The sequence below is a fragment of the Brachyhypopomus gauderio genome, chromosome 13 (assembly GCF_052324685.1).
Source record: "Brachyhypopomus gauderio isolate BG-103 chromosome 13, BGAUD_0.2, whole genome shotgun sequence".
Lineage (NCBI taxonomy): Eukaryota > Metazoa > Chordata > Actinopteri > Gymnotiformes > Hypopomidae > Brachyhypopomus > Brachyhypopomus gauderio.
The window spans coordinates 23,892,449-23,963,791 of NC_135223.1; the positions used below are offsets into that span (position 1 = coordinate 23,892,449).

A 71,343-nucleotide genomic window follows, 5' to 3' on the forward strand; every position below is an offset into this window, starting at 1 on the left:
GCCTACTACTTCAGTGTGTTCAGTGTTTTCACGGTTGAAGCCTACTGCTTCAGTGTGTTCACGGTTGAAGCCTACTGCTTCAGTGTGTTTAGTGTGTTCATGGTTGAAGCCTTCAGCTTCAGTGTGTTCAGTGTGTTCACGGTTGAAGCTTTCAGCTTCAGTGTGTTCAGTGTGTTCATGGTTGAAGCCTACAGCTTCAGTGTGTTCAGTGTGTTCACGGTTGAAGCCTACAGCTTCAGTGTTGTTCAGTGTGTTCACGGTTGAAGCCTACAGCTTCAGTGTGTTCAATGTGTTCACGGTTGAAACCTTCAGCTTCAGTGTGTTCAGTGTGTTCACGGTTGAAGCCTACAGCTTCAGTGTGTTGAGTGTGTTCATGGTTGAAGCCTACAGCTTCAGTCTGTTCAGAACAAGACCAGCTCCATGCTCCACTGGAACCCAGTCTCAGGTTTCAACACGGGACTCAGAATTTAGTGCATGAAACCAAGAATTTGTAATAAAGGGAAAAGTTTTGTACAAATATTAAAAGATACAGACAGTGCTTGCAATAGAGGAAATTGGTATGCCCAGAGATATAGAAAATTGTGTGTGGATTCTGATAACCCAGATGAATTCTTATCTCACTATTTAGCAGTAAGACGGAAAGAAAGATAAAGAGTGTAGTGAAAATATGAGGATTTAGAAACAAATGTTCTTGTTAGATAAATGATTAACAGCTGTTATCAGGTTCATGTGCTGACATATATTAAAGTGTCTTACCTTAATAAAGCATAAACACACAGATGCATGCACACCTTTCTAATTACAGAAGGTCAGGAACTGTGGATGAATTTTCCAGATGTTGAAATAAGAAGTAACATTTAGTCATAAGGGGTTGAGAGATATGATATATAATGCCTGTCTGTAAAGCACTTTGAGTTGCATGTATGTATGGAAGGTGCTATACAAATAAAGATTATTATTATAAGATGCATGTACTTCATGAAATATGTCTGTTGGCATATATCAATATATATATTGATATATATATAGTTATATATATCAATACATATATTGATTTTATATATATATATATATATATATATATATATATATATATATATATATATATATATATATATATATATATATATATAGTTATATATAACTCAGCCTCCTCCACAAAGGTGAGACCCACTTAAGACTTTTCTTCATTCAGCTCTTCATCTCCGAGGTTTGATTTGTAGACTGCTAGGCTGAAGTCCAGGCTCGTCTCTGGTGGTCTGTGTGAATACAAAGCAAGCCACTCAGTGTGACGGGAGACGACCCTGTCTGGCCGTGATGGACTCGGAGATTCTAAAGCTCTGTTTGGAAAACAGTTTGGGCTGCTGACACAGTTGTCCCTGACAGAGCTCCAAGGAGGATAATTAAAACCCAACACGGAACTGGCCCTGACAGCCCAAAATCCTCCTGGACTTTGACTGATCCATGCTGCAAAAGCGAAAAAAAGCCCAATTACCTTCACCCACATCCCATCTCATTCAGTCATGTGAAGAGACAGAAAGAGAGCTTTATAATTGTGTATATTTATTCTTATAACATAGAACTGCATTGGGTGGATTCAACAGAATAAGTTGCTTGAAAAATGTCAGCGTACCAGCGTCTGCAAATATTTATGTATGTTAGAATGTATGTATTTATCTAATACTATGCAGTAATGTGATCCAGACAAAAACACACAGAAAATATAAAGAAATTCAAACTTTAGGTTTTGCAATTCTGTAGTTGTATACTATTTTGAGTAATTTTAAAATGCAAATACAACATGTAGGAAAGAGTCAGCCATCTGATGCACCAAAAGCCACACAACAATGCACACATGCACACCTGATCTCTCTCTCTGTCTGCTTCTGTCTCTCTCCATCTCTCACACTCTCTCTCTCTCACACACACACACACACACACACACACACACACTTGTGCACACACTCACACACCCACACAAACATGCGTGCACACACACACACACACACACACACACACACACACACACACACACACACACACACACACACACACACACACACACACACACACATACCACCTCTGCGCTCTTTCTCCTCCTTTGATTTTATCACTTGTGACAAGTGCTGTAGAACTATTTGGACAGGGATGTGATTCACTTCACTCCATGCTTATCAAATCTCCCGGAGAGGAGAATATTAACTCAAAGCAAATTGTGCCAAGTAGCTTAAAGGGCCTCTTGTCTGTTCTAATATCACTGATATCTCCATTTGTTGTCAGGGTGTAGAAGAGTGTGTTGTGTTCAGTTAGTGGGGATTTGATGGCAAAAACACACTGGTCACAGTAACTCCTGCTGCTACTTCTCAAGGCCATCAGCATTTTGACATTATACTATCGCCCATTTTATAGATGATTCTTATTTTTATTATAATTTCTGCAGTATTAGAAAAAAATCCAATATTGCAATGATTTGAGATCATACTATAAAATGCTTTTTTTAGATTATATATGATATATCTTTGATATAAGCAAGATAAGCTAAAATAGAAACCTGATGGCATCCTGATAATTTGCAAAAGAAGATATAGACCCACCTGTACCAAACTTCTTTGAAGACCAAAATCATGACGTTCCTCACTTCAAAAGAGGAGCGAGGGAAAGTGTTTGATCTCGGTAGTGGCACGCCTTGGCCCCAAGACATCATGCCATATGTACCATCTACCTAAGAACCCAGGAACCTGCAGAGGAACACATACCACACACAGACGTAGTGGTGCAGATTCACACTGGCTGGAATATGCAGAGCAGAGGCCAGATTTATGGCATTCTTTTTTGGCCTGAAGGTGTACGCAGGACAGGAAAAGATGAAGGAGGATTTTAACAGGCGTTTGGTAATACCCTTCATCCCCATTAGTCATGAAGCTCATGTTACACTGTCCCTGTGTGACTGCTGCTCTCTCAAACAAAGCGCTAATGAATATGACTTTTGCTTAACACAGTATCACCAGCATGTCCACATGGTGTTGCTCACACTGCACTGTGTCAGACATGTTTTATCTGCATGTTAGGTGCATCTGATTAGGATTAGGATTAGGGTTAGGGTTAGGGGTGTGGACAAAAAGAAATACTAGTGGTTAAAAAAGTAGGCATATCTGGTACATGGCCAAGTTATCTTAGTGTGAACTGTCAGATGAGAATGAATGTGCTTTTGTAATCAAACTTCACTGTGCAGGTGCTGGACAATGTCTTAACTTTGCAGCTCACACACACACACACACACACACACACACACACACACACACACACACACACACACACACACACACACACACACACGCCCTCATGCCCAATAGCTGAATAACTCTCAGTGGTCTGCTATACGTTTTCACTGGTTCGATTCATGTACTTCACTGATTCATGTACTTCACTGATTCATGTACTTCAGAATATCTTCATATGTATAATCTGCATAGAGTAGACGCAATTAAATCTTGTATATTCGACTACTTCAGCCATTTGACTACTTCACTGGTTCGTGTACTTCACTGTTTCGTATACTTCACTGGTACGTGTATTTCACTGTTTCGTATACTTCACTGGTACGTGTACTTCACTGTTATGTGTACTTCACTGTTATGTGTACTTCCCTGGTTCGTACACTTCACTGCTACGTACACTTCACTGCTACGTATACTTCACTGGTACGTATACTTCACTGGTACGTATACTTCACTGGTACATGTACTTCAATGCTACATGTACTTCAATGCTACTGTATTCATTGCTTCGTGTACTTCACTGGTTCGTGTACGTCACTGATTTGTCTATGTCACTGCTACATATACTTCACTGCTACGTGTACTTTAATGCTATGTGTACTTCACAGCTACATGTGCTTCACTGGTCCATGTACTTCACTGCTACGTATATTTCACTGGTACGTGTATTTCACTGTTTCGTACACTTCACTGGTACATGTACTTCACTGTTTCGTATACTTCAGTGGTTCGTGTACCTCACTGCTATGTGTACTTCACTGTTTCGTATTCTTCACTGCTACGTATACTTCACTGTTTTGTATACTTCACTAGTACGTGTACTTCACTGTTTTGTATTCTTCACTGCTACGTGTACTTCACTGCTACGTGTACTTCACTGGTAAGTGTACTTCAGTGCTACTATATTCATTGGTTCATGCACTTCACTGGTTCGTGTACGTCACTGGTTTGTCTATGTCACTGCTACATATAGTTCACTGCTACGTGTACTTTAATGCTACGTGTATTTCACAGCTACATGTGCTTCACTGGTCCATGTACTTCACTGGTACATGTACTCTACTGCTATGTGTACTTCACTGCTACGTGTACTCTACTGCTATGTGTACTCTACTGCTATGTATATTTCACTGGTATGTGTACTTCACTTTTTCGTATATTTCACTAGTACGTGTACTTCACTGCTATGTGTACTTCACTGTTTCATATATTTCACTGGTATGTGTACTTCACTCTTTCGTATACTTCACTGTTTCATATATTTCACTGGTATGTGTACTTCACTCTTTCGTATACTTCACTGTTTCATATATTTCACTGGTACGTGTACTTCACTGTTTCAAAAACTTCACTGGTTTGTGTACTTCACTGCTACATGCACTTCAATGCTACTGTATTCATTGGTTTGTGTACTTCACTGGTTCGTGTACGTTACTGGTTTGTGTATGTCACTGCTACATATATTTCACTGGTCCGTGTACTTCACTGCTACGTGTATTCACTGGTTTGTGTACGTCACTGATTTGTTTATGTCACTGGTTCGTGTACTTCACTGCTATGTGTACTAGGGGTGACCTGCAATAGTCGCTGATTCGACTATAGTCGACTATACCCCCTAGTCGACTATGAACGTCATAGTCGAATGTACCATTCTAACTGCATGGGGGTGCCCAAGGATGCTGCTAAGAATTAGTTGTTACATGAAATGTTTTTGTTTTCATTATATATAGCCTTTTGTTAAATAAAATCATCCTAATTTCTGTTAAGAAATATTTTAAAATGATATGTGCACATTAACAATAGGCATCTTCTTTATCCAAATGAGCGGAGCTGAACATGCTACAGATTAGTCAGCATCTGCCGAGATTATAATGGCTACTAAAAAACTTCAAAAGTATTTTGAAAAAGATAAAGATGAATCAAACAAAGTAAAGTTCAAATCATGTCATCAATGTCTTTCATTTCGCACGACAACAACCAACATGGCATACCATTTAAAAATGCGTAAGGCGAAAAAAAAAAAAAAACAGTTCAGCCGTTTGTCGTTTCGGTCGTCTTCTCTCATCTCGTCGCGTCTCGGCAAGTAGGCCTATAATTTTTTGTTGTTGTTTGCTTTTTAAACCCCGTTACTTGAACCTTTCCTTATAATTTTTTTGCTGTTGTGTGGTAATTTTTAAAAAATATTTTCAGGCAGGCATATTCTATTTAAAATATTTTTGACATTTTGCACAGTGCCTGTCTGACAGTTCGATATGCGCACTGACGGTGACATTTTTTTGTTAATGTTCTCAAACGTTTCATTAAAAAGTAAATAAATAAAAGCTGAATAAAGCCACCCTACCATGTTTATTCATTTATCTGAGTGTTTTAGGTTTTTACTTTGAAGTGGAAAAAAGTCCTAAATGAGAACGTGATCCTGTTTAAGGTTCTATAGATTTTTAAAAACCCGATTCGACTATTAGTTGACTAAAGAGAAAATCTGACGATTCAGATTCGACTATGAAAATCCTTAGTTGAATACACCTCTAATGTGTACTTCACTGCTACGTGTACTTCACTGCTACGTGCACTTTGACCCCTTTTATATATTTGGTGCAGTTTATGTCTTGTTTTTTCCTCCTAAATCTGCAGTAACTCCACAGACACCCCAGGAGTAATATAGCCTTAGCCCTTATGCTAGAGCTGCTATGATGGCACAGGAGCGGACCACATTGGTCCTGACAGGAGCAGCTCTACAGAAGAAGAGAGAGGCCAGCACTGGGTGGGCTAGAGACCAGTCAGACAAGACACTCATGGAATCTTTCCCCCAAGGACTCATGTTCGGATAGTCACCATGACAACAAAGCAGAGATTGAAGTACTAACAAAGGCATGATGTACCATGCACCTGATCAATCTTTCAGGAGAGAGACAGAAATAGAGAGAGAGAGAGAGAGAGAGAGAGAGAGAGAGAGAAATAGAGAGAGAGAGAGAGAGAGAGAGAGAGGTCATGTTTATGAAACTTGATGTCCGGTCTGGGGTCTTGCACTCTACCACGGATGGAGGATGGAGACTTTCCACTCCACCCTCAGAGGCCCTTCAAAGAGCTGCCACCATTCATTACAGCATAATGGTGGAGCTAGTGTTGCTCCTGAACACCCACCCAAACGCTACCGAGTCTTGTAAGGTCGATTATAGGTGTAAAAAAGATTACATTACATGAATATCACATAACAGATCTGGTAACGTGCACCAAAAGGTAGGTTTTCTACTGACAACATCCATGGCCCAAAGTTCTTCCCAAGTGTGTGTTTGTTCAGTGGTGGCTAACAACCACTTGCTGCTTCTTTTCTCCTTGTGTAAACACTGAAATAAAGTCACTTCTCACAGACAATGATAAATCAATAGTGACATTTCTGGATGAGGTGCAATGCATTTAATTAGCACAAACACGCTAGAGAAAGTTGAATTACTCAATACCTCTCCAGGAGATGCTGCCCTACATGGAGAGGTAGAATCAGCTTGTCCATTACTTTGTGCTCTGTGCACTTAGTCAGGTACACTATCCATTTATTTTGGCACTTTTGCCCAATTTCTCCCAAAAGACCACAATAGTGCCTGACAACTGACTCTTTCTAATTATGCTGCTGTCTGCTCAAGACTTTAGATCAGGAAAAAGAACTTTTATTGTAAAACACGTACCATCTTCCTGTAATGAGGCAGGATCATCCAGACGCTTACGTGTAATAGTGGCTATGTTTTTATTGACAGAGAGATAATCCAAAAATGTAGTCGAATAACAGGCCAGGATCAAAACCAAAGCAGTGTGATTACCAAGCCAAAGGAGCTTGGGGTACAGGGTCAAAGACAGTCTGAGTGAAAGCCAGACAAAAACAACAAGCAAACAAACCCAAACAGGGAGAACCCCAAAACCAAGCAAAGCAAAACAAATCCAGTCAAAAAAAAAGCCTCATTACACAAAGGAACTACTCAACCTGCTTTTAATAGCAGGAGCAATACTTCACAAAGTCAATGAGCAGAAAAGGATGAACAGGGAGATTCAATTAGTGCTCTAGGAAGATAATCTTAATAACTCTGAGATTGGATAATTGCTGGGTGTGGTTGTTCACCTGCCTCCCCTGGGGATTGTGGGAACTGAAGTGTGGAACCTGAGTACTATGCTTGTTGGCTGGGGCCATGGACACAGGGCTGTGTGACACTTCCCCTGAGATCCTGAAGACTTCTAACACTAGCACTCCTCTGGCACTTAGCACCGTCACTGCCATTTGTTAATGGACCGTGTGCAGTTAATGGAAAGATATACAGCGGAGTTGATTTGCCATTAACCCATACAGCCAAACATTTACTTTACACGTTTGCTAAATGACGGTATGATTCATACTTGCTGTGTAATTTAGTTCTGAGCAGTTTCACCAGTCTCTCTATAGAAAACATTGGAAATGTATAGTTCTTAAAATATCTGTAAAGAATAGCAATATTTGTCAAAGAAGCTTGATCATTACCTGACCCCACAGGCCACTGAACAAAGGAGCGTATTGACTCAGACTCTCCCTAGAGTCGTCTTGGCCTTCTCCTCTCCCTTTGGCTGGTCATCTGTGGTGTGTAACAGTGGTGGAATGAGATAATTGGGGGACTGGGGTTTCCTTTAAAGGCGAATATATTGATTGTGATTGTGGTCAGTCTCCTATTTGTAGTGATATTTGTCCTGTCTGATATTAAAAGCCTATATTTAAAGACAGATGAAAAATAGATGGGTTATAGCAATAATACAATATTGGGCAGAACAAAGAGCAGAGTGCCTCCTGATAGTTGTGCTGTGTAACTTCTACCCCCACAAGTACACAACCTGACACGTAGGGTGTGATTTAATAAAGCCACTGTGCAGTTTTATGATGTTTTCAAAGAAATTTTAATATGGTTGACGGCCCCTGGTGTAGAAAAGAAAAAAAAAGTCCACACACAGACATTTTTAAATATTGTGATATTTTTGGATTACAGAACAAACATCATTGCTGATAGAATGAGAGGTTATTCCAATAATATTCCTAGTTTATGAGCTTGTAGTCTTTGGTTTTCAGTTATTGTCTTTGTCTGCCCAATCTTGGTTTTGAATTTCTCTGTGACAGGCCAACCTGCCTGTGTTACTCACTGTTCTGTTTGAGGAGACATTGATTTGTGAAAACCCCGACATTCACACGTGTTGTGCCACCCATGATTCCTGTACACTGCAGAAGTGTGGGTCAACAGATCCTTGAGTTTTGTGTCAATGGAGTCAATAAAAAATAAGCTCACTCACTTAGTGTTAAGCAAATGTGTGTGGTGTGTGTGTGCGAGTGTGTGTTTACGTGAGATAGGGTAAATCCTGTGGTAAATGAAAGCATGACCCTTACCCTGACTCCACGCGCACACATTGGCATGGAGCCTCTCTCGTCTCTGACTCCTTCCTCATCTCCCAGCCCGCCTCGTTCTCTCGTTCTCTCGGGGGAGGGGGCTGAAGCAGGAGAATCGATTGCTCCACAGCCAATTTGTTAGCTGTGCATGCCTGACTGAGCTGCTCTGTGCTCATACATCACAGGCATTTAGAGTGGGACAGAGAGCAAGGATTGGCCACACCACTCTGGCTGGAGCTCACATGCTTACATTCTTAGAGTCCTCATTGACATACCACATGTAATCGCTGACTACATGTGCACACTCTTCAAGTGTGTACATTTTTAAATTTATTGGTATACCTGGTACTTGGAGGGCATTTCACTGAAAACATAGAAGTACATGTTTAAACCCTAAGTATTAACAATAAACAGAAAAACTGTACTTGTATGAATTTCTGATCATTAATGGAATAAAGCAGATAGCAAGGACAAAAGACATCTGATTCAGCAATAACAACGTCTGATCCTTGAGCTCTCCAACTATCTATGTTTAGTTCACAAAATGAATTTTCATAACATCTTCAAATCTCAAAATATCTTATTGAATGTGCAGGAAAATCAAAACACTGGTTATTAGTTTATTAGTCAAAATGTAGTAGGTGTGAACACAGCACCTGCACTTCAAAGCATCTCAGAATGAGTAAATCTTTTAAAGCTGGGTTAAAAATGTTTTTAAATCCTTTACATATTCAGTGGGCAATTGTTTGAAGACATTTTAAATGAGTAATATCCCATTTTTATTTACAATGAGACATTTGTGAGTGCATTTGCACACATACATGTGTTAGCACATTGTTAAGAATATGTTGAGGAGAGTGATATTTAGTAATAATGACTGCAGAATTAAATAAATAATATTTACATATGAAGCTCAAAAATTCCAATACTGAAGAAAAAGGAACATATAAATGTGATTTGCTTCTGCCTAAAATACCTTTTTCCCTCCCTAACCGCATGCTTGAAGAAGGGGGAGACTGATCCCAGTCAATGGTTGAGCCTAGGGGCGTGTGCTAATTAAGTGCTATTTTTTTCCTCATCAAAACTGAAGATTTAAATCTATTATCTCTCATTTGGGGAAAATGATTTTCCATGACTTTAAACTCACTGGCACGCGCATAAGTAGACCCAAAAGTGAAATGCAAATGTTTGTGTGTCAAATCAAAACAACTTTATGTTCTCGCATGTACCGTGCGTGTGTACCGTGTCCCGGGTAGGCAGAGAGACAGAGACAAGCTCTCTCTAATAACAGAGTGCAGACAGCTCGTTGCATCGTGCCAGTCACGGCAGCCCCTGCACTGACCTGCACTCCGCCAGCGTTCCCACAAAGCCACAGAGAGGAGGACGTTAACGAGAGGCAGGCAGGGGTGGCCACCGCAGCTTAAGACAAGTCCCATGTCGGAACAAATTGGCGTTCCTTCAGCATTGTTCCAGGTGCCTATTAATAGAGCGCCGACAAGCCCCGACCGGAGAGACGATCCGCACATGGAGATTAGGGCTTGTCAGCCCAGGGTGCCACGGGGCATAGCTGGCACTCACGCCCACGGTGGAGCTGGCAGGGGCACTGGGGCGGGGCGGGGCCGGTTAGCGCACCGCTCCTAAGGTTAATTGTTTGTTTGTGTGAGCAGTTCTCTCTGCCACGTGCCCCCACGTTGCTCATGGCTAAAAGTGCTGGAGAAATGACCATACGGGGGGGTAGAGAGACACGCACACACAATTCACACGCACAAACATACATGTAGATTGAAGTTGTAAATGCAGCAGCGGACACGGGGGCTCTGACCCCTGTGCTGTGGTGATGATTGGTGACCTGTGAGAGGGAAGAAGCCCCTGACCCTTGCTGGAGGCAGGAGAGAGAAGCAGGCAGCAAAACGGCGCCGTTATCCTGAGGGTTTCTTGGCTCCCTTTCTCTATCTATCCCGTACGCTACATGTCTCTCTCCCGCCCGCCTCCTCTCTCTCTCCCTCTCTCTCTCTCTCTCTCTCTCTCTCTCTTTATTAATGGCCCCCTGTGCCACGACTACCATTTTTCACTGTTGCTGCTCTTTTTCCTCAAAACTCACGGCTGTTTGATGAATAAAGATGGCTCACATAACTTTGGGTCGCCATGGAAACGGAGCAGCTCGCAGGGATTTGGGAGGAGGAGGAGACCGGTGCCAAAATCGGTGAGGAATGTTCCGGCACGCTCCGGAGCCCCTCGGATAGGGCCGGAGGAGCACAGAGCAGCGATCCTCCTGTCTCACCACAATACACAGCCATGCTTAGCCTCCCTGCGGGGGGGGGGGGGGGGGGGGGGGGGGGGGGATATCCACTACCCAGCTCAGAAACACATCCCTGAGGGAGCGAACGGCTACAGTTAGCCTGGCATGCTACGTCATTAGCAGAGGCCTCCCTGCCATTATATACAGTGGGATCTTGAACAAGTGCAAAGTGCTCTCACACACGAGCGATCATGCTGCCATCCACACCCACATACTCTCACTCGCAAGCAGTTATGCAAACACCCAGATGCACACCCACACCCACAAGCATGTGCACAGTTTCTCTTTGTAATGGGAGCGGAAGGCTCACAGAAATACGGGGGTACGACATTGATGTTCCTCAAGGTTAATTCGATTTTTCTGGCAGGAGGTATGATGATGGCCCAGGAGTATAAGGTTTGAGACAGCAGGGAATGACTTGCTTTAAATGGGACCATAACAGGAAATTCCCACAGTTGGGACTGGAGTAGTAGTGGGTGGCACACACTTGGTAAGCAATTTTCTATATTTTAATTTTGATACATGTAATCTAGACAAAGCAAGGCAAGGCACGTTGCTATATATAACACCTCCTGTACAACGCAGTCACTGAAAGTTCTTTACAAAAGAGAATAGAAAGAAAGAGAATACAAATAAAAATAGAAGACTAACAATAACAATAAAATAGGTGCATGTAGCCTTCATATTCATAATTACGTAGACACAACCCATATCCTACACTAGATCATCTGCAAACAAATAGAAACCCATATATGAAGAACGTGTTTGTGTAGCCATGACTACACCAATCGGGTGGAAAATGCCGCACATTTATGATTTACATCACAGACACCCCGAAAGGCTGGGAGCAAAACTTTATTTGATGTATTCATTTGATACAATAGCAAATAGAAACACGCTTAGAATTTAACCCCCTTTCCAGCATTTACAGCATTTGGTGGACACACTCATCTACATTGGTGTTTCGATCAGCACGACGGTGCATTTGACCCCTGGGAATCACAAACGTGATCACTCAGTCTGCTCTACCAGCTGAACTACAGGAACACATGAAGGCTTGTTAAAGGCTGTTTTAAAAAAATGAACGGAATAGTGCATTCTGATTGAGTTGTTTATATTATCGAACAAATAGAAAGACAATTCCATCTGGGCTTATATTACCCAACAGATACGTTTCACAAAGGCCACTGGATCCTGCCTACAGTTGCTTTGTACATGGTGGATTTAATTTCAATCTGCCCTAGGCCTAGTGCTGTAGCCTTCATGGTGTTCCTCCACAGCATGGGCACGTGGTGTGTTATCCACAGCTTCGGAAAACCATCTCAGCTGCTGTTCTCCTCATCCCTCGTGGAAAACAAGACGAAGAGAGACTTACTTTATTGAAGGACTGTTTCTCAAGGTCTCGCAAGACTGTGATTCCAGTTTTATCACCACATCCGGTTTTGTTCGGACTTAAGTACTATTGAATCTATGTGGCTCAAACAACAGAAGCCCTAAATCCTTGGCACCACAAGTTAGTGACAAAGTAGACATTGTAAATACACAATGCATTATACAATACCCTGCAAAAGCACGGAACTCCTTTAAAAGTCATTCAACAATTTTACAAATGATATACGGACTGTTCAAGCCTGCGTTTTTATTTGCAAGCAGTGTATTTTAAAATTTAAGGTCAAAAACCAAAATTTGTCAACTGAAAAATGTTGCCTAATTAAATGGACGGACCCTTCAGATGATACTCAGTAGAACCACTTTTTACCGCAATAATAGCTTTAAGTCTGCTGAGGTACATTTCTGCCAGCGTTGCACATTGTTTGTGAGTAAGTCTTGGACATTCTTCCTGACAGATTTGCTCCAGGTTGTTCAGTTATGATGGAGCCTGTAGACCACAGTTTTCCAAACAGTGCTGCAGATTCTTAAATGAGATCTGTACTTCAACTACTGTGATGCTTGGGGATTGTGCTTGGGGCCATCTCCTTTTCTCCCAAGCTTTAGATCTTTTAGCAGGTTGTCTTGCAGTATCTTACAATGTCTTTATCTTAAGATTTAGATGACCAGGACCTTGCTGAGGCAAAGCATCCCCACAACATGACATGACCTCCATACTCCACGGTGTCTCCACGTTTTAGCTGGCCACTCTGACACTAGCACTCCGAGGCTTTCTGGATTCTTTCTAGCCAACATACAGGCCACTTGCCTTCAGAATACGTGCATTGTTGACTGGTGCACCTTCAGAATGATTGTTGGCATGTGTGTGGATTCCTTCACAACGCCCCTTCTTGTACTGATGCTGAGTTCTGAGGTATGACTGTGTCTATTCAGTGTCTGGCTGGTATGATGTAGCTTTAACATAGTCAGAATTTATTCAACATTGTACATTGACATATCAAATCAATGTTTTTTTTTCTGTTTAATGCTTCTCATTAGGTAAACTCAATCATTTTGATACTTTTTATCTTCAGTGTTTTAAATATCACCCGGCACAAAATATCCAAGCATTATTATTTTTATCCAAGGACAAATATTGTTGTTAAGCAATAATATAATGACTTCAAAATCACAAGTCATCAGAAAAACATTTTAAAGAGGTGACACACTATAAAAGAATCACAACTATGTAGAAATAATTTTCTATCCCCATTATGATTCCTGGCCAGCTAATGTTATTATACTTTTTGCTTTTATGATTTTGACTGCTCTTACAGTTGTTTTATTGCATCTTTGAATTGAGTGAATCTGTATGTTCCCTTAGGGCAGAAGCAGAAATGTGCAGCACGAAGTGTCACATGGTTCCCTCATTGTAATGCCACACCCTCCTGGACTGTGTCACAAAACAGTTGACGTGCCCTGTCACAGACCTGAAGTCATTGCGCAGTGTTGTCCATGCGGGCTCAAGAGAAACAGGACAACCTTTCTGCATCTCTCACTCCCTCTCAGCAATTAACGACTGTAATTAGTATACTGTCATAATACGACATATGTAGCGATCTGAATTCCTGAGTTATTATGGTGGGGCAACCAGCTGACCAGGTTACCAGCAGTATGGTAAGTGCTGTCTTCTGAAATTAAATCAGCATAAATCTAAATGAGTTATTTTTTTCTCATCAAGAGGTTAATGTTAACTGTAAATGAGTTTAAGTTCACTGTAAACCATAAATATATCTTTGTTCCTGTTTTAGCTTTGAGACACATCACCCCTCTTCGTATACGTCAGAAGGTTTTAGTCAGTAAAACACACGATGGGTTCTGCACAGAGCAAAGACAAAATGCACTGCAACAGATATTTGAACGGGGATGGGCCTCCACCGCTAGCTGAACAGGGTAGCTACTCTCTACACTCTCACAACCTCTTCCCACCGATACTGCAGCACTGTAGAAACCAGGTCTCTTTTCCCAGTTCAAAGCAGCATAAATGGACCAAGGAATTCTAAGAAGCGCTCCAAAATAGTGGATGGAAACCAACCCAGTGATGGGCAGATGACAATGACGGTCCACAGGAGGAGCGTACCAGGATACCCGAAGAGTGACACCATACAGATCGACTTTGTGTTTGAGGACGGAACACAAACGGTGAGCTCTGCTTTTCCGTCCGTTCTCTTTATGTATAATTATCGGAATTGCGATCTGCAGAAACCTGCGTGCATGGCATAGTTTCAGTCACCTGTATTTGGCTGGAGGTTTCTTTACCGCCATTCCTTCCTGCTCTCGCTCAGGGTGTGGAATGTAGTTCTGCCTGTTTCTCATGCACAACCACAGGTCTGCAGTGTAGATTGACTGACGCTACAATAAATGGAGATCCCCCATCACTTAGAAGCTATCTTGTTCCACCTTCAGTGTTGTTTATGGTGCACTGAATTGGAAATTTTCAGAATGTTTATGAGTTTTCTGACCCAGTCATGGAAATCCACATAACTGGAGCAAAATTCTCTCTTGGTTCTTTATGCTCTGCTTGATGTATCTTTTGTTCCTCCTTTATCTAAAGGAAAAACACCCTAATCCGGGTCAGATGTACTGTGGGCTGCACACACAGGCCTATCTGCCCCAGAACAGCGAGGGGAGGAAGGTCTATGAACTGCTGAAGGTGGCATTCGATCACAAGCTGCTATTCACCGTGACGACCACTAACACCGGAGAGGAAGGAGTCACCTTCAGTGATATTCCCCTAAAAACCATGGAGAGTGGGGGGGCAAAGAGGTGAGGACAGGGGGAAATGAGACCTGAAGACATCTGAATCCTACAGCTAGAGATCCGGATTGTACAGAGATCTGTATAATGCGGTTGGTTACTGTTGGTTCCAGTGATATAGTACCCACTGGACTGACTGGTCACATGTCTTAGACTTAGTAATATATGACTAGAGACTTGGACTGAGTTTAAAAAACACAGATTTTCACTTGGTCTTGAAGATTTCGACAGAATTTTCTATGTTCCCACATTCAGAATTTGACTTGGACTTGAATAGCAGTTTAGCCTCTTTGGTGTGGACCTGAGTTTGAGGCAAGATTAAGACAAAAGAGGTTTATTGATAGAGCACATTTCAGTGATACAAGGTGATTTGAGGGTGGATGAGTTGACTACTCTGGTTAGTGCAGGGATCAGAGGGATTCATGTACAGGCCACTCTGGGATCAACAGGCCCAGGAACATTTTCTCTGGAAACTGTACAATTTTTAATACTTCTCTCTCTCTCTCTCTCAAATGTTTGAACACACCTGACTGAACTTTCTTACTAGTAACAAAGGCATTTTAATGTAATGGATGATGCAGTTTTATTTCTAAGTGAAATATAATTTGAGTAACCTATATAACCTATGTATTCATTTTCACACACAAACACACACACACACACAAATCTAGATGCACCATCAGCAAATACTTCAAATAGTTTTCTTTACTTTAGTTTCTCGCTCTACAACTTCTCTGCATATGGAAAAGTATCCAAGGCACCTGCGTCCTGAAGCTGCATAAGAGAACCAAGAGTGTGTGAGGGGTGAGAGTCCAGGACTCTTATTCTGAAGAACCTAAAGAGTGTGTGAGGGGTGAGAGTCCAGGACTCTTATTCTGAAGAACCTAAAGAGTGTGTGAGGGGTGAGAGTCCAGGACTCTTACTCTGAAGAACCTAAAGAGTGTGTGAGGGGTGAGAGTCCAGGACTCTTATTCTGAAGAACCTAAAGAGTGTGTGAGGGGTGAGAGTCCAGGACTCTTACTCTGAAGAACCTATAGAGTGTGTGAGGGGTGAGAGTCCAGGACTCTTACTCTGAAGAACCTAAAGAGTGTGTGAGGGGTGAGAGTCCAGGACTCTTACTCTGAAGAACCTAAAGAGTGTATGAGGTGTGAGAGTCCAGGACTCTTATTCTGAAGAACCTATAGAGTGTGTGAGGGGTGAGAGTCCAGGACTCTTATTCTGAAGAACCTAAAGAGTGTGTGAGGTGTGAGAGTCCAGGACTCTTATTCTGAAGAACCTAAAGAGTGTGTGAGGGGTGAGAGTCCAGGACTCTTATTCTGAAGAACCTAAAGAGTGTGTGAGGTGTGAGAGTCCAGGACTCTTATTCTGAAGAACCTAAAGAGTGTGTGAGGGGTGAGAGTCCAGGACTCTTACTCTGAAGAACCTAAAGAGTGTGTGAGGGGTGAGAGTCCAGGACTCTTATTCTGAAGAACCTAAAGTCTAAGAAGTTGTAGTGAACTACATAAAGTGACATGTCAGACAGAGGTCCTTCATCAGCTGTGCAAGCCAAGGGCTTCATATATACATACATGTGCCTGATATTTCCCCTAAATAAGAGTTGTGCATATTTGTCCTTAACCTCTTCTTAACCTGTTCTCTTTCTTAGCGACTGCTATCCAGATCCAAACTACCTGAAAACAGTGAAGAAGATACTAAAATCTAAAGGGATCGATTAAGACCAGAAGCTCTGGATGGCGAACTGCATTTGGGAACTTGGGATTCAAGGATTCACAGTGGTTCACTTGTGAGTTCCTATTAGTGTAGGCTGCTTCTGTATACAATGTGAAGGAATATACAATCATTGCTAACAGTAGTAAGGAGGGTCTGTTGTGCTTGATATGGACAGTACACTGCTGCTACACGAGATCCTCTGAGTTATGTTGCATGGAATGCTACTACTGTTTGACAATCTATGTGATAATTGCGCTCAAATGTTTGTTGAAAATAGAAAGGGACTTTTGCCACTACTAGTGAACTTCCTTGTTAACACTAGAGTTAACTAGTGTTAACACTTTCTGATTATAGTCTACAGGAAGGTTTATTGTGTCCTCAAATTATCTTTATTTAATTTCTTAAACATAATTAATTGTATATATTATTTTCTTTTAAATTAATCATAAAGCTTTTCGTGTAGTCAGAAAAGCTTGTTGAAGTGTTCTCTGCTTCCAACGTATCTTCGCTTCAGTGCCCTCGAGCTGAACCAGGTGCACTGGACAAACTATGAAGGCAGTGGTTCCTCAGAACCTCTAATCTCACTACCTCTAATGTTCCTGCCTGCTGGAACTGTGGGTTAAACCTCTGTTATTTGTTACCATGTGGTCAGTTTCAGTTGATCAGTTATCGGTTTGTAACCAGTCGCATGGTGAGAAGACCTAGCAGAAGCAGATCTCTCCTGGGGTTGTCTGCTTTATTTTTCGGCTGCTCTCTCTTCTTGATCTCCACATTATGAAACTTAGATTTTCTAAGATTGTATGACTTACCCATTTTAATACTTACCTATGTACCTAGTTTAGTGCTAATTAAATCTAAATAGGTATTAATTATAAAATAATGTGATTTTCTCCTTTGGCTTGTGGGACAATGACATTTGACTCTCCATGCAAAAAGATAAAGATTGTATATTAAAACACCTAATTAAATGTCTACAATCCATTAATTTTGATCAGTATTGATTCATTATAGATCTATACTTTCTCAAGCTAGGCTGAAAGAAGCCTCGGTGGCCTCCCCGGTGGAATAAATACCATGGGTATATGTTTTTGTATGTCTGCTACCCGTCCGGCAGATTGCAGACTATGAACTTTCCCAGGATGACGGAGGCCCCTCTGTTCTCCTCAAACTGAATTATGGGCTGGGCTTCATACAGACAATAAAGTCTAATCGGATTGGCGGGCCCCATTAAAGAGGTCTCTGTCATCTCCACGGGCATTCTTAAACCACTTTCTCCTGGACGATCCACCAGGAGTCATCTGTCCCAACTGTCAGCCAGCAGTGCCGTTGTGACAGCTATCAAATCTAGCTGTTCTACATCACCTTTTCCTCCCCAGCCCCCATAACCCCTTTCTCCCTCAGCTGTGCCTCTTCTCCCTTCTGGTATTGAATGCCCAGAGGAGCAACACCATCGAACCTCCATCTGGTCGTGTCACCATCATGTGCACACGAAGCGAATAGGCCTCCGTGCTTCGCTAAGATCAGAACACGAGGCAGCTGCTCTGGCTGCCGTCCTGTAACTGTTTGGGGGAAGCCGCTGTCATTTAGTTCTGTGGTTATTTGTTTCTTTGGCCCTGTGTGTTAAATGTTTGATAATACAGACAATTCATAAGGTTTTCTTATCAGTACAAATGCTGGTTATGAACGGAAACCATCCTTTGCTAATGATTACTTCAAAGAAGGAAGCCCGCAGGTGTGTTACTGATACAAACAAGGCGCACACTCATAGCAGAACTCATTCACATTGCTCACCGCTGGGCTCCATGTCTCCACTCTTGTGCGGGAGCTAAATGGTCTTCAGCTCCCTAGTTAGTTGTGATGAATGGGCTTTGGGCTTGTTTTCATTAGGTTCTTTAATTTGGGGCACAATTAGACTTTATCCTTTTTAGAAGACAAAGCAGAGTGTGAAGCTGTTAATTAAAAGTGCAGAATCACATGCACTGAAGATGGATGCAGTAACCGGGCCTGCACAGACAAACGCAAAAAGTCACCTTCTCTCTTCTCCATAAGCCCTGTAAACCAGAATCAAATCACACTCCTCTCACCCTTGGGTGGGCCGTGACGGAGGAGACCTTCTGAGGCAAACGCTCTGCTTTGCTGGAACGCACAATGCGGCTGAGGAAGTTGGCATAGAGCCAATCAAAATGCCACTGGCTTAACTGGCTTTTGTCACCACATGCAAACATCAGGAATGCACAAAGGTTTAGTTGAGGTAAACTAATGAATAATTCTTTAGCTTGACGTGTGCTACTATAGTGCTAGGGCTAGGACAAGATGCGCCAAATTCCAAGAATTCTCGATACATATTTGAAGTTAATCTACACCCTTTCAACTGGATGTTTCCTATCCGAGATAACGCAACACCATTGGGGTGCTGCCCAGTTTGACCAACAACGTTGTACAATCATGATGGCCCCTTTTGTTCACAGCAACAGATAGCGAAGCGAATGACATCCACGGTGACATTGTGCTGCTGTTGTTGTTGTTGTTGTTGTTGTTTATCATGGTATAGGCGTCATGAGAGTCTGTGAGCCATCAAAGTGAGCCGGTTTTGTTGTGACAGAGGTAGTGCATCCCATTTGTGTCACGGGTGTCCTTTTTACAGGCCCTATAAACCTTGCTGGCAGAGAAGACGAGTGACGATACACATTGCTTTAGCTTGAATCGTAATCCGTAACAAAAAAAGGAACGTGCTTGCTGCAAAGGTGAGGGGAGTCAATCTTGCAAAGGAAAAGGGTTTATGAAGAGATAAATCTTCACGGAGAGATGGATTGAGTGTTTTAGCCACTGGTTCTTTTGTACTTATGCCATGAAACTTTAGCTTTAGGCTGTCGTCTGGCCCAAATCATAGACACAAATTACACAGAAAACTGAAAATGTTAAGTGGAGGCTTGCCTTAGGCCAGAATGAGGAGACTTTTTTCAATAACTGTAAATGTTTGGGTTTGGATAATGAGTATGTATACAGTTACAAGTACATGTGCACTCTACATATGGGGTAATAGTTAAAATTATGTTAAATAATATTGCTGATGTTGTTAAATTATATATACACATAACATAAATCACATATAAATGCATGCTAATGCTTGAAAAAAATAAATATATACAGTTGTGATCAAATTTATTCAACCCCCAATGCTGCGAAGGGTTTTATGGAATTCAGTGCACATTTGTAATTGTGTTCATAATGAAATCTTACAAGGACTTGTTAAAGAACTAAATGCAACTAAGATAGCATCAATTTTTTTTGTCATAAAGTATTAAATGGCCTTTTTGTGATTTCTTCATTGACACAATTATTCAACCCCTTTACGACTACCACTCCTAAGAACAGAGGTTCATTCCAGTGTTTTCCATCAGGTATTGAAAACATCTGTGGATGTCAACGAGCAGCAATCAAGCATGATAAGCACCAATTAGGCAGATTTAAAAGGACTGTGATACTCAGCTCCTTCTAGACATCTACTGGTGTGTTTCCAAGCATGGTGAAGGCAAGAGAATGGTCCCAGAAGACAAGAGAAGAGGTTATTGCTCTTCACAAGAATGGCAATGGATATAAAAAGATTGCGAAGTTGTTAAATATTCCAAGAGACACTATCGGAAGTATCATTCGCAAGTTCAAGTTAAAGGGCACAGTGGAAACGTTACCTGGTCGTGGCAGAAAGAAGATCCTGACCGCGACTGCTGTGCGCTACCTGAAGCGTAATGTGGAGAAAAATCCCCGCGTGACTGCTAAGGAACTGAAAAAAGACCTGTCAGATGTGGGCACTGAAGTTTCAGCTCAGACAATAAGGCGCGCACTGCATAACGAAGACCTCCATGCCAGAACGCCCAGACGCACCCCCTTGCTGACTCCAAAGAACAAGAAAAGTCGACTGCAGTATGCCAAAAGTCATGTGGACAAGCCACAAAGGTTTTGGGACAGTGTACTGTGGTCAGATGAAACTAAATTAGAACTGTTTGGGACAATGGACCAGCGCTATGTTTGGAGAAGGAAGAACCAGGCTTATGAACAAAAGAACACCTTGCCTACTGTGAAGCATGGCGGGGGGTCAATTATGCTTTGGGGCTGTTTTGCTTCTAATGGTACAGGAAAGCTTCAACGTGTGCAGGGTACCATGAATTCCCTTCAGTACCAGGAGATCTTGGAGGAAAATGTGATGGAGTCAGTCACAAACCTGCGGCTTGGGAGACGTTGGACTTTCCAACAGGACAATGATCCGAAGCACACATCCAAGTCCACTAGAGCATGGTTGAACATGAAAGGCTGGAACATTCTAGAGTGGCCATCGCAATCACCAGACTTAAATCCAATTGAGAACCTCTGGTGGGACCTAAAGAAGGCAGTTGCAGTGCGCAAGCCTAAGAATGTGACTGAACTGGAGGCTTTTGCCCATGAAGAATGGGCTAAGATACCCATAGGTCGCTGCAAGACACTTGTGTCAAGCTATGCTTCACGCTTGAAAGCTGTCATAACTGGAAAAGGATGTTGTACTAAGTACTAAAAAATAATGTCACTAGGGGGTTGAATAAAACTGATAATGCTGTGAGCACAGTAAAGACATTTGTGGTTATTCCATCGTAAATATTATGTTATGTTTGTCTAATTTATAAGTGCCTCTTTGATATAATTGTAAATAAGATGACTGAAATGATCAAAATCAATGTCAAACTGGCCAAAACACTTTATTTCAGTGGGGGTTGAATAAATTTGATCACAACTGTATATATATATATATATATATATATATATATATATATATATATATATATATATATATATATATATATATATATATATATATATATATATATATATGGAAAGAAGAGAGCTTGAGACTGAGAGAGCGAAAGATTGTGTGTGAAAGAGAGGGAGGGACATATATTTCTGTGTCTCTTTGTGATTTATAGTTCCGTCTCCCCATCGGCGCTCTCAGAGGTATCCAGCGCCATGCTTTCATAAAGTAACCAACCAGCACAAACCCTTGTGCTTCCTGCTCCTACCCCAGCAGCCGTCCGAGCCGGTCCCCTCTGTAACTCTTTGTGGCTCCACTCTTTTCATCAGACACAGAGACCCGTCAGACACCTGGGGCATCCGGGCCCACACAGCCTCTTTCCAGCTCTGTGCCAAATGAAAGCAGCCGGAGATCAGACTCTGATAGCCCACCGGCTCTATGTGGCCTCAAAGCAGCCAGAGATCAGACTCTGATAACCCACTGGCTCTTTGTGGCCTAAGGTTATTCCCTTTCCATGCCTGCCTGCCATACACACACTCTCACAACACACTGATATGTCTCTTATGGCTGAATGAGACTGGGGCTTCTAAAAGAACTCAGATGTGACCCTCTGATATTGTTGTACCTTCTCTTCACGTGGCCTTTAGCTGGAGCAGAGCCTTGGGTGAGAGGCCAGATGCAGAGATATGTGGGTTATTTCTGCTGTTCTCTTTTTCAGACCTTTTCAGGATGAACTATACGGCATAGACTGAAGTGCTTTTTTCAAAGACACATTATCTCACATGGCGCTGTCCCTAATGACAGAGAAATGGTTAAGCGAGTCTCTTCCAGTATTCTGTGCTTTATGGTCTGTATATATGCCCTTTGTAATCGGAGTATATGTAAAAAGACAAAGCTTGGAAAGAAACCTACGAATAGATATTCTGCCGCAAACGAGCAGCTCTGATGTATGAGGTCCCAGTGTTCCATATTGTCAGACTCCAATTTGGACAATTTGATCTTTATGTTCCACTGTGACACATTAGTGGTCAGTTACGGTATCACAGATGAGTTGCGTGATTCTTTAGCAGAAGAAACATCTATATTCTTCCTGAGACATTGCGTATTGGACCCAATAAAGCCCAGCTGAAATGCTCCATCTTTCAGAGCAGACCAGTGGGACCAGTGAACCGTGCTGCCACTTTTCCCCCCAACTTTTATAAAAGGGCAGCAAAGGTGTGGAACAACTGCTGGAGCAACAGACACAAAGACCAGAATAGCACACCACCAAGAATTTAGATCCAGATGGGAAAATTAAATGTAACGCCATCACTGTCCCTGTACCGTAGAAATGGCAGGTTCCTATGCAGGTTTCCTATGCTAATATGTGGGATGGGTTGTAGTACGGCTGTTCAAACCTTTCAGACCGGTGTGATTTAGGCGAAATGACTTGAAACACACCACAAAACTTCTCAACATCCTGCCACTAAAACAACAGGCTGCTCATTTTGAAAGCTCGCTGGATCAGAGCCTCCCGTTTTAGAGCGAAACTTCGGGTTGTTCTAGAGGACCACCGAACGTCCTCCCACATCTCGCTCACCGCCGTCCCCTGTGTCGTGAGCTGCTCCTCTGCGTAGCCGAAGAACCAAGCTTAGCTGGCCAAACTCCCCGCGCCACTTTGTGATTAATGACCTTTAAGGTGACAAATCGCCACGGTAACACAGCATAGGAAAAGAGGAGCGGTGGCCTCCCCTGAATCGATCCTGCATTGTTCTGTCTCTCTCACACTCCCTCTCCCTCCGTCTCCCCCAGCGTCCCTCCAGAGTGTGCTAACAGGGACAGTGCTACCCAGATCTGTAAGTGGGATACAGGCTTTGAAAAGATGGATTCTTGACAGTTTTAAATCCGCTACCGAGCTCAGATAGGTTTTAATAGTGACATTCCTACAGCTTATTTAATATGAAAGAGGTTTTTTACATAAAATATTTTCATGATATGAGCTGATTTTTATGGAGTGATTTTAGAAGGAGTTATTAAGCAGGAGTTCATTTCTTATAGCCCGTGTTAAACATAAAGTGAACTCTGTTCTCTTGAAGACTGTGAACACACAACTCTGCTGTGTACTTCTACAACACTATACTCATTTGAGAGTGCTGTATGTAGTATGTAAAGTACGTGTCCTCTGATGGAATTGGACTTGTGTAATGATTAGGATGCAAAAGTAAACTCCGCATTTGTGTATGCTCTGGGTATATTCTGGGTTCAGTTATCAGGAGTCTTAGCTCTACTAAGAACATGTCACTGCCAATACTTTCAATAACATGTTTCCTTCAAACTTTACTTCAGATAGAAGAGCAAACATATCCACAGGTGTTCAGATTGAGCCTCGTGCTTCTAACAGTTAACATGTATTAACTTTCCACGCATTAAGTTTATCCTGAAGTTTTTTTTCTTTATGAATTTAATATAAACATGGTAAATTCTCATCTCTCACCATTTTTGCAGACTCTCTGAAGGTCACATTTCCAAATTACTCTTCAACTGAATGCACTGAGAGCTATTCTGTGTTATTTTTCCCCTATGTTCTTTTTATTTGACATGACCTCTCTCTTTCTCTCTTTTCCTCACTCACTCACTCTCTTCTTTCTTTAAAATCAATTTCAAAAACTATACTGTCAGGGCAAATTCTTAAAAAAAAAACTGATTTTTATATCTACCAGTGTATTACATCATGCAGGTTCAACCCCAATATTCTATATAACAAGATATGACACATAGACACCGACCTGTGTATTTATATTTTTGCAAGAAAACTGTGATATTTAATCTGATGGGCATTTCTAGGTGGTATTTGAGCATTTAGTCTTTTTATAAACACAGTGAGTGAGTGTGTGGGAGGAAGATGATGATGAAAGTTATGAAAAGAGTACACACACGCAAGCCATGGCAGTCCACCATCAAAAGGTCACGTCTGGTGGGATATTGGCTTATTGAGACTGAATAATTAATGTGCTAATGTCCCCGATGTGCTGTAAATTCACATGGCAGTGAAAGGAAAAGGTGGTGTGATTACTCTGTGAACGCAGCAGTATTATCCTTTCTGTAAGATTTAACCCACGTGTCCTTCTCTGGCTCTAATAAACCAGGCCGCAGTGTGATTGTTGCTGACCACATTTTATCTTTCACTTATGTCCGTTGCCGATAATTTCCTGGCACTGCTATCGTCATTAGCGGCTATGCCACTGTCACTGCATGGCCTGTGAGTGTTTGCTGCTGCCAACTGCCTCACACCAAGATTTAGCTGGCTGGTCCACACCATCGAATGGCTGAGGGCAAGACGGAGAACTTCTCCCTTTTATTTCTTAATAAACGGCTTCCTCTCCACAGGAGCCTGATAGATATCTCCCTCTTGCTCTCACAGCGGAGGGGAAACCCAAGGAGGATATCTCTGCTGACAGTGGGTCTGTCTTCCTAATGACTGGGACTTCACATAACCTTCAAACTAGGCTGTGGCACCAACCAATCGCTGACAGCTCGACCATCTCCCCAAGCTCCAATAAATGTCAAGCACTCATCTCTCTTTCTCTCTGCTGTCCCCATCACCGCTCCTGACTTAACAGGGGTCCCATAAATCTAAGTGGCCCAACTGCTCCCAGGTCTGAGTGGGGCCCCAACAATCGGTACTGTCATTGTATTCATTTTTATTTTTTATTTCATATGGCTTGTCTTCTCTAGCCCTCCCTTCATCCTGTCTGACTTTATGAGCCACATTTAAAGCCGTGATGCCCCGGCTAAGCTTCCTTTGTCTATAGGGCTTAAAGACAGTGAAGAGGATATAATATTTGCAGTGTGGAGGACTTCATAACTCATCTCAGATGTAGAGAGGGAGATAGAGAGAGAGGGAGGAAGACAGAGAGAGAGAGAGAGAGCTTTTCAGGTGGGTTATAGGGTGATTTGAGGGGCATTGCAAGGTGGTCTCTCACACAATATGATCATCATTTTCATCTGCTCATTGTGTTACCGCAGCCTAGGGTCATTATATTTATATGATTATATGTGCTTTTATAAACGCCTTTTGGAGATGTTCATCCTGTGGGAAGCAGAATGGCATCGAAGGTTAGGCTTGCTAGCCGTGTTTTAAGTCACAACAGATGGACAAGTCATGCGCCATTGTAACCTCTGACCCCAGGTCTGTGGTTTATTTATGTGCCCGGTCAATTCCTTGGTCAAACTGGAGGCTGTGAGTTGTATGTTGAATGACTGCTGTCTCGAATGCTGCCCGCTGCTCTGCTGAGATTTATGGACCAGACAACACATCTGTGTCTGAGATAAGCCCAATATATCAAACTGTCCCAAATTAAAGCAATTAGCCACTGACTGATTGGAGCCTCAAAGTCACAAATAAGCAACAAGGTCAGGTTGCAGTGTCAACGAGCCACTTTCAGGTGTCGCCAAACTAAAGCCTCACATTTAATAATGAGCTTTTCAGGTTATGGAATCGTGTAGATGTGCACCAACACACACACACACACACACACACACACACACACACACACCAGGGACACACCAGTGAGTTCATCCCAACTTGCCGTGTCCTCTCCAGTGAACGTGGCCTTGGGAACCTTCTCCCCAAACAATGGCCCATGGAAGTCAAACCGATGCACAAACGACAGTCTCCCTTTATCAGGAGGCACCGTGATGAACGGCGAGCAGACATCCGGATGACACGGGTCATACATCCACTCCTCTGTCCGGACCCATGACGTCTTCCCTCTCAGGAGTGCTGCAGCCTTCACCTGTGCCCACCTTAGCCCCAGTACCCCACCCACCCGCCCCCCCCAATCCCCCACCGCAGAGACGACATGGAAATGCAATCACCCTCCAGCTCTCTGCCGGTAATCCCATCGCCCGAGAGCGTGGGGCTGTTGTGGCGGGCCAGCTCCGGTGACTGATAGGGGCCGAGCGGAGAGCGGAGGCTGAGGGATGGCCCGCAGATACGGGGCAAGCAGCAGAGGGTGAGGGCGTATCTTCACATACGCCAGGGCTATCGGTCTTCACCCACGCTCGCGTGGCTGCAGGAGACCAGCGTTTTAAGACACTCAGATCGTGACGGTCGAAACGATTACATGTGTGCAGACAGCAAAAAGATAAGATAAAATGCTGATGCTATCAGAATATTACTCAACCAGGCAATGTGGGTTAAAGCAATATTAAATGAGTACTTAATTAGGAGTACTCCTTAATATTAAGGAGTACTTAATATTTGACAAAGCACTCGTATGAAACAGGAACAAAAACACAAATATTCTTGAAAGCAAAATCAAAGTTTCAGTCATTACAGATGAGACAGAAGAAAAAGCTTCATTTGAGGAAGTTATGTATAGTGTGATGGTATCTACACACCACCCCATCATCACGCGTATAGCGTTCCTTCATCCACAACACCGGTGAGAGTATTACCCTTGATCTCACGCTCTTGCTGTCATTAAGCCTTTGTAACAAATGGACCTCATCGCTCTCCACCTTTCCTCAGCCACTCCCTCCCAAAAGCACTTTTAAAAAAATACGATACAGGTTCGGCCCTCGGAAAGGTGAATTGCAATTATTTGTCATTTCAATTTGTCTAGTTGGGCAGAAGAAAAAAAACGGACAAGCGCTTATGTTCGACATGGTCACGCTGGTGATTCATGGCTCTGTCTCAAGGGCTGAATTAATATTTCAGTGTAATTATTACTTGGCTTGCCATTAGCACCTAGGCCAAATGAAATCATGAGTGGAGAATTTCATTAAAACGCTAAAGTCTAAAAAAAAAAAAAAAATCACCAGCAACCACCTCAATAAATGAGCACCTTAAATGGGGAATCTGCTCTGCATTCTAATTGAGGGTGATATGTTCATCATGAAAGCCATGAAACAGCAGTAGAAAAGGTGGGGATGCCTTCTTATTTCTCAGTTCTCATTTGGTGGTACATGAATCAGTGACAAAAAGCAAATCTTCGCAGATGTCTTCAAGACCCTTAGCGCAAATTTCTCCAAGGATTGTCAATAATGGACTGATCTGATATTAACGAGACTGAACAGCCAAAAACATTTTTACATGACCATGAATGTGGAGAGAAACCACATTCAGTGGTAGGAAGACTTCCTTTTGTCTATCACTTTACCAGAGGCATCCTTCCAAGCGTAGTCATCCTAAGTTACGGTTGTAACAGAACACAGTGACGGTTGTCACATTTCGAGGAGATATTTACCCCAGTCAGGATGAGACATGAGCGCTACTGACAGGCCCAGTGAAGAGGAAGGAAAGGCGGGCATATGGCGAGGACGAGCATGACGCTGTCAGAAGATCCACGCCCGCCTGAGCCCTGGGGGAGCACAGGCCATGCTGAGACACCAGTCACATCTCATCTGCACCGGACGCATAATTACATGTGGAAATTTCACCTCGCTGAAACGCCATTGGATGGGGGTATGCAAGAGTATGTCATTGCCCGGGTCTTGATCGTGGAGAAATCTGTCTTCTCAATGTCACAGGTGGTCTAATGTGCGGGGGTCTCAGTGGTGGTGGTTGTTTTTGGGGGGTGGTTCAGTGTTATTGACTGGGGCGCAAGCAGAAATCCCTTCAGATCCATTACTCCCTTCACATACCACAGCGTGTCAAATGTGACTTGTGCCAACTGACTGATAAGGTCTGACTAAAGGACACTCATACATCTCTGATGTGAAACGTCTCGGAATTCATCCTGCTGAAGTGTGTAAATTAAGCGTGCTAAAATTTCGCCTTGTTTTGACACACCGCATCCACACTTCCTAGATCTTGTATGTATGGTTTGCATGCTCAGAATTGTTCAGAATAGCATTCATTCAAAAAAAAAAAAAAGTTCCAAAAGCAATATGTGTTGTTTAATTGCACTCGTTTAATTACCCCGAAAGGTAATAAGCAAACTACTATAGACCTAGATATCCAATTTGACCACACAGACTGATTTCATATTTCTAGCAACTGTAGTGAACAAACACTAGAGCTCAAGACGCTTTGGGAAAGCGGAAGAACATAAAGGTGAAAGAGGGTGAAAAGCATGTTGCAAGGTGAGTTCTGTTTGTCCTTGGGAGCACATTTGCACCATCGCTCTCACAGTGATTTACTGTATGTTATTGTTGTGCTTTTCAATATTGTTCAATAGCCCGGCTCTGATTACCTCAATCCACTGGCTGTGTGGGGCCCGTGTCACACTGCTGGTCACTGCCCTCAAGGTCCAGGGACCCTTTAATTGGTTTTGAGAAGATTTTGCACTCTTTCATCAATGACAAATTTCATCACTCTGAGAGTAGAGTTAGCCGGCAGGAAAACGGGTTGTCGCATGTCACAAATTCTACAATGGAGCTGCTATTCAAGAGCAGTCATAAGTGTTAAGAAAAGGAGGGATGGAGAGAGAGAGAGAGAGAGAGAGAGAGAGAGAGAGAGAGAGAGAGAGAGAGAGTGTGTGTGTTTGTGTGTATTCTTTGGTGTAGGTGTACTTGAATGGATTTTTATGACCTTAATGAATGAAAATATGTTTGGTTCATTACCTGCTTTAAAATTAATTTGTGTTTATGATCCTGGCTCTATCTTGACCCATTACATGTGTCGACAGTCACAGTTCAGTCAGAGGCCTAGACTACACCAACAACGAAGACAAAGTAAAAGAGAAACGTTCCTCAGTATCCTGACAGAAAATGTAAGCCTGTTTAGAGCCTTCAGCATCCAACATCATACATTTTGCCTCTCATTACTAAGACTATATCAGATCGCAAGCAAACAATATAATATTGCTAGGCATGACTATAGCTACTTTGCAGAGTGTTTGTCTGAAAATTAATAAACATGACCAACATGACCGTCTTATCAAAAAAATAATATTATAATATTTCTTACCGCTGATGGTAGTGATACTGGAAAATAGAGAAAATTTGCAGTTCTTAAGTTGTTTAAAAGTGTATAAATTTCCTCATAAAAAAATACTCTTTGTTCTTCTTTTACCGTCAGATGAGGGGCTATGGCAGAGTTTACCGACATTGCCCTCTACAGGTCAACATAAGCCATTACAGGCAGAATTGTTGAAAAACGGAGTGGTGTGAGTGGCTCCGTGATGATCGTGGGATTCTCTGTGATGGATGGCCAAGCTGGCGTGAGCATATTGCTGTCCTAATAAAAGCTGCCCTCCGATCTGCACGGTGGGGAGCAGATCTGCACAGCACCACAGTCTTTAAGAGAAAAAATGCTCTACGTGTCAGAAAGAACAATGTCTCTTGGAAGACGGTGCCTCAGTTCACCAGCAATAAGGACCATATTTGCCCCTAAAAGTTTCCTTTGTGCTATGGAAAGCAGATCAGATAAAATACCTATACTGATTCAAACTTTGGCAAAAGGCAAGAGGCAAACTCCTAAAATGCTCTAAACATCCTTTAATTTTAATTCCATTAAAAAAAGCATTTTTACACAGTTAAAACACATTAAAACATTTTTATGATGGTTAAATAATAATTCATGCAATAGAGGGATATAAATATGTTCTTCAAATACAGCTTGCTATAGCTACAGCCTTATTCACAGTGAAATGCACAGTGAACTTTGCTGTATATGTATAAAGATTATGAGAGTAATTCCTATAATACTGCTGCGCTCCACTCATGGGATTACATGAAGCTGGCATTTGTTTTGCAAGCAGGAGACTCTTAGTACACAGTGCAGTTTGCAGAAGATCGCTGGGTGCACATGAAGTCACTGGTGATTTCCTTATAACCTAGAGTCCCAGCCAGACCACTTCCTACATATTGGAGGAAACGAGTCAGAAACCACAAGTTTGTTTTGGCTTGCGTCAGGTAAAACATACAGAGATGTATTTCCATAGGTACTGAAGGCTCTATATATTTGGTTGTGTCACTGCAAGGGACTAAATATTTTTAATTACCCTCAATTAAGTTGTAGAGATTGCAGTAATTGGTGCCATGGTCTAAAACAGCATACCAGGTTTCTGAGACTGACATTGCCTGTGGAAAGAGTATATGTTGCTGACAAACATCGATGCACAACACAATGAAGAAAAATGCAAATCTAATAAAATACGCACTGATATGTGGCAGTGTGTAAATCCATAAGAGACCAGTCTGAAGTTGATGTCCTCCACATGCTTGGTTGCTGGTGTCGTGTGTTTTGCTGCAATGAAGTGGACAGACGCTGACCGCAGCTATAAATGCAAAAAGAAAGAGAACTTGCAGTTTGGTACAAATTCAGTTTACAGTTCTTAACTCTATTTATCTCTGGAGTAACACACACACACACACACACACACACCGTGTACAGGCACTTTTCGCCGCCCATGCAACTTGACATAGTACTCCACTTCTTAATCTGAGTGACCAAGGCCTCGGACACTCTCCTGCAGGTCAGTCTGAAGTACCTGAAACAGACACGTGCACATTAGTATGTGATGTAGTGTACAGGATTGGATTTAGAGTCATGCTGAATTCAAATGCTGCCATCTAGTGGAACAAAAAAGAAGTCACCACTGAACGCATTTAACTTGAAATGAAATTTGATGAGACTATCATTGTTATCATATTATAACATTATTTATCATATTTTGGAGTTAATCATTATCAGGTAGAAAGTTCTGTTAGTTTCTAGTTCGTCGTTAAGAGCATTGCATAAACCAACTAAACAATAACAAAATGACAATGTCAAGTACACTTTGAAGTGAAGGAGCGCAGATAAAATATGTGAACTACTGAAGACCGTATCATGAAGTTTCAAACTCAGTCTTCTTGTCTATAACAGACACGCTTTTGTGTGGTCTAAATCACATCAAGGGACCTATTCCACCCAAGGGAGAGAGGAGAGTGTTGCACAGAGAATGTGCACAGGAGTATGGATAAAGTTTTTTTTCCATTTGAACTACCTTGAAATATATATTACCAGTTTGCAATTATCTATAATACCATTGTTCTCAGTACAGTGGTTAGGGTTCAACTGGTTAAGGTTCAACAAGTGGTTAGGGTTTTTTATTTCATTTTACACCGAGTTCTTATTACAGTTGTCAAAGAAGTGTACTTAAACCAGGCAGAGATTATTGTACACATTTCAAACAAAGAATCAAACAAAGCCAGTCTTACCATTCCACTTTGCACTGTGCATGCAGAGGGCCCGAGAAACTCTTCTCCCTTGACCCTAAAAGTATGTTAAGCAGGAGCCAAGTGAGAAGCATGATGATTCAAATTCGCTACTGTCTTAGGACTCCTGTATTGCGAGGACTCCTTAGATGGCTTACACACACACACACACACACACACACACACACACACACACACACACACACACACACACACACACACACACACACACATAGAGAGAGAGAGAGAGAGAGAGAGAGAGAGAGAGAGAGAGAGAGAGAGAGACTAAATCACAATCACAGGACGCTCATGTGAGCAACTCTAAAGGAAACTGCCTCAAATGTAATTAGACCAAGTCCTACGTTCACGTCTGTGACGGTCAATTGGGTTTGAATAAAGTTCTTATAAGATCTGACCTATAGGCCTACTGACATTTTCAAGAGAGTCCATGCACACCACAGAAGTGATAGAAACAAAATCAGTTTAATTTTCTTACGATAGGTACTTTTTTCAGTTTTTGCAATGGCGCAGATGAATTTAAAGTTCACTGCTTTGTTCTGAGCATCAATGAGGTAGGTGAGTAACTGACTCATCGTGTAATATATACACCTTTGATGGAGCCTCTGAAACCAATTGAAAGTTATTTTAGTCTATATAATATTAAAGGGTATTCTCGGGTACGATATATAAGTGATATGACAAAATACAGCGATCATTTCAAGAAAGACTTCTTCAGTAATTAGACTTCTTCAGTAAATTCTATACATAATTTAGAAGAAAGAAAAAACGTCGTAGAACATGAAAACAAAAATAAAGTGTAGCTATATCAGCACATACTGACTTGGATAGTCAGATAATAACCGGGGAGTGGTTAATGTGTGTGTATGTTGGTGTATCTGAGGCGGTACGAGCGCTCATTCGCTCCAGTATGGTGTAGCTCAGGGGTGCCCACACCTTTTCAGCTTGTGAGCTACTTATAAGATGACCTAGTCAAAATGATCTACCTACAATAAAAATGCAAAACAAATGTATTTCTTCTATATTATAATTATTATATTATTTCAGTTATTATTGTTACTATTTAATAGTATTACTATTAATAATAGTATTGCTATTTAATAGTGTATTAAACCAAGGACCCAATCAAGGTCCAGGACCCCTTATATTTTACACGACGTCTTCACTTTTTTGTTAGAAACACCTTCTCTCTCGTTACATTCATCCATCTCTGATTAGTTTTTCGGGTTTGTTGTTCCCGCTGTCAGCGCTAATCTCACGAGAACTGACACTCGGGCTACTGCAGGTTGCCATTCTCGCGAGACTAGCGACATAATTCAGTTTGGAGAGACACTTGAATGCTTAAAAACACATCACAAAGCAGCTTTACAATTGTATGGGTCCAGATCCCTAATGAGCGACAGAGATGACAGTGGTGAGGAAAAACTCCCTATGATGGTGGGGATTAGGAAGAAACCTCAGGAGGACCAAGACTCAAAAGCGAACCCATCCTCCATTGGGTGACCCGTTAGCAGAAGTCTGTATTTATAATCCAAATATAGTTCTATAGTTATAGTTCTAATTCCAGGCCAAGCAGTCACAGTCCCATCAGTGCAGGTGGTGAACCTCAGATAGGAGTTGGCATCAGCGTGTCCTCTGTGGCAATGGCACATCCAACCAAAATGAATAAGTTCATAAAATGTGTTTATTATTATTATTATTATGAAATGCCATATTATTATTTCTAATCTCTCTAGGGCACAGGTTCGTTTACTACCCTTTCTGTAACGTACTAATCAGGCAGACAAGGATCCAAGTGCGGATAATAGCCGTCTTTATTTAAACAATGATCACAGAGCTATCAAACAGGTGAGGGTGCCATCTAGTTGCAGCTCCATTGAATCCCCTGTGGTTCTTTGGCCTAAAGAGAGAGAGGAGAAAAATACAGGAGAAAATGATTATTATGAGTATTGATGTGATATGAATTTGAATTTGTTACACATCCTTGGTTGTTTTTTTATACGTGTAATGAGTGTATACGTATCCAGTAAGTGTTCTCTAATACTGTGTATTCACCCACTATGGGATATGTATATGGGTAGACAAAACTGAGTTGTCATGTGTGAGGAGTAAACTCACATCACTCTGCAGGCAAATTTTGAGGCAGACCAGTTCATCAGAACCAAACGGCAAGACTAGGCTGAGAGCAGATGCTGTTTGCACCATTTTTGTGCATCGCCCCGCACTCAGAAAGAGGAAGCCCCCTGCACAATACGAAATGACAGAAAGAAGAAACGGTTAAAAGATGGTCAGCTTGGAAGCAAGAGCCAATCCACAAAGGTGAAAAACAACTCCAGTAGCCGAGCTTCAAAATCCAACAACCCCCAAACAGCTCCAAATGTGCCATCAAGCCCATTAGACAGAAACATTTGGACTAATCATTACTCCTACAAGTAAATCTGCTTATTAAGAGGTGGATAATTCACTAAAATGCTTTAATTCACATTTTAACGCACATGTTAATTTGATTCTGATGTCCTTATAAATTATAAGTTATAATACACAATCAGATTTTAAAGCGTACTAACCTGTAAAAGTGTATCACAGATGGTCCACTGGTCCAGCTTGACTGCGCTGCTCGTATTTGTTGTAATCAAACGGGTCCGTTGGAGTGAACGGAGATGGCGCGACTCTCTATATATGGTTCTGGTTCAGAGGGACTAGGCAGGGGACGAGGTCTAGGAGGAGATCAGAGGTCGGTACACGGGGAAGGCAGTAACACGGAGAGACCGCTCGGTACGTGGCATGGCACCGATACTTCACAAGAAGAGTGAGGGGGAAGATTAAATAGTTGCGATGGGGAGGCGCGATGAGCGGCAGGTGAACCGCATCTACACGGAGATCATGTGCGGTTCCTCACACTTTCACTTCAGTGCTTGAACCATTTTCGCCATATGCTCCTCCACCATCGTCCCAGAGTTCTCTTCTCAGAGCCCTCAGGTTTTCCGTCTTTCTTCACAAACGCTCTAGCCACCATTTGCTTCAGGCGGCATGAAGCCTTATTCCTTCTCAACTCTTCTTCTAGCTCCCCCTTTATCTTTTCATTCTCCTTCATCTTTTGTCTAAGTTCTTCTACTTCCCTCAGTCGTGCCTTTTCGTTTTCCTGGTAGAAGAAGATCTCGTGCCTAAGCTTGATCTTCTCCAGCTCCTCCCTCGCTGTGTACTCGGCCAACCTTCTCATCTCCTTTATACACTCCTCCTCCATTAGCTTCCTCTCCTCTTCAACCACCCTCTTTTCATCCTCCAGTTCCTTAAGTCTGTTCTTCATTTCTTCTCTCTCTCTTGCCCATTCCTTTTCCATCTTCTTGTACTCACTGACCATCTCTCTGTTTTTTGTCATCTCTGTGTCTATTTGATCTGTGGCTTTATTAATCCTGGATATCATATTTTCAATTGTCATCTTGAACATCTCCTCCTGTTCACTCAGCGTCTGTGTGTAATCCTTTGTTTGTTCCTCACTTCTTTTCAGAATTTCACTTTCCATCTCAGTCTGTATACTGCAGTCCATCTTCTTTCTTATAACTATCCACTGTCCACTACTGTGTTAATTAGTTGTATGTTCAGCTGTGATGCTGTACAGTCTTTCCTTTTTCTCAACAAATATCACACTGGTGTCGACTGCCTTGACGTGCGGCCTTATATACGTTCGGTTATGTTGTGTTATGTCGTTACTATAGAAACGGAATTCTACTACTTACCAACGTCATGTATTGTGACGTCATTTCGATTAATCAATTCATAACATCTAAGTAAACAAAAAACATACTGTGGTTATAGAATTTTAGTACGCAACTTACTAAAAATATATGAATATATATATATATTACTTTATTCAATAATAGTTATTCCTTTTTAATAATAAGTTCATTATTATACATTTATTTTTTTTTAAGAAAAAAAATTAAAAACATGCAGAAGTACCACAATAAACCGCAGCATGAATGAATTTACATTTGAGACTGTTCGTATCTACTGCCATTTTAATTTGGGCAAATTAATTCTACTTTAAATAATACATTTAAATAAAGGAGTAATGAGATGGAATTGAATGAATTACATTAGAAAAGGAGCACCCTGGCAGCAAAGTAGATACCTGTCACGTTTTTTATTTAAAAATAAGGAAAATTTTCCGCTGGTCGCTGCGATCATTCCCTCCAGCCCAATCAAGGTCCAGGACCCCTTATATTTTACGCGACGTCTTCACTTTTTTGATAGAAACACCAGAGTTGCGTCCGAAATCGCGTACTTAAGCAGTACGTTCTAGATTTCGGTGCAGTACGTTCTTCCCAACCGTCAAAGCAGTACGTTATTTAAGTACGCGATTGGTCAGTATCAGGGGCGAGGCTAGGGTATTTTTAGTGGTGCTAGAGCACCACCGTGAAGTTGCTCAGCACCCCCTGGCTCAACACATTTTTTAAATATTATATTATGCAAAAACCTTGCTCTGCACCTGCGCAATACTTTGGTATTGTGCCTCTGTGAGCACTGGGGGCTGGGCACCCCTAAAGACCAGATCCTAAAATCGCCCCTGGTCAGTATGCATCCAACTTCGGACATACTACTTCTCTGTTACATTCATCCATCTCTGATTAGTTTTTCGGGTTTGTTGTTCCCGCTGTCAGCGTTAATCTCGCGAGAACTGACACTCGGGCTACTGCAGGTTGCCATTCTCGCGAGACTAGCGACATAGTTCAGTTTGGAGAGGCGCTTGAATGCTTTTAAGATTTATACTAGGTATGCTGACGAACCAACGTTCGATGCGAAAAATTCTGGCTCAGTAATGTGTTCCAAACTACGTTGTACTTTTGTAAAGGTGTCATATAACATCACTCCTCACCGCCTAGCAGGTGTATGTTTTTTCCTGAATACTACAGTGACTTCGTCAAGCACAACCCAGCCAATCATCAGGCACTATTTATAGTCAACTCTGAGGCGATTTCAGGTCGGGAGACCAGCGAGAAGATACTTTGTTGTTTTCAAGTCTGTTTTCTTCATCAACGCTCCGGACACCATCGAAATATATGTGGACCTAAAAATACAGCTTTTATCTCAATACTGACCAAATTTAATCGAAATCCGTGCAGGCGAAAGTATTTTACTAGACCGCGGAAAATAAGTAGTCATGATTGACATTGGTGTATCGAACGTCACGGTAGCTAGCAACTTTAGGCTAAAAGCGGCGTCTCGGTTTAACTCGTTCCCACAGTGTTTTCTTGAAATCGGTACTGATACCAGGGTTGTGTAGTTTAATCTCATTGTTTTCTGATATAACTTGTTGTTAAATGGTAATATAGTTAACATCACTTCGAATTAGATTATGATTATGATTAATTATTAATTATGATTAATTAGAATTAGATTATGTGAATTTCAGTCACACGACTTCTATTGTAATTAATGTATTATATTTTAATGTGATACATGATATTATAAATATCATAACTTTATCAATTCTCAACCAATTTTCAAAATCCAGGTATCATTTTAAAGGTATATTCCAGCTCTGTCTAGATATGTGATTCTTTTAAAGCTTGAGGCTGTTTGAAAATTTTGTCATCATACCTATATATACTATATTACAATACGGGAATTTACAGGAAAATATTAATACGGGAGGACATCGGGAAAGAGGGGTAAAATATGGTAGTAGTTTCCCAGCCAAAACGGGAGAGTTGACAGGTATGCTCTATGCCAGGGGTGCCCACAGTTTTCAGCTTGCGAGCTACTTATAAGATGACCAAGTCAGAAAGATCTACTGGGGTGGCGGCGAACGTAATTTGCTGAGCGGGGGGGTGGCGAACGTGTATTGCAGATTGGCTACCGTGAATGTCAATCAAAATACAACCGTCAGTGCAGATGTGCGATTCATCTACTACTATTTTTTTTGTGACGCGATCTACGCACATTCCTTCGCGATGGACCGACACTTCGTCGATCGCGATCGACGTAATGAGCACCCCTGGTGTAGCTGCTCCATGAATAACGGTGTAGTGATCTTGTAAGGTCATACAGCATTAGTAGTTTAGGTTTCGACTCTTCTTCAGATCCATATGTTGGATTCGTTGCAAAACGTGCTATATATTGTGACTGTTTGACCCAGAGACCAGTCACTGGTTTGACCCACACTGGGTAAGTCTGAATGATGTTACCTGCGTCTGCTTGATCCTGTCGTCTTTGGCATGATTTATCCACTGGTACATCTGTCTGGAGCACACCAAACAGGAGTCAATGGGTCTTTGTGTAGTTCACTACCATGAAGCATAACAGCGTTTATAACAGTATAGGTTCATTTATTTGATAGAAACCGGCATACTGAAAAAGCTATGCTTCTTTCCGATGAGCGTGAGACTTGGCAGTTGTATCTGTGAGTTGAGTTGCTCTCACATTCATGGGGTGAATGTCTTTGATTGAGCGACTCCCACCAGTCACGTGACTTTCATGCTTTGTTCTCGTCACCATATACCTTCAGCCTTGATATAAGAACACACCTCCGTGCAATGCTTCAGTTTCCCCTTCTCAGGTCAGTCAAATGAAAGAACATTTTGTGTAGGACTAATTTTTCACATTTGCAGGACTGTTCAGGGCTTTACTCCTCACAATGGATCAACGTCTTCAGGATCTGGGAGAGACTGCTGGGACCTCTGAAGAAAGCCTTCAGATTTGTGATATGGAAGCCCTACCTGAGCAGGAACCTACCCCACAGGCATGGACACTGGGCAGAGTCTGGGCTACAAACCAAAGGAAATAATCAGTTAAATGTTGTGTATAATGGGCAAACAGGCACATAAATGAGGCAAAACCTTCTTCTGGTGTTTAATCAGTATGGAATAGTGAATTAGGAGACATACATACTACATATAAATAGTAATGGTGTTATTTAATGCATTAAGTAATTTTACATGATCACATTATGGTTAAACAGTCTTAACCTGATCTAATATTTACTCCAAAGCCCTCGAGGAACATAATGTTACGTTATTTGTCTCTAAGTTGCAGAAAGAGGATTGCACATTCCTGCTTTCATCGAATTCCTTTAGCTTTACAAAACAAAACGGGGCAGAAAGCAGCCAGAGTCCGAGAGCACAGACCACAGTTCCAATCATCTAACATCTACGAAGCAGGAAACTGTTGCTTATCTTATGCTGATGTTAGAGTAGCATTGCTCATCTTCCAGGTAACATGTAGATGATCCCTAAATACTGTTTATGCTGTTACGTACCATATAATTTTACTGTCACACTCCATTATTGCGATTAGATTTAAGCTATTGATAATAGTGCTCTCTCTGTCTCTGTCTCTCTCTAAACCTCTGGTATTCCTTGAATTTAAAGACTAGTCCTCTTAAAGTGCATGTCCCTGTGAGAGCCCAAAGGGTCGTCTAATTCTGCCGTTCAATAGGCCGTCAAGGATAGATAGATAGATAGATAGATAGATAGATAGATAGATAGATAGATAGATAGATAGATAGATAGACAGATAGACAGACAGACAGACAGATAGATAGATAGAGCGAGCTTTATTGATCCCTTGGGACGGATCCCTTCGGGAAATTGCATAATGGGTGTGTGCGTGTGTGTGGAGATACAGGCCTCAGAAAACATTGTGGAATTTCATGATCACAGATATGACCACATAAGTAAAAGCAGAATGATTTATTGAAATGTAGTGATATTTCAGAGATATGAGTCAATTATAACTGTTTAAAAATGTATTATAACTTCTGATCCTCAGTATCAGAAGTCCATTGGCTATGATGGTGTAATTCTGTATTCTGTAATCTGTATTAAGATAAATCAAGGTGAAGACCCCTGGAATTCTTATTCACCTGTTTCTGCGACCCCTTAGATTCAGTGTAATAGCATTGGCCACTTCAGCAAATATAACAGAATAAAGATCCATGAGATTTAGACTACCCCTCCCCCATCTCTCTGTCTTTCTCAGGAGCCTGAAGAAGAGATGTCCTTCTGGCAGAACCAGAGCGTGTTTGCTTTGGAGGAGTTTGAGTTCCCCGATGGTGTAGGTGTCCAGAAGATGCCCCTTTTCCCCGAGTGGCGTCTCCCTCTGAAGCTCACAGCTCTTCTCATGGCCCTGGCCTTCATCTACACATTCCTCCGGGACGTGCTGCAGCCCTTTGTGTCTCGGGGAAAAAACGACTTCTACAAGGTCCCCGTCCTGGCACTCAATAAGGCGCTGCCATGGGCCGCCATCACGCTGCTCAGCCTGGTCTACCTGCCAGGTGTGCTGGCCGCCCTGCTGCACCTGCACACAGGTGAGTGAGGCACGCAGCAGGAGGTGAGGTCAATTATCATATTAGTGATGCACTTCGATTTACACACGCAATCACAATTACAATTACAAAACAGATGAACGTGAGTGTTGTGAATCGCAACTGGCAATTGCCTATTGGGGAGAGAGCAAGAGAGAGAGGGAGGATGTTTATTATTTTCTAGGAGCAACACGGCACAGTCTGTCCTTTCTGAGGACAGTCCTTTCTGAGGACAGGCGCCTAGCCTACAGAGAAACAAACAAAGATGGAAAAACCGACTGCAGTGTGTTTATAGAGCTACCACCCACCGCAAGGCCACAGGCCCCTCACCTCTGACGTCTGGAGGCAGTGCTTCTCACTGCTTAGAGACACCTGTAAATGGTTTGGAAGTCCACTTTTGTTTACTATTACTCTTCAAATTCTAGTCTTTTTTATTTTATGGTTGTTTGTTTTTATCAGTATTTATCCGTAGTACAGTTGTGAAATGTGTTTGGTTGTATGTTATTATTTAATTTTGTAATATTGAACCCTGTGGTGTGTGACAGAAATGATTGATTATTGATTAATTATCATTGATTAGATTATGTTTAGTTATTATAAGAGATCATTATGAACTTTATGATTTTGGACTTGTCCACTCTGACTAAGCAGAAGGACTACAATAATGAAGTAGTGTGATTCAGTGTAACCATGTTTAGTTCATATTATGCATGTGTGCTATACGGGACCCAGGTCGGGGGGTCAGGTGCTAAGACCATTTGTCTCGTACAGGTCAGCTATGTGCGCTTTTAGCTTTTCTGCCTTACATTTTCATTCATAAGGCAGTTCATAAATCAGAACCACTGCAGTAGAAGAGCTTCTGCCATGCACATAGGAAACACTGATTAGAATTCAGCTCTTCGTGGATTATGCATTTTCATGCTCTGAACCACATACTGTCTGGAGTGTTTGATCCTGTGTTGGTTCAGTAAAATTCAAAAAGGCCGGTGGTGTCATTGCTCTATCAGGCACCAAACATGGACCGTTCCCTGTGTGGCTGGACACCTGGATGAACATAGACCGTTCCCTGTGTGGCTGGACACCTGGATGAACATAGACCGTTCCCTGTGTGGCTGGACACCTGGATGAACGTGCGGAAACAGCTAGGTCTCCTGGCCTTCCTGCTGGCCTGCCTGCATGCCATTTACAGTCTGAGCTACCCAGCGAGACGCTCGTACAGGTACAAGCTCCTCAACTGGGCCTTCGAGCAGGTGAGTAAGGAGGCAATGGGAGAGAACCTGAGAGGAGCGTAGAGAAACATCTCAGGGAAATATGCTTCATACTTGTTGGATAGCCTGTTCATACAGAGCCATGACATTTAGATGAATACTTCTTTGATGGAAAGTCTTATGTTCTCAGCATTCATATTCATAGGTCCATTTCGTAGCCTTATGATCTACAAGGGTTCTTTGTGCTTTTTTTTTACTGAAATCTGATTGGCTAATCTGGATTGGCTAATCTGATTGCTTGTCCTTAATGAATGTTTGTGTAAACATCTTCACATCGAAGTTCTAGTCAGGTCAGCAGTTGTTTTCTGAAATATGAACAAACTTGCTGGAATTTAACCCTCTAAAATTAAGTGGGAGGTCAGAGAGGTTTTTCCATTAAATGATAACCCACCGCCCTTCTCGTATGCCATGTAATCCCTATACTGATACATTTTGTTCAGCATAATAACAGCCCTCACACTGTGCGTGTGGCAGGTGAAACAGAAGAAAGAGAACTCGTGGGTGGAGGATGACGTCTGGAGGATGGAGATGTACATATCTCTGGGGATCGTAGCACTGGGTATCCTGGCCTTGATGGCCATCTCCTCGCTTCCGTCTGCTAGTGACTTGCTTAACTGGAGAGAGTTCCAGTGTGTCCAAGTACGTCTGAGAACCAACGTGTCCAGATGAAATGAGTGGGCATGGAGTTTTAAAATGTAGGATAAACTTTGTCCTGAACAGCCAGCCTGTCTGCTGGAATACGCCAACCGTGTGACAGTCAATGTCCACTCCAGTCAGTGCTTATTATGCATTCCACAATAGTGCAGGATAGTGCACAAGTGTTTCTCTGCATGGCGTTTCTTCTTGTGTGTTCAGTAATTGACGTAGGATACCTGCATGTTTCTGGCTTTGCAGAGAACTCTGGGATACACGGCTCTGCTCCTGTGCACAGCTCACGCTCTGGTATACGGTTGGAAGAAGTGGGCGGAGGTGAAGCAGTATGTGTGGTTCACGCCCCCGTCATTCATACTGGCGTCCTTCCCACCCGCCCTGGTCCTGCTGCTCAAGACACTGCTGGTCATGCCCTGCTTCAGCAAGACACTGGGACGCATTCAGGACGGCTGGGAAAGAACAGGACAAAGGGCACCATCACAAAAGCACTGTGTCTGACTCACTCATGTTGGTCTAAATATGTGAATATGGTAAATGTTATAGTCTTGGTTGTGCTTTGCAGTATGCATTTTTATACTATTGTATAACATACAATATTATAATACATTAAATATTATGCTGAAACTTATATGTATTCATCTTTAATAGTCTTTTAATATTTTACAGTATTAGATAATAAGCAGATTGTTTATAAATTATGTATGATTTTGCTTTGTTAGTATTTACTTTTAATGACTTTTTAACATCAGCATTAAAAAGACTGACAGCTATAGTTTAAATAATAATGGCTACCTGATTCAGATACCAAGGATTTCAGCAGGAAAAAGTAGTCTGCCTTCCTTTATATATGGCCATGAAGGCATAAACTGTTTATTGCGGCGTGTTTTTGTTTTAAATCCCCTGAATCCACTCGATATTGTCAGGGGTAAATCTACCCTTTCTTTTCAAATGAAAACTATTGTTGTTAAATCACCGTGAGGAGTATCGGGCAACAGAAGCTTCCCCAGATGCTGTTAGACGATACCTGCGTCCCCGTAGCGCACCGACACCCGGTACCGACCTGCTCCGCCTGTGTTCCGCGTGTGACCGGACCGATCACGGCACATCCAGCGGTCAGACGGACGGGACCAGGAGCCCAGCTTGGGAGGACATCTCCGGTCATTTCCATGTTATCACACCGGATCCTATGACAGGTACCGTTCGCGTTAACCTTGAGATTTGTTCGTCACCGACCGAATCCCGGGTACCGCTGCAGACCCATCACGCCAGGACGTGTGTTCATGGCGCACGTTTTCCTACACAAAGTAGATTATTTCCCCTCTTGTTTATTATGCTTTTCATTAATCGAGTGCTTTCTCCTAGATCGCCGATGTGTAATATTTCAGAATATAATCGAAGTGGCGGTATTTACAGTGAAACGTGAATGTTCTGAGCCCTCCGATTATAAATGATAACGTTCAGCTATATGGAGGTTACGATCCGTTAACGCACAACGCGTGTCAGTGCGGCATAATGATAATATTAATAATAATAATAACAATGAATGAATTAAATGTACAGTAGTCGACTGTAGATGATGCCGTGTACAGTGCCGCAATCGAAGAGTCTCAAAACGTCTCAGATTGGTTGTGTAACAGGTCGTCAGACAGTTCAGGTTAAAATTATGTATTGCCCATTACTGAAGTTGCTATATAAAACAGCTTGATTGATTATAGGCTACTAGATACAGTTGTTGTCTTGTACTATGATCATAATAACCAATATCTGTTAAATATGTTATGATATTTTACTTCTAATGAGTAGAATAGAATTTATTTAAGCCTTAAAATATCATTTCAGTTCCTAGGAATCCAGATCCGGAGCTCCTTGCCTCAAAATGGACTCCATTTCCTTGATGGGCAGTAGCCCTGTCCGGCCCAAGGCCTCGTATCTGCCCAACGGACTGAAGAACGGACCCAGGGAGGGCGTTGGCAAGCCCACCGTGGCCATCGTTGGCTCGGGAGACTTCTCCAAGTGCCTGGCAATCCGCCTGCTTCGCACCGGCTTCCACGTGGTGGTGGGCAGCCGCCAACCCAAGCGGGCGGCCGACGTCTTTCCACACGTGGTGGACGTGACTCATCACGAGGACGCTGTGAGCAAGGCCTCCGTGATCTTCCTCGCCATCCGCAGGGAGCACTATCCTTCTCTCTGGGACATTAAGCACCTGTTGGCAGGCAAGATCCTGGTGGACGTCAGCAACAACCGGCGGCTGAACCAGTATCCGGAGTCAAACGCAGAGTACCTGGCTTCCCTCTTCCCAGAGTCCACTGTAGTCAAAGGGTTTAACGTCATCTCGGCCTGGGCCATGCAGTCTGGCCCCAAAGATGCCAGTCGACAGGTAAGTCGTGGGATCCAGTCAGTGACGTATCAATTAAACCCACACTGAACATGATACAAATCTATATGTGGCAAATATTAAGTGTTGACTATCAGGTGGTGTTCGGTGATGGGTAGAGCAGTTTTGGCACGGCGTTGTAGCAGACACACCAGACGTGCTGACAGTGATATGATCAGCCTCCTGACAGCACAGTTCAGAATGTTAGCACTAGGCTTTACACCAACTCCTGCTTCTTTGTTATGGTACTCAGCACCTACCCAATACGTGGTTTTGTTTAATTGTTCGTTTCAATATTCTATTACGTAGGATGAACGACATGGATTACAAAGTAGATGTTTGCTTGCTAGCCCATCCTACGGCAGGCTGATGTCAGCAGTGTGGGCTGAAGGTTGTGGAGCTAACACTGTCTGCTCGTATTACTGCAGTTCCACTCAGATCTTTTTTAGGTGAAGAGACAGCTTTGCAGACTGCAGTCAAATTCCAGCCTCTGCTTTGGCTCTAATCTACCGTTGCATTAAGGCTTAATGCTCTATGTGCATTCGGAGACAGTAAATTTGCAGGATATAAAAAAGATTTTTTAAGAGGACACATTACATATATTTGGCTATTACCAGCTACTGCCTCAGTGTGTTCTTCCCTAGATCTCTTTCGTAAAATGCCTAAACCGTAGCAGTTTAACTTCATAGCGTGAGGATCCCCTGACAGCTGTTAGTCTCCCACAGCTGCTTCGTGCTTGTGAGCTGAAAGGCATTCATGGCTTTTTCGTCTGCTGCATATTGAAACTGAAAGGCACTAAACTAAATGCTTGCGTCTGACGGCCGTCCTGGTCCCCTGCTGCAGGTGTACATCTGCAGCAACTCGGTGGAGGCACGCGGGCAAGTCATGGAGCTGGCCCGGGAGCTGGGCTTCGTGCCCGTGGACATGGGCGCGCTCTCCTCGGCCAAGGAGGTGGAGAACATGCCTCTGCACATCTTCTCCGACTGGAAGGGCCCGGTCCTGACCTCCGTGGCTCTCGCCATCTTCTTCTTTGCCTACTCCTTCGTGCGGGACATCATCCACCCGTACGTGAAGAGCGGGCAGAGCCTTTTTTACAAGATTCCTCTGGAGATGGTGAACAGGACGCTGCCCGTGGTGGCCATAACCCTGCTGGCGCTGGTCTACCTGGCCGGGCAGCTGGCCGCGGCCCACCAGCTCTTCTATGGGAGCAAGTACAAGCGTTTCCCCCACTGGCTGGAGGGCTGGCTGCAGAGCAGGAAGCAGTTGGGTCTTCTCAGCTTCTTCTACGCCTGCGTGCATGTGCTCTACAGCCTCTGCCTGCCCATGAGGAGGTCCGAGAGGTACCTGCTACTCAACATGGCCTACCAGCAGGTGTGTGTGTGTGTATGTGTGTGTGTACTTTGTATATGTGGTCAAAAATGCAGATCCATGTTTTTCATTGTGGCTCAACACTTAATTAGACCACTAATAAATGCATGTGAACACATAAAGGTCAAAATGATTAGTCCCCTTTAATGAAACTGAATAAAGCATCAAGATTTTCTGTGGAAATTACCATTATAAAAGTTTATAGTATGAGGATTACTTTCAAAAAACCAAAGAGATCTTTGCCCATCACTCCATGGCAAATTATTTCTACTCATCCAGATTACATAGCTTTCAATCAGGGTTCATCACAGATCATCTCAGGTGTAAACTTTGAGCTCCTGACATACAATCTCAGTAGGATTGAAGCTTTTTGAGTGCACCACTCCAGGACATTGCTTTTGATTTCATAAAGTTGTGCAACAATTTGGATGCGTGCTAGAAGATCCATTGGACACAAAACCAACAAAGTGGGAGTAAAATGTTTCACATTATCTTTCAAAATGTCAGGTTAATCTTTGTTTTACATGCCCCCATGCAAGGTTTACCAAAGCAGCAAAACCTCCCTGCAGCGTTATGGTCCCACCACCATATGACTGGGAGTGAGTCAAAGTGATAGAGGGGAAAAGAACCCATGTTGCCATGTAGATAAACCAGAGCCTTGACCACAAAACTGAGAGACTGGAAAACAAACAGCTTGGGAAAAAAGGAACAAAAGGGAACCTGAGGAAGTGTAAAAGGACAAAAGAAGGGGGGGGGGGGTCCACAAAAGGTTTTGGCAAGAAGAAAAGAACAAAGGACACCAGGGGCAGGACTGGCTCTCTCAACCACCAGTGAAGCAGAAACAACACTTCACAATAAAAGTTGCCAAAAAGGGGGGAAAACTCATTTTAGTTTAAAAGGAATAATAAAAAAAAATAAAGGAGGGAAGAGGAACAACCCCAGGCAAGAGAGAAGGACTTGAGAAGAAGAAAAAAAAGAATCAGAAGCTCAAGAGAAAGTCTCAAACCCTCTACCAATAATTACCAGCTGATCCGTATGCCAGAACACCGACCAACGATTCAGCAACAAGTGTGATTGCCGATTTGCCTCCGACCACAGTTTCTGTCGCCGATCAGTCGGCGACTGAAAAACCAGCCTAAAATCGTGTAGTGTGAACCGGGCATTATAAGGGCTATGAGCAAGTGTATCTCATCTAGCCTGATTAGCCCGTCAGCACCCTCTGGTGGCCGGCTGTGGTATAGTGCTGGAACCAACCTTTACAATTTATGTAAGGAAACATCTTAACTGCAAAACACATTTTAACTAATATTTTTTACCTTACAACTGCAGTGTTTTTTAATTTACTTTCCTTAATACAAAGGAGCAAACGTATATCCAGAAGACCAAACTCCACCAGTATGAGGGTGCTCATAATGTTTAGTGCAGTGTATTTTCACACTCGTCAGCGTGCAATGCTCAAGCTGACGTGAATGTCAGAGCTAATGGTCACCATGAGCACTGAAGCCTCATGTAGTTTCTTAGTCACTGTGCTATCAGGTGTTAGCTGTCTTCACTTAGTCACTGTGCTATCAGGTGTTAGCTGTCTTCACTGTGGTAGCTCTTCCTTTCATTTACCATGACGACTGGCAGAAACTGCCACACTAAATCAGTGGTTAGTGGTTAGATCATTGGTTGCATCCCCATCTTCTGTCAGAGAAATCAAACTTATAAAAAAAAATTCTTCTTCAATTGAAGCTTTATTAATTAGATTTTTTTTAGGTTAATAGGTTAATTTGAAAGCCAAAATAAATGTCTGTATCTGTTCTCCTGAGGAGCGGACCAAAAAAAAAAACTGTCAGAGTGAAATTTCTCTCGTGCTCATTCTCTTGTGTTTTGCCCAGGTTCATGCTAACGTAGAAAACTCGTGGAATGAAGAGGAGGTGTGGAGAGTGGAGATGTACGTCTCTTTTGGTATCATGAGTCTGGGTCTTCTCTCTCTCTTGGCTGTCACCTCCATTCCATCAGTAAACAGCGCCCTCAACTGGCGGGAGTTCAGCTTTATTCAGGTTAGAGACCATATACCATGGCTGTGGGTGAAATTATATACTGCATGCATTTCTCCCAAAAGTGACATATTTTCAGGTTTCTCAAATTATTTTTCTTGTGTTTAATTGACTTAAACGTGGTACTTCAGTCTTGGTGTTAAACGTATGCCATCTTATGTGTTCTGCATTGTATTCTCTGTTCAGTTCTCCTAAAAATGAATACCCTGAATTACGGTCACATTTGGAAAATGGCATGATAAATCTGTCCATCACACACTTACCATTGGCCATTTTCAATAATCATGTCAGGATAGTCATTTGTCAGTTTGGATAGATCTGACACTGTTTGGATAGATCTGACACTGTTTGGGTGGATTTGACACTGTTTGGGTGGATTTAACCTTGTTTGGGTGGATTTGACCTTGTTTGGGTGGATTTGACACTGTTTGGGTGGATTTGACCTTGTTTGGGTGGATTTAACCTTGTTTGGGTGGATTTGACCTTGTTTGGGTGGATTTGACCCTAATGCTCTTCTTTCCACTTCCGTAGTCCACGCTGGGCTACATCGCTCTGCTCATAGCCACGCTGCACGTGCTGCTGTTCGGCTGGAAGCGGGCGTTTGAAGAGGACGCCTATCGCTTCTTCCTGCCGCCCAGCTTCGTGGTGGCCCTGGTCCTGCCCATCACCGTGGTGATGGGGAAGAGCGTCCTGCTCCTGCCCTGTGTGTCCCGCAGGCTGAAGAGGATCCGCGGGGGCGGGGCCCGCATCCAGCGCCGCGGTGACCGCGAGGGGCTGGCCAATCACGTGTCCCCAGAGAGGGTCACCATCATGTGACCGCACCCACATTCCCCATGGCTCAGCGATGTCACAGAGCAAGCCCCGCCCCCTGCTACATGACCCACCCAGAGAAACCACTGTGTAAAGGCCACCGTGGGGGGTTGTTCCTAAAGTTCTGTCATATTGGGACTCGCCAGCATTTAGTGACCCTCATATAATTACCAGTGAACATCTCTGTTCACACTATGTTCCTATTGAAGTGGTTAATTATGAGTGTTGCTTTAGGACACAAACATGTCTGTGAGTATAGGCAATGGGAACCGAATTTGTCTGTAATATTCTAGCTAAAAACATTACAAACATAGTGTACAAACATAGTCTTTACAAAGACTAAAGCAACTATCTTTAAAGATCGTAACCGCAGACACTCAAATGTTAAGTCGTTATAACTTATCACAACAGCAATCAAGAGAACTGTAAAAGTATTCAGTATAATTCAGTGTTCCTCACTATAAAGTCATACATGTCACTGTAGGTTGATATTTGACTCATTTGGCAGGTATGTGAAATGTATTTGTCTTTTTGTTCTGACTTTTGTTATCTTCTGCACAAATGTCCACAAAGCATTATCACCAGACAAGCCTCAACACTTGCACAGAGGGTCATCACATTGCACTGAACTGATAAAAAGTTTTTATGTTTCACCAGTTTTTGTGTGAGTAAATCCATGTTGCTGGGTGTCCCTAACATGATGTGTGCCCAACCTCTCCCAAACATGTCCATAAAAGAAGAAATCTGTCCCAACTTTTGATATGATGTGTTGTAATGGACATAAAACAGATCCATAGTGCAGTGATTTCTCACATGCATGTATGACAAATCATAACCAAACCATAAATATAACCATCTGTTTTAATGATCATTCGTGCCACTGACTCTAATACCAGTGGTACAGTGTGAAATCGCAGCCCTCAGTTAACAAGCTAACTTAGGACATATGGAAACACTAATGTATTCTGATCCACTAATCTGATTCATTAGGAATCGGGCTAAGGGGTCCAGTTGGTAGCCTATGAATACACAACATAACGTACAGTGCCATCTTATGTCATTAAGGTGACTTTTTGTGTTAATGTTATGAAATTGTGCCAAAGCTCAAAATATAACATAAAAAATTAATTAAAAATAAACATCATACCGTTTTCACATTTTAAGTAAATGTTAAATGTAGAACTGTTTCTATGAGCAATAAACAAGTTGATAGTCATCCATCCCTTACTGACAAGGTTGTTACTAAAGGTGTCCAGCAGATGGCGCCTTAGATTATCATCAAATGGCCTTCCGCTTCATCAGTGCGTATTTGAGGCCTTTCCCAAGCAAGAGATGTAATAGTAGGTTTTAGGAATTGTTTCAGTAATCCAGATGTGTGAGCAGCTTTCAGAACAGTTAATTCAGAACCATGTTACAAATGTAAATGTGTTTACTTTTACTGTTTACTTCTGTGAAGAACATTCAACAGTTAAACATGTGGCAACACGACTACAATTTTCATATAATTTACACATTTGTGAAATAGCTTTATATAAATGATAGGAATCAGATAATTGAAGCAATATTTATTTCATACGTTTTCATTTGTAATTTGTCTTGTAATTTGCCTCAGTGGCCAGATGTTTTATTAAACTAAGCAAAGAATGAAATGTGAGCATTCCCCACAGACAGGACAATTTCAGCTAATATATTTTTATGCACTTGAACTTAAATGCTCCAAAATTCCAGTGTAATAGACGTGGCAATTACAAGCAGCAGATGGCTTTTAGGGAGTTATAGGGCTAGCACTTCCCTTAGTTTTATGATGAGATCAAGGTCACAGCCATAAACTCTCCCGCTGGCCTGTGTGGAGGGGTGTCTGGGTTGGGGCTGTCGAATGTAAGACATCAGATTCATCACGTAGATGTTATGAATAGATTGGACCGCCAGCCATTCTCTGCAAGTGCCACTTCTCCACCCCAACACTTGCCTCTTAATTGGTCTACAAATCACAGTGACTCTGGGCCCGAAAGCTCTGCACCAAGCACAGATGGGTCTGGTCACCATGGCTACAAATTTTCCTCCTGCCACAGCTGAAAGATGGAGAGAGATTAGTCTTAATTAATGTTAACGATCAACAAACAAGGAGAAATAGTTTTCCTGTTATCCTCTGCCTAGTGTTTTTTACACTAGACCATAATGACTGTGCAACTACACCCAAGCCTGCTTAACTCTGGTTCCGTTCAACGCAGTGGTCCCAGTGAATCAGGCCCATAAAACCAGACAGACAAGATGGAGCTGGTATAGCAGCATGGTGCCGTTTAGACCCGTAAACACGACTCTCACGCTGCGCTTTGCTTTCACACAGATTTTCCAGGTTGCGCTCTTTCTGGTGTCCATTAGATGACACATTCAAGTTGCGTTTGCGTTTGCCACGTTATTACTTTGTACAGCCTACAAAAGGACTTCTCCCAGGAGGCCTTAGTGTGAACCCTGTGTGATTCTGATGAATATGATATGTGAATGTGAAATGTAGGTCAGTGTTTCTTCCTCCGTACGCCATCTGTTCAAAGGTATGCCTACAGCTCAAATGTGAAGGTTTTTGCCTTGATATTTGCAGAGAGCGTTTTCTTCAAAAGCTGTGGGTGGTCAGATGCTATTCTGGACAATACTTCTCTCTTTTTGTAGAGCACTGGGTTTTCCTCTCCTTTCACCCACTGTGTTTGTGTGTGTGTGTGTGTGTGTGTGTGTGTGTGTGTGTGTGTGTGTGTGTGTGTGTGTGTGTGTGTGTGTGTGTGTGTGTGTGAGAGAGAGAGAGAGGGAAAGAAAAAGCGTGACCTAGACACATATTTTGTTGTGTCCAAGTATAATAATTTGAAATTACAGTCTTGTGTTTTCATATAGATAAAATCTATTTCATATACTTGGAAATGATGCTTCCTATGTGCAGGCACATGAACTACTGCCTTACGTCCTCATGTCCTCCTGTCCTCATCTCCTCCTGTCTTCCTGTCCTGTCCTCACGTCCTGTCCTCACGTCCTCCTGTCCTGTCCTCACGTCCTCCTGTCCTCTCCTGTCCTCTCCTGTCCTCACGTCCTCATGTCCTCCTGTCCTGTCCTTCTCTCCTCTTGTCCTCACGTCCTCCTCTCCTCCTGTCCTTTCTTGTCCTTCTGTCCTCTCCTTCTGTCCTCACGTCCTCCTGTCCTGTCCTCCTGTCCTCACGTCCTCCTGTCCTGTCCTTCTGTCCTCCTCTCCTCCTGTCCTCACGTCCTCCTGTCCTGTCCTTCTGTCCTCCTGTCCTCACGTCCTCCTGTCCTGTCCTTCTGTCCTCCTCTCCTCCTGTCCTCACGTCCTCCTGTCCTGTCCTTCTGTCCTCCTGTCCTGTCCTGTCCTCCTGTCCATGGCGTTCTCACTACATTCATTAAGATGCAGGAATGGGCACTGCCTGCTACCTCAGTGTCAGGTTGCTGAAGGTGTGAACATGTTCATATCTTAATACAGCCAGGCAGGGAGCTGATGGAGAGACCCCCCCCCCCCACCCCCTTTGAGTAATTAAGATCCACCCTGCTCACAGTCAACTGGAGTTCATTTTCTTGTTATTCCTAAAGAGTTGAGATGCATCAGACAATCTCTCTCTTGTTCTATCCCTGTCTGTCTCTTTCTTGTGGCGTGAGTGTTGTGCCATTCTGAACCATCCTGACATTTCCTCTCCCTGCAAATAGATAGATAGATAGATAGATAGATAGATAGATAGATAGATAGATAGATAGATAGATAGATAGATAGATAGATAGATAGATAGATAGATAGATAGATAGATAGATTTATTATTTATTTGGGGTGTTTTGTAGCTGCTAAGTGCTGTGATTGTGATTTAAATACAGTGGTACCTTGAGTTACGAACATCGCTTCGAACAAAATGTCTGCTCGAGTTACGAAGCGCCGAGTTGCCGGTAGTTGACGCATCGCTCTCACTCCCACGGTGACCTCTCGTGCGTTAATCACGTTCTTCTCACGTGATAGCGCGTGAGATTTATGCAAATTTATGTAATTTTGTGTAAAGAAAGTGCAATTGTTTTGTTTACTGTAAAGTATATAGCAGGCAGAGGTGTATAATCCAGATTCAGAAAGTAAAAGTCCTCACAAGGATTTTGCTCAGGCTTCCTGGATTGTGTTGATTCCACTAATTTTACATGGATTGCACTAATTAGAAAATCTAGCAAGCTTGAGCAAAAGTTTGAGTGAGGACTTTTACTTTCTGAACCTGGATTATACACCTCTGATAGCAGGTGCTGTATCTAAGCTTCGTTCCGTGCCAGTCTGTGGTCTACTAGTACAGTACGTATCTCTCTCTCTCTCTCTCTCTCTCTCTCTCTCTCTGTCTCCTCAGCCACCACCAACGTAAGATTACACCGTATTTTTTACATTTTTCTTACTGTATTTTGTACATTTTCTTTTTATTTGTTTATTTTGTTGTGTAATTTAAAGTTTTACATGTGGGTTTCTTAATTAAAAACATGTACATTTGAGCCCAGTTAGTGTTCGATATAAGCTTTCAGGTTGTCTGCTTTGCCGGACTCTCACCCCCTCTGCTCAGTTCTGATGGCCCCTCCCAGCGTAATGACTGGTGGTGTAACGACTGGCTGGTATTCCAACATCACCATGTTCCAATGCTTCTAACAGCTTCTGTCCTCTTTGACCAGGACTCAGTCCTCCATGTCAGGCGAAGGATGTTCCAGCACTGGGCATTCTGACACAAAACACTGCACTTATGTGGCCATCCACCTTGCCCTAGATGACATTAAAAGAAAATTGCTCCGCTAACATTTGTGCAGATCCATCTTCATCACGAAAGCCATCCGGAAGCTGGCATCCGAGCTCTGAGCCCTTGCCAATAAAACCAATCAGAGCATAGCCAGGCCCAGGAGCAGGGAGAGAGAGAGAGAGAGGTGGAGAACACAGGGCGTGAAGAAGAGGAGAGAGGGAGGAGGCTTGGAGAGATGGAGAGACAGCTGCTCGGGCCATACTGCTCGCTGAAGGCCGGCGTTCTGAGCAGGTCTCTAAGAGCACATGCACAACCCGCTTCCAGCACCGCAGGACAGACACGGAGGCACTTCATTACAGCACATCTCTCTTTCATATCTGCCGACTCGGCGTGAAGACGTCTTCATCGCTGAGCTGGTCTCTCGAAGCGTGAGGTCCAGGGAAGAGAGAGGAGAAGCAGCTCTGCTGATGCCTGACCTACACTCCACCAGCCGGCTCCTCTAATTAAGATCAGATTAAGATAATTCTGCCCTTCACGCAGACTGGTCACAACGTGCTGCACACACACCTCCTCCACACCACCAGCCCGGTGAGCCCGTGTCCCCTTTGAGTGCAGCTCTTCTCCAGCCGACACGTGTGCAGGTGTGCAGGCTGATACCCAGTAATGAGGGAAGGGAAGCTCGGCTTGGGCTAGAGGTGAGACCTCTGTTTGGGGTGGAGGTGAGACCTCTGTTTGGGCTAGAGGTGAGACCTCTGTTTGGGGTGGAGGTGAGACCTCTGTTTGGGCTAGAGGTGAGACCTCTGTTTGGGGTGGAGGTGAGACCTCTGTTTGGGGTGGAGGTGAGACCTCTGTTTGGGGTGGAGATGAGACCTCTGTTTGGGGTGGAGGTGAGACCTCTGTTTGGGGTGGAGGTGAGACCTCTGTTTGGGGTGGAGGTGAGACCTCTGTTTGGGGTGGAGATGAGACCTCTGTTTGGGGTGGAGATGAGACCTCTGTTTGGGGTGGAGGTAAGACATCTGTTTGGAGTGGAGGTGAGACCTCTGTTTGGGGTGGAGGTGAGACCTCTTTTGGAGTGGAGGTGAGACCTCTGGTTGGGGGGGAGGTGAGACCTCTTTTGGAGTGGAGGTGGGACCTCTGTTTGGGGTGGAGGTGAGACCTCTTTTGGAGTGGAGGTGAGACCTCTGTTTGGGGTGGAGGTGAGACCTCTGTTTGGGGTGGAGGTAAGACATCTGTTTGGAGTGGAGGTGAGACCTCTGTTTGGGGTGGAGGTGAGACCTCTTTTGGAGTGGAGGTGAGACCTCTGTTTGGGGTGGAGGTGAGACCTCTTTTGGAGTGGAGGTGAGACCTCTGTTTGGGGGGGAGGTGAGACCTCTTTTGGAGTGGAGGTGAGACCTCTGTTTGGGGTGGAGGTGAGACCTCTTTTGGAGTGGAGGTGAGACCTCTGTTTGGGGTGGAGGTGAGACCTCTGTTTGGGGTGGAGGTGAGACCTCTGTTTGGGGTGGAGGTGAGACCTCTCTTGGGGTGGAGGTGAGACCTCTTTTGGGGTGAAGGTAAGACGTCTGTTTGGGGTAGAGATGAGACCTCTGTTTAGGGTGGAGGTGAGACCTCTGTTTGGGGTGGAGATGAGACCTCTGGGGTGGAGATGAGACCTCTGTTTGGGGTGGAGGTAAGACATCTGTTTGGGGTGGAGGTGAGACCTCTCTTGGGGTGGAGGTGAGACCTCTTTTGGGGTGAAGGTAAGACGTCTGTTTGGGGTGGAGATGAGACCTCTGTTTGGGGTGGAGGTGAGACCTCTGTTTGGGGTGGAGGTGAGACCTCTGTTTGGGGTGGAGGTAAGACGTCTGTTTGGGGTGGAGGTGAGACCTCTGTTTGGGGTGGAGGTGAGACCTCTGTTTGGGGTGGAGGTGAGACCTCTGTTTGGGGTGGAGATGAGACCTCTGTTTGGGGTGGAGATGAGACCTCTGGGGTAGAGATGAGACCTCTGTTTGGGGTGGAGGTGAGACCTCTGTTTGGGGTGAAGGTAAGACGTCTGTTTGGGGTGGAGATGAGACCTCTGTTTGGGGTGGAGGTAAGACATCTGTTTGGGGGGGAGGTGAGACCTCTTTTGGAGTGGAGGTGAGACCTCTTTTGGGGTGGAGGTGAGACCTCTTTTGGGGTGAAGGTAAGACGTCTGTTTGGGGTGGAGGTGAGACCTCTGTTTGGGGTAGAGATGAGACCTCTGTTTGGGGTGGAGGTAAGACGTCTGTTTGGGGTGGAGGTGAGATCTCTGTGGGGCTGGAGGTGAGACCTTCAGCTACCCTCTGAATATAATAATGATGCCCGAACTGGTGGACTTCTTATTACTGCATGAAAACATGCATGGCAGCCTATTTGATACAACTATAGAGCAGGCGTCCATAATATAGTGATCACTCAATGTACGTGAATACTGAGCAGTGGAACCAAAACTGTCCTCAATGTCATCAGGGTGTTCTGTGTGTGGATGTGATTGGGCCAGAAAATCTGTGACAAATCACACCACAACCCTATCTGTTTCATCAGAGAACAGTACAGTAAGACCGCACCTCCAGACCAATCAATCATCAGCAATCTGCTGGCCAGTCACACCCCAACACCCAACCCTCCTATCAGGAGTCATCTCGAGCAGCTGACCTGTGCAGTGGCCTATCAGATTCTTTAATCTGATTAGAGGAAGTGACTCAGGTTATTGCAGTCAAACATGGTAAAGTGTGGAAAATTCACATGTACATAAAATGTACAACATGCTGTTTTATACATTTTTTGTGTGTTTTTGCATGTTATGAGACATTTCACTGCACACTTCATCTGAGTGGGTCTGGATGATTCCTCCCAGGCTGATGTTGGGGCGTTTGATCTTTGCTAGTGTAAACAGATGCTTGCACTCACAGAAGACAGTGTAACACGTTGCCTTTGAACCACCCTTCATGAACTAATGAATTACTCATTTTACACAGAGACCTAAAAAAAGATTGGTAGATTAAAAACTGATGACCTTGTGATGATTTGTTGGCTGTGTGTCCACACCCTCCTCCTCTTCCTTTAATGAATATCCTCCTGCAATCCTCATACACCACTTACACCCTGTTGTTTCACGTTTGCTATTTTACGTTTGCATTTGTATGTTTGTTTGTAAACGCCTGAGTGTGAGTGTGTGCATGTGCTTCTGTATCTATTACATTCTGCTAATGCATAGCAAACCAATGGCCACTACAATTATACAAATAGAATTTACATAAGCCCCATCATGCATTATAAAACCAGGAACCATTCTGACACTGCCAAAATAATGAGCTTCAATTCCTCTCGGCAATGCAAATCTAATTTTGGGTTTATCCCTTTAGCTGGTGGAAAGAATGGTCTCAATTGGTCATAAATCCAGCAGGATCTTGGCCTGGATACCTCAGTGGGGTTTTGACCTGGATACCTCAGTGGGGTTTTGACCTGGATACCTCAATGGGATCTTAACCTGGATACCTCAATGAGGTCTTGACCTGGATACCTCAGTGGGGTCCTGGATAACTCAGTGGGGTCTTGACCTGGATACCTCAGTGGGGTCTTGTCCTGGATACCTCAGTGGGGTCTTGACCTGGATACCTCAGTGGAGTCTTGGCCTATATATCTGCATTTTCCTTCCCCAAGAGATTAGCCCCAGAATTCATTGTGTTGCAAAGCCATTATCAAGCTGGAATTAATCACCCTACTTTGGAGAGGGGAGCTGACCTCTATAAACAGAAATCAAATAAGTGATCTAATGCCTTATCAAATACAGTGTACACATTAATTGAAACATGAATCCATAGGCCTATTAGATAGAGACCATGTAAGGTGAGAATACCTTTTAATTAATACCTTTGTAATATTTCTGTTGACATGGATCACAAAGAATAACTGCCATAAGAATCATAAGTCATAAGAATGTCTGATCATAGGAATAACTGGTCATATGGAAATCAAGTATGTAAAATGACAGAATATTCACAGATGGCTTTGAATATTGAATATACTTTGCTCTGTAGATACATGTGCATACCGTGTTTCTGGTAATCTCTTAGCTCGCAATCTTCCATGATTATAATGGCTTTCATCAAGTCACATACTCCATGCCTTGCTGTTTATTTGTGGTGTGTGTTTCTACTGTGCACAGAAGTGTGGACCATACAAGCACTTGACATTGAAATAGTAGTTATAATGCTCACCAGCCATGTTTCCGTTGGAACGGAACCCCTGATCCAGATCTCCCCCAGCTGAACTTCTTCTGATGCCTCCATCCTCGTGAAACATATTTTTAAGCTCTAATTATTTTAGTTTACAGTAGCATCATTTTAAACAATGGAATCTAAAGGCCCTGATTCACACCAGTGACACTTATATGGAACTATAGATGTCTTAACTGAGAAAGAGGAAGTATCACTTTAGTGCAGGTCACAAGATCGACCACCGCGTTATCAGTACCTCTCACATCCAGAGGGGGCAGCAGAGTACAGGGCATCGGAGGCAGACGCTGCGCTGCTCTAGCCTATTACAGGGAGGAACTAAACACTTCATCACTAGCAGGTGGCCTGCTCAGTGACAAACAACCAGCTTGTCCAATATATTGTGTGGCTTGTTGTTTATGATGTCTTATTCTTTCTTCACCTGTAGTGCTCTTTAGCAGGTATTGCTTAAGTGGTCACTGATAAAACAAGATGTGCCTGAGGGTGTGTGAGAGTACTGTAGAGTTTATGTTTGCGTTTGTCTTTACTGGTGATGGTGTGTCACCATATGGTAGGCGGGAGGCTTTCACACAGGATTTAAATGCCTATCATGCCTCAAAGAGACGGAGAGTTCGAACAAACAGGACAGACGGAAGCAGACGGGGAGAGTCTAAGATTCCGGGTGAGAAGCCCGTTCCTTCTGTGCCCTGTGAGGAGACTGCTAATACCTGCTACCTGAGCAGAAAGGATGGCCTCCTGGTGCAGGACGGCGATGTCTGCTCCAGCGGCCCTAATCCAACCTCCCCACCCCCAAACCGCATGCTTGTGCAGCTCCACGGCGGGCTGAGTTATCGACACGCGCTCATGCCCCATCGATCCTCACCGCCGCTGTTTCCAGCCAGCTGCGCTATTGACTACAGCCGCCCTAATGATGAGTGGCTGGAGAAGGAGAGCCAAACGTCTGGGCAAGCGAAGGTAACGCAGAGTCAAAGACGACCAGGGCTGACTGGGCAGGCAGCGGGCAGCTGATTCATGTGCCTGGCTTTTACTCAACTGCATTTAAATCTTTATCAAGGCAGTGTCTGCGGAGAAAGAGGAGCCCTGCCCACAGTGGAAGTTCTGTCCCAAGGCGTGGTCAAAGGGTAGCCACGTCTGCGGCTTGACCACACATCGGTTTAGGCTGTTCTCAGACCAGCTAAAGCACAATGAAACGTTCCATTATGTGAGGAAGGTTTTATGTGGAGGAGAAATGTTTTACTTTTGGACCAAAAATGCTGATGGAATAGGTTAAGATATTTGGATGTTGGGCTGTGTGAGGGAATGGCCCGAGTGGAGATGATGGAGTCAGGCACATTCAAACAGTCCCTAAGGCCTCCTTCCACCATTTATGAACATTCACCCATTTAAGGGACATTTTATTTTCTTAAAACTCAGTGAAATAAACTGACTGGCGATTTTTAACGTCTTGTAAGCACCGTATTTTGTATTTCATAGCCAGCACCCAGCATTTTTAAGAGAGTTATATAACATAGTGGTGCATTAAAGAGAGGTCTTTCAGACACAGTCTTTTCCCCTCTCACCAGGAGAAGGGAGCACTGCTGCTCTGGGGACCTTAATCTGCAGGGCACCATTCCCCATTCCTTCATCACTCCATTCCTCCATCACTCCATCCCTCCATCTCTCCATCACTCCATCATCCATCATTCTTCAGGATAGGATCACAGCTTCAGATGTTGCAGCTTGGGTGTCCTGTGCTCCGCCTGGGATTGAGTTTACAGGAACCCATTGGATTACAGGATCCCATTGGCTTGCAGGATCCCATTGGTTAATGCTGTCTTATGTCTGACGGCCTGCTGTGATGTCCTGCACCAGTGCATGGAGCTGCATGATCCCACCGCACCGCTTTTATACCACTTCTCCTGCCCCAGGGGAGTAGCAGTTATTTCTGGGCCCTGTACACTCTTAATGTCAGTGGGTCCCTAAAAATGAGGCACATGAGCAAAATGGGTCCCTCTCCCTAATGAGGTGTGCATGTTTAAAGCAGTGAAACACTGAAGTGTACAGCGATGCAGACTGGTTAGGAATGCCATGCCTTGCCCAAAGTGGATAAATGTACAGATAAGCACATCACAAAGCTGTGATGAACTGGGACTTTAGGCTCGACGGAGAAGGACGTTTCCGTGTGAGTGTAAACGAGCATGTGTGCGGTCTCACCTACTCAAACATGACCCCATCGGCACTCTGCTTGGCTCTCACTCCTCCACCTGGGCTAGGCCATAGCTGCAGGCCCAGTAGTGCTCTCCGTCTGTGTGAGTGAGCTCGTAGTGTGAGAGGTAGAGCTACCGGGAGGGTGCAGTTCACACCCTGCGTGTAGCTTGCCCCTCTTTTGGGCCAGATGCAGGGGCGGGCCCGGGAGAATCCACCCACAGCCCCTGTGTCCCAGTCAGTTAATCACCACACACACCACTGAGCTTCCATCCTGACAGGGTGGTAATAGGGCCTCTGACTCCACCGCTTGGATACCCTTCTAATGTCACACACACGTGCACACTCACACACATACACATATACACACCTTAAAAGTAAATGCTCACCCTCTCCTTCCTGGGGACATAAAAAACAAACTCTCCAAACCAGGGCGAAGGCACAAACAGAAGGCCCTGAACATCTAAGTCAGTGTGAATATTCACTGCGGCAGCACCAGTGACCTTTTGACTCAGTGACAGTCTGAGTGGTGTAAAATAGCAGAGTTACAGTGAATCGAAACAGACAGTTGCACACTTCAATGACAGCAAAGGGCAAAAGGTCGCTTCTCAGAGAAAGCGAAAGTATACAAATGGGTACTAATGTATTCCGGTAGCTCATGTGCTTCTTGCTTATTTAGTTGTTTAGTTACGTGGCAGAGCAGACCCTCTTCTGGCCCGCACATCAGCTGCTCTACGGCTGACCCACTCAAAATCTGGCAGCGCAAATGTGTTGCTTGTTTCTGTTGCTGGCTCTGACGAACATTAGCACAGCTATATAAGGAGAGCAGACTAGCTTGTTATTGGGAAAAAAGTGAAAAAAAGAATCTTTGCCCAGCAAGCACCATCTGTGTTTTCAAAGTGAATCATTCTTGCATCTTTATGACACACTTATGAACAGTACGCATGAAACGCCTGGTCAGAGCGGTCCGTTTATTCACCAGCAGACCAGAAAGAGCTGAGACGCAGGAGAACGCAAAACAGAAGAGAAGATTGCTTCAACAGGAAGTGGATCGAGACATAATCAAAAATCCAACATCAGTAGAAATTAACATACAAAACTCTGAATTTAAGACTATGCAATGTAAGAAGGTGTTTTGCTAGAGTTTACTTTCCCCTGGGTGTTTCCGTACTAGGGAGAGGTACTGATGAACATGCTATTAATTCACTTCTCAGTCAAAATGATCTTCCATCTAACCTGATTGTGTTAATGTTCCAACTGCAATCTAATTTTGTACGTCCTTAAGGTGACCTTCTTGTTTGAGATGAATATATTGTATGAATCACTGATGGAAGAGGGTTTGTGTAACACACTCATGTACTGTATTCATTCTATGATGACTGTTTGCATATAGATTTTTAATGTTTAATATCGACTAGAAAGAAAGAAGTTTAATGTTGTCATTCAAAACTGGCACCAGATACATTTTTGCACAGTACTACATGTGCACCTGTACAGTACTACACGTGCTCGTGTGTTTAGGCAGGTGTATCACTGCGAACATATAAGTGAGATCATGCCATCTGAGACGTGTTGGTGCAGGAACATTACTGCATGCAGCACATAATGTCACCGAGCTTGAGTGACGTTCGGCTAGACGACGCACAAGCAGCTTTGCTTTGCACAGGTGTGTCATTTTCCAGTTCTCTTCATCATCAAATGATCCGTCACTCACGCTGAAATTAATACCGTAGTCTGCCTCACTGCTACTCCGTCTGTCCTCCGTCTGGAGGCTGACGAGGCCGCTCTCCTTCCCGCCACTACTACCTCCCCACTGTCCCCCTGTCCTCCTGTCCCCACTGTCCTCCCGTCCCCTGTCCCCCTGTCACCAGCACCAGCAGAGACGGAGCCAACAGACCAAACTGCACATCACTGTACATTTTTTTAAAGCACCTGGGCACATTGTGGCTGTACATAAACCTTTTTTTTCCCCCATACAAATTCCTCCCTCCATTTGCAGCCCTCGCTCTTAGCCGAAAGCGTTTTAATGTGTTATTGACAGACACACATATGCAGAACACACTCATGGAGAAGGAAACAGGGCCATAGTGTGCTACATGACAGCTCTAATCAGCCATGCAGTTTTATTTTAGAATACATCACTCTTTTACTGTCTTTCTATCGCTCTTATTTTTTTGTTTTTCCAAAAAGTCTACACCAACCTTGGGTATATGAAAGGAGCTATATAAATCTATTATCATCATCATCATCATCATTATTTTCTCTCTTTCCTCCTTTCCACTGCACGTGGAATAACAAAATAAAGTCGAGCCGAAACAGCACAGAAAGTGGTAGTTTTGAGGGACTCATTCTGAATGGTCAGTGTCTAATTCATAAAGTGTTTGGTCCTGACTCTCAGAATGCTGTTGCGTTACATATGTGGCAAACCACAAAAAGGAATTTGAGTTCTAGCAGGAAGGACCGATTTCTTTATTCATCTATTTACTTTATCACATCCTGTCTTTAAAAACAACACCACCTCAGAATATCTAGTTGGTCCGTGGTAGTGTGTTTCTAGGCTACAAGTATAACGGATGAGTGGGAGGTAGCAAGCACACTCCTCTACTCCCTCGGCTTCCTCTTCTTCCTCAGTGTGTGGTGGCCAGGACTGGGGGGGTTGATTGGGGGTATTTGGGCTGCTAGCTCCCCCCCCCCGACATCCACCTCCTGCTGCTTAATGTCCTCTGTCCCACCGAGGGACTCTGTCCTCCGTCTGGCATGGAGACGTTTCTGATGGTTTCCCAGAGAGCATGCGGGATTTGTAGGCCGTAGCCTACAGGAACGTCTTCACTTTTATAGCTGATGCTCCGGCCTCTCCGGCACCTCTAGTTGTGCAATTAGCAAAGGTCAGTGAGCATTTAATCTCCCTGGCTCAGTGTGTGCTTACATAACCTCCACTGCCTGCCGAGTCAAACACTCCTAAGGCTCAGAGAAAGTTTTCCGGGGCGATTCAGGGCTGCTGTAACTCTGGGTGTCCTGTGTGGCGTAATCATTGCATGGTGATATGACAAAAAAGGCTCCATAGTTTTCACTTCTGCCTATTTCAACACCATTAATGGTGTTGGCAACAAAAGCTGCAAAACAAAGAGGATCCAAGCCATTAGTTTACGTTTCATAGCCTTTTTATTACTGAATATCTGAACAGTTCTATTAACACTGTTACATTTTGCACGCATCCTGAACGTGCACGTTCAGAGTCCGTCAAAGTCTCTGAGATGCTTTAAAGAAGATAAAATATGACAGGTGATGTAGATTAGTGCTTCCAGATGGAGTTACAGGGTCTGTGTATCTGACCTGTCCATCATGGATAAATCGAATGGGAGTGTTCAGATCAGACTCACTCTCTGATACACTGCACAACACCACTTCTGTAGTCAGACTTAACACTTTACTTTGGATGGTGCCATGACATGATTACTCAGTTCCTCTGTGTGTGTGTGTGACATTAGTATATTTTAATCAGGTTGTTTCGGTTGTTGGCAGCTGCCGTAAGCATCCCTCCTGCAAAGATGAATAATGAGATAAAGTCATTCAGTTGCTACAAGGTAAGCCTCAAATATCACTATGTTGTCATTCAATGTTTGACTTCAAACCAAGTTGCATAAGACTAAGAATATAGATACTGTTTTGGGTGTGTACATTATCGGACTAAATCAAATTTGGTCAGACAATGAAAATAAATTTGCTTACCCAGTTCAGAAAACACTGGGGAATGAACCTTTAGCCCAGTGAATCATGCCCACAGTTCCATTGCAAAACTCAACACGTTGCCTCTGAAGAAACACGTTCAGATCAGTGAGTCAGTAGCCCATTCATCTGCTTATGAAAGTAGCAATATCTGTTTTCATCAGTGAGTTTCATTGGTAACTTAAGAACAGAGAGTAAACTATGATTTGAAAGGATATACATGTATTATTCTAAAATGTGCCTTAGGCCATTTCAATTCCTACACAAAATAGTTTACCAATCCTGTGGTCTTACAGTTCACGATAGAATAAATTATGTCTGTTTCCTCTCAGACTACCATTTTAAAAATCAGTCTGGGCTACATAACTCTAAATCATGTGTTTACAAATGGAACTGTGTTGTATCTGCATGTAAAACATGGTTACCTCAGTATTTCAAAATAAATTGTTTTCACTTGTGGATGCATGAATGTTGAAACAGACTAGTGCAGTTCTCATGGATGTGAACTGGTTTGGCCACCAGAGGACTGACTATGGAGTAGAATAGCTCTTAGCTATAACTGGCAGGTGGAATAAGGTGCTACTTTATCAGAGCAGTATTAGTGCTTTATTTTAGACAGAAGAAATGGAAGGAGGTAAAGAAGGCGTTGGTGATTTACTCCAGCAGTAACCATAAGCCTTCCATGTTTTAAGGACTTGCGTTAGCTGAGATCTAAGAACGAAGCGAATTGGCTTCTTGTTGATCCACAAGCTGCGATCATCTCCATGGCTACAGTAACCATGCACATATTTCCAGAGATCGATGGGCTGAAAGGCCATGCTGGCTGTGTCACAGTGTAGCACGTAAGCAGGAACTAAAGCACCAATTTTGATCTCATTACGCCATGTTTATGCTTCAAGAGTAATGACATGGTGACTAGCATTCTTGCTTTGTGTCGTCACGGGTCTTGTCTCATTTTGGTTCTACTAAAATGCAGTTAAATATTTAAGCATTCTTTTAACATCCACCAATTTCTCCAAATTTCTTCACAGGTTATTTGTTGACAGGTAACACAAAGGTTAAACATACAACAAAACGATATTCACACTGTTTTGATTGGAATTGCAAGGAAGTTTCTAACAACAGAATTATTAAGACTGGAAATAGAAACCAGGGGTCTAAATTACACACAACTGTTTTAATTTTCTAGAACATCTTTGCTCTATAACAGCTAGTAAGTGCAGGTCAATGTAAGGAAGAAGCACATAAAGACGTCATTACTGTTAGGGTGACGGGACTATTACTGTTAGGGTGACAGGACCATGAGGATGAATGAGCCATCGGGACCGTCTGAGGTTACTCTCTAGGAGGCAAGGGCCTCCGAGATGGATCCAAACACAGATGAGGTGGACCAAGGACCCAGAGGTGAACAGACAAAAACAGAGGAGCCCACAACTGGGGCAGGATTCAAAATCCAAAATCTGCCCCACACGTAGGGCTTTAAAACACACAGCTCTGCCCATGTCACCACAAGGAAGCTGAGGAGGACTTGTGATGTGTGAGAAGAGCTTGGTGGAGACGAAAAGCAGGAATGATGCTCACCAAACCAGATGGGATGGATTTACTGGTGAACAAAGCCACAGCCACTATCTAGAAACAAACAAGCAGACCAAAGCCCTGGTAGACTTGTTCAGGCTGGGTGTGAGACCTGGGTTTGCCAAGTCAGGGACCCAGACTCCACTCGTCAGACAGAACCAGACCAACAAATGAGACCAAGCAGAGCAACAGAACGAGAGGGGAGGTTCCCCAGAAGAAACAACTTAAGACAAACACAAAGGAAGACTGTCCCTCGTCAAAGGAAGAAATACCAATTAACAGCAAATTCATGGCACATATAGCACACAGCAAGACATCACAAAGAGTTTCCTTTGCAAAGCTGTTAAATAGGGTGAGGCCTCTTGGGGGATATCAGGCTAATGAACCCTGATTAGCTCATAGCTCATGGCCCCCCTCTGGTGGCCGCTGACTGGTGTTGCGTGCCACCCATTACAATTACCAGCATTTTAATGGTATCAGCACCACATATGAAAATCCCGAAGGGACATGCTTCCCTGACAGTCTAGATGACAAACAAAATGGATGCGTTTGTCATTTAAATGTTTATATCCTGGTTACATAAATGATTCCTTGCAGCTCAGCCTTAGGTGCAGTGATGTCGTTTCAGGTATTCAGTGGTGAGGGGGAAGTTGACGTCCCGCATCTCAATGAACGTCTCGGTTCCTGCTTCCTGTAGTTTCCTGTGCTTTCTGCACTAGTTTGCCTTTTAACTCGTACGCCATCTGGTTCCCATCACTCATGCTTACTGCAGCCACCAGTCTCAAGCAACCAGCTCTTCAGAGCTTAAATCCATCTTTTGGGTATTGATTACCTGTTCCTTTCCATGTTCCTCATTTATTTTAGCCACAATACCTATTTCTCTCAGGCAGTCTGCCAAGGTTTTTATCTGATGATGCCATGTGATCCTGGAAGCAACCTCAGTCGACGAACGAAAAAAAAACAGAAAAGTCGAACGTCACCAGCTTATTGGAACTACACTGATGGTTTCCCCCCCCCCCCCCCCCCCCCCCCCCCAGGCGATGAAGGCACGGCTTCAGGTTTCAGTGTTCTAAACTAACAATTGCTCCTGAGTGGCTATGATAAGTAATTACATTAACGTACGGTCCTTAGACGTCAAAGGACCAGTTTCATGGGCGAGGTGGTACAATGGTTTTCTCCTTGAGCTCTTGTTCATGTGTGCGTACAGTAACTTCACCTTATGGCAATTGTTAAAGGAGCTCCTCCAGAGCTGATGAAGGTGAAGATAACTCCCATGATGCAGTCTGATTCCTCTTCCTTCCAGTCATCTTTGATGTGGGTCATCAGCACTAATGGACTCGTGTAACTTCATCCTACCAACAGTCCCTCTTGCCGTCTTGCTGGAACCTTCCAAACGTGATGTTGAGTAGTTGCTAACATTTACAGACATATTAAAAGTAAAAAAAAAAAAAAAAAACACAGGCTCTCTTTGTCTCTTCTATCTAAACTGGCTTTCAGAGATGAAGCGGATATTTCCTGAAGCACACGGGAGTGAGGCCCGAGCAGGGATATCCTGCCTGTCTTTCCAACATATTAGCACTGACTAACTGGTGTACTGACAGTGTCATACAAGGATGGGTTCCTGGCACACTGCATACGGAGAGTGATTGGCTTGGAAACATAATCAATCCCACCATCTTTCTCTGTCTCTCTCTCTTTCTCTGCCTCTCTCTCTCTTTCTGTCTCTGTCTCTTTTTTATCTATTAAGCTCCTCTTCCATCAAGTTCTCTAAGCCCTACGCAGTACGTCTTATCCTACCTGCCATCCATTTATACTGAATTCCTTTGTGTACCATTCGCATCTCACTAGTGTGGAGTGAATGAACAGTTTGAGCTCAAATGAAAATGGGGTACCAGCAACAGGCTTGCAGCTGTTCTGGAGTTGGCTGTTCTGGAGTTGGCTCTTCTGAAACGGGAAGGAAATGTTTGTGACGGCGTAATCTGTCCACGGCACAGGCTCGCTTCCACCCTCTGTGTTCCAGGGAGCGTCGGTTTAATTTCACTAGCAGTCAGTGGCGCTCTTATTTTGACAGCTCTGAGTGGTGGTCCTTGGGGGAGGGGTTATTTTCCAGCCTAGAAATCAGGCTGGTTGCTCTCATGGATGCTTTTAAAACAACAACAACAAAAAAAAATAGAACATGTACCTTGCTCTCTCTCTCTCTCTCTCTCACACACACACACACACACACACACACACACACACACACACACACACACACACACACACACACACACACACACACAGCTCACTGTAAGTATAAGCAGTGTCCCTGCACACGGTAAGGTTGAAGACCCAGCTGCCTGTGTTCAGGTCCCGGTGTGAGGCCTGTCAGTCGTGGAGCTGATCCTCAGACCACACTCCTACCGCACGGCCCATAACTCAGACGGCCAGACGAACGCAGAGGACACGCGCCAACTTCATTTGCAAAGTGCGGGTGATAAAGGCCCTGCTGCTGAAACACAAGGTAAGGAGGTGCAGGGCACCAGCAGACTCCTCCACACACACACTCCTGTCTGGCCTTAAACTCTCCCCAGATGCACTTATTGATCACTGCGGATGACATGGCAGAACTCGGGGTTAACAATCTCTGCCTTGCACTGAACGCACAACTTTACCATTAGGCCTTTTATTCTGTACACCCATGATTGTAGATAATGTTTTAGAAATTCAGAAAGTTATAGAAAGACAATGCTGAGTAGACAGAAAAGTTGTAATTAATTTCCATTAATCTGTCTGTGATTCTCCAGAGTATCTTTCAAGATTAATCTGAATGGTGCGTCAAACAAAAGAAAATGAAATGAACAAAAGAAAATGAATATGAGTGATACTTCAAAGTTATAAGGAATTTGGGTTCCAAAAGATGTAAAATGTGGGAACATTGGATTCGAACCTTTATTACAGTAAGAAGTTAATTAAAAGAAGGAAGTGGTAGTTGCACCTTTCTCATTCAGAAAAGTAATTTTATTTTGATGTTCTTTGCAAAGTAAAAAAAAATTCTTTTGATCTTCAGGATTCCAGATGAACTTAAAAACCATGTCACTGTCATTCTTCCTGCATAACATTTTGGCCTGTCATGGCGAATGGTAATTCCCCATTAAATTACTGCTGAGAAGTGTCTTGTTTTGTTAGTTTACTGCCCTGTCAGAGATGTCGGCCGTGTGAGTCATGGCGAATCTATTCATCAGTGACAGTATGAGCCCAGCCCACCCGTCCATCAAACCTCCAGAATCCTCTGATCAGCCTCACTATGGCTCCCATGAAACTCGTCCAACAGTGTCAAAGTTAGTTGGATCATGCACAGACAGAGTAATGTAGAACAGGCCCACTGTGTTGCTTAATCAACCCCCTGTAAGGTATTTTATTATGCCTACGTAGAAGAGGTAGTGACATGGTGTAGGGCGTGCTGACGTAGCAGAGGTAGTGACGTGGTTCAGGACGTGCTGACGTAGCAGAGTTAGTGACGTGGTTCAAGACGTGCTGGCGTAGCAGAGGTAGTGACGTGGTGCAGGGCGTGCTGACGTAGCAGAGGTAGTGACGTGGTGCAGGGCGTGCTGACGTAGCAGGGGTAGTGACGTTGTTCATGGCGTGCTGACGTAGCAGAGGTAGTGACGTGGTGCAGGGCGTGCTGACGTAGCAGAGGTAGTGACGTGGTGCAGGGCGTGCTGACGTAGCAGAGGTAGTGACGTGGTGCAGGGCGTGCTGACGTAGCAGAGGTGCTGATGTAGTTGACAGCTCAGCTCAGCTTCTCGTCCTCTTCCCTAGTTGGCCAGAACCAGCAGGGCCAGATGGAGTCGTCGCGTGGGCCTTTGCCCTTTCACACCAAGCCCACAGCTCCGTGTTCTCTCTCTCTCTCTCTCTCTCTCTCTCTTCTTTTCTCTCTCTGTCTTATTTTCCTCTCCTACTCTCCCTCCTGTTCAACACACTGTCAGCTGGTCTTAATCACAATGGAATCGGATCATCATTGCTCTGCCTCCTATTCTCCAAGCGTTTTACAGGCCTGTTGTGAAGACCCATTTGTATAACTGCCCCCCCCCCCCCCAGTAACTGCCTGACTAAATAAACTCTGAAACATGATCTGCCCCCTCAAGTCCACCTAATTGAAATGAATGATGCACCTTTAGCATATTTGGCCGGACCTACGAGGCAGAGCATGTGTTCAGCTCAAACGTCTCACATGTCAGGGGAGCGACTAAAGTGAAATTCAAGAAAAAACAAGGCTGTCTGAAATCATGGCGTACCTAGAGCAGCTGTGCTCTAATGTAATCAGCATGACTGAGATAGAAATGCTTAGTCCTTTAGCTCTCAGACTGAAGGAGCAATAAATATTGATTATAGGTTAAAGGCAATTAAAATAATGGAGAAAAAAGCTGAGGACACTGCCAGAGTGAACTTGGCATGGTGGGCAGTTAGCACACAGCCAGAGAGCCAGGGCCCTGATTTAAAGAGCCGGAGTATCTTACAGGAAGAAGCTTTTAATAGGGCATCTCTGGATGAGGTGTACTACAGCCGAGCTGTAGCAAGGGGAACGTGTGCCAACGCTGAGAGTTTTAGTGGGGAGGTTACCACAGCGAGCCAAGTACATTCTTAAGTAAATTGCCTACTTAAGAATTAAAAATCCTTCTGATAAACAAACTTAGCATTTAATTTCCGCAAAGCTTGTGGTTGATTTTTTTTTTTTTTTACCCTGCATGTTTTATATTACCAAATGATTGCTAATAATGTAAATGTTAATTTGGCAAAAAATGCTTTACGTCAGGTGAGATTTATGCTAAACTTTGAGTCTTGTTAAATCTAAATTGTCAACAAAACACACATCAAGGACCAGATTGTTGAAATGGCAAAAAACCTGAAACTACAAGGTGTTTGTAATGTCATTCCTGGTGATTAATGACCTGCTTTTCATTTGGCTTGTGAAGACCAGGTTGTTGCCTGATACGTTTGCATGCTGTCCAGTCCCAGATGGCCAATACCCCAGGGTGGGCCCAGTCTCACCAAATGCTTCTTTCAACACCTCCACATGTCATCTTTCAGAATATGCCATATATCCTGAAGCAATGAAATGACTTTCATACACACACACACACACACACACACACACACACACACACACACACACACACACACACACACACACACACACACACACACACACACACACACACACACACACACACAATACTCATGCACATATACATACACACGGCCCATTTCCTCCATTAAATGGCATATGAATATTTACAGTCTTATCAGAGGGCGGCCAGAGTCTCAGCAGAAAGGACCTTGAGGGTGATACACTCCTGTTTTCTAGCTGGGTACCAAAACATTCCTGCAAACTCTACATCAGATGAGCCAGTCTCAGAGCGGCGGGCCACCCGCCACCGCTCGCATCAGCCCTTACCATTAAATCAGCAATGCAGTCAGAATACCTTATTAAAGTCAAGCAACTTTCCCCTTTCAGCTTTAGAAAGCATTAGGTTTTATTTCCACAAGCAGCAAATAGCAGTTGAATTCCTGAAGGCCTGGGGAAGGTGATCAGACAGAATGCCAAGAGCTTTATGTGTGTGTGTGTGTGTGTGTGGAGGGGTTCGTTAAGAATGAGCCCCGTCTTTCTGCTGATCCTTGGTGAAAGAACGGGAAACAGGGTGTTTGATGATGATTGGATGTAAGTGCTACACAGGGGCATCAGCATGTGTTTCTCAAGAGGACGGCGTTATCACCACGTAGGAATGATGGCGGCAGGCTTGCGGGGACGGACATGCCCATGAGGGCATTCAAACTTGATCGCGCAGAGCGTCCGTTCTATCGGGCACATGATAGCACATGATGCACCTGTGGAAAGCTAACGAGGCCCTTTGGAGCAATGACATCGTTCCTCTGCGCAAGGCCTTGTTCCAGCGCACATCTGTTCGTTAGCAGGAAGTACAGGGCTCCCCGTGCCTCTCCACACCCTCCCCCGTTACCCATGCTCCTCCAAGCCCTCGCACCCAGTCTAAACAAACCCCGTCCAAGGTGTCCGGGACCCGCTTCCTGCCCTGCCCGTTCGCCCTCCACGGTGGGGCCAGATGTGGCCCGAGTTGCGTTTCGTGCCAAATGAACGTGGGCCGCCCCCAGGGGCCCCCAGGGGCCCCCCTCTCTACCAGACAGACCATCCGCTGGCCCTCGCTTGTCCCACGTGTGCGTGAGCTCGTCTGAATCGAGCGTCTGTGATGTAACCGTTGCACGGAGCTGGAAGGGGTC

At 43.5% G+C, this 71,343-nt stretch overlaps 4 protein-coding genes and 3 long non-coding RNA genes across 7 annotated transcripts; 3 read left to right on the forward strand and 4 right to left on the reverse strand.

Annotated features, from left to right (window-relative positions):
• Positions 1-11,805: 11,805 nt before the first annotated feature.
• Positions 11,806-29,648, reverse strand: LOC143474409 (uncharacterized). The gene is made up of 3 exons (XR_013120754.1): positions 29,533-29,648; positions 29,187-29,275; positions 11,806-12,310 (listed from the first exon to the last, which is right to left on the reverse strand). It is a non-coding gene; the product is annotated as an uncharacterized LOC143474409 (long non-coding RNA).
• dtx3la (deltex E3 ubiquitin ligase 3L a) lies at positions 13,750-17,846 on the forward strand. The gene is made up of 5 exons (XM_076971883.1): positions 13,750-14,011; positions 14,146-14,287; positions 14,364-14,536; positions 14,949-15,160; positions 16,797-17,846. The coding sequence occupies exons 2-5, from the start codon at positions 14,206-14,208 to the stop codon at positions 16,864-16,866; spliced, it is 537 nt and encodes a 178-aa protein (XP_076827998.1). The 5' UTR covers positions 13,750-14,011; positions 14,146-14,205; the 3' UTR covers positions 16,867-17,846.
• A 513-nt stretch (positions 29,649-30,161) lies between the features above and the next one.
• LOC143473243 (uncharacterized) lies at positions 30,162-33,288 on the reverse strand. Its single transcript, XM_076970137.1, has 6 exons — positions 33,154-33,288; positions 31,770-31,919; positions 30,952-31,057; positions 30,728-30,844; positions 30,569-30,647; positions 30,162-30,424 (listed from the first exon to the last, which is right to left on the reverse strand). The coding sequence occupies exons 2-6, from the start codon at positions 31,859-31,861 to the stop codon at positions 30,333-30,335; spliced, it is 486 nt and encodes a 161-aa protein (XP_076826252.1). The 5' UTR covers positions 31,862-31,919; positions 33,154-33,288; the 3' UTR covers positions 30,162-30,332.
• Positions 33,289-33,583: 295 nt separating this feature from the next.
• On the reverse strand, positions 33,584-35,403 carry LOC143473923 (uncharacterized). Its single transcript, XR_013120647.1, has 3 exons — positions 34,352-35,403; positions 33,903-34,027; positions 33,584-33,684 (listed from the first exon to the last, which is right to left on the reverse strand). It is a non-coding gene; the product is annotated as an uncharacterized LOC143473923 (long non-coding RNA).
• Positions 35,404-36,468: 1,065 nt separating this feature from the next.
• LOC143474412 (STEAP1 protein-like) lies at positions 36,469-42,583 on the forward strand. The gene is given in 6 exon segments (XM_076971885.1): positions 36,469-36,765; positions 38,396-38,526; positions 39,765-40,105; positions 41,186-41,339; positions 41,832-41,996; positions 42,252-42,583. Coding segments are annotated over 6 exon segments (1,137 nt in total). The 5' UTR covers positions 36,469-36,674; the 3' UTR covers positions 42,507-42,583.
• On the reverse strand, positions 39,447-43,441 carry LOC143474413 (uncharacterized). The gene is made up of 3 exons (XR_013120755.1): positions 43,069-43,441; positions 41,210-42,457; positions 39,447-41,133 (listed from the first exon to the last, which is right to left on the reverse strand). It is a non-coding gene; the product is annotated as an uncharacterized LOC143474413 (long non-coding RNA).
• On the forward strand, positions 42,823-50,048 carry LOC143474410 (metalloreductase STEAP2-like). The gene is made up of 5 exons (XM_076971884.1): positions 42,823-43,201; positions 43,848-44,385; positions 45,226-45,753; positions 47,631-47,795; positions 48,324-50,048. The coding sequence occupies exons 2-5, from the start codon at positions 43,885-43,887 to the stop codon at positions 48,606-48,608; spliced, it is 1,479 nt and encodes a 492-aa protein (XP_076827999.1). The 5' UTR covers positions 42,823-43,201; positions 43,848-43,884; the 3' UTR covers positions 48,609-50,048.
• Positions 50,049-71,343: the final 21,295 nt, after the last annotated feature.

What these genes read in the sequence shown, in the direction of transcription:
- dtx3la (XM_076971883.1), top strand. Translation starts at nt 14,206, where the DNA reads ATGGGTTCTGCACAGAGCAAAGACAAAATGCACTGCAACAGATATTTG. An exon ending in TTGAGGACGGAACACAAACG is followed by an intron (nt 14,537 to 14,948) that starts GTGAGCTCTGCT and finishes CTTTATCTAAAG; the next exon opens with GAAAAACACCCTAATCCGGG. An exon ending in GAGAGTGGGGGGGCAAAGAG is followed by an intron (nt 15,161 to 16,796) that starts GTGAGGACAGGG and finishes TCTCTTTCTTAG; the next exon opens with CGACTGCTATCCAGATCCAA.
- LOC143474410 (XM_076971884.1), top strand. Translation starts at nt 43,885, where the DNA reads ATGGACTCCATTTCCTTGATGGGCAGTAGCCCTGTCCGGCCCAAGGCC. An exon ending in CCAAAGATGCCAGTCGACAG is followed by an intron (nt 44,386 to 45,225) that starts GTAAGTCGTGGG and finishes CCCCTGCTGCAG; the next exon opens with GTGTACATCTGCAGCAACTC. An exon ending in GGGAGTTCAGCTTTATTCAG is followed by an intron (nt 47,796 to 48,323) that starts GTTAGAGACCAT and finishes CCACTTCCGTAG; the next exon opens with TCCACGCTGGGCTACATCGC.
- LOC143473243 (XM_076970137.1), bottom strand. Translation starts at nt 31,861, where the DNA reads ATGCTTCTCACTTGGCTCCTGCTTAACATACTTTTAGGGTCAAGGGAG. An exon ending in GCACAGTGCAAAGTGGAATG is followed by an intron (nt 31,058 to 31,769) that starts GTAAGACTGGCT and finishes TGTCTGTTTCAG; the next exon opens with GTACTTCAGACTGACCTGCA. An exon ending in TCTCTACAACTTAATTGAGG is followed by an intron (nt 30,425 to 30,568) that starts GTAATTAAAAAT and finishes TCCAATATGTAG; the next exon opens with GAAGTGGTCTGGCTGGGACT.